Here is a 60948-nt window from a genome sequence, read left to right on the forward strand (position 1 = left end):
AATTTAGGCTCTATTGAATCACTGATATTTGGGTGACTGCATGAACAGAACAAATTAAGTAATCGTCCCCAGTTCTCCACGTTTGTTTATTCAGCGCGTATGCGGCGGATCCAACAACCTAACGCTCTCCTACACGTTAGCTGCAAAACGTGTGTACATTCTCTGCACTAATAAATCAGCAGTGCATTGGTTGTTCCGCCATGTATCCCCAACGAGCTAGAGAGGAAGAATATCTTCCATTGTTGGCTCTTCCTTGTTTCTCTAGTACTTTGCAGTTCTCAGGCAGGCAGTGGAACCGAGCAAAGCTAACCGCTCTTGTCCGCCCCGTGCTCTGGTAATTGACGAGTGCGCGCTCTAGACGGTGAGGGTGAGCACACGTACGGGTTGGCAGAAATGCATACACGCGTTGTATGGTCTGGCACAAAAGGAGTGAGATGCTGACGCACCTGAAGATCACTCATCAGGCCGTCCGTCAGCATACAAACGAAGAACAAGAACAGCAATGGAAACACAAGAAGTCTTGGGTTGTCAGTCTACCGCATCGGGCCGTGCGGGTGCGAGAGCGGAGAGAGGGAGCAGAAGTCAACAGCTCTTGAATGCAGCAAAAGGAGATGGCGACGGGGAACAGAGGGAGCAGGAGGTGGAAGAAGCTCCTCGCTCGCGGGCCCGCTCGTCGGTGGAGGAGAGAGGGGCGCTCTGGTGGGCTGTGCGTGCATGTCGGGCAGGTGTGGAGATGGGTCGGGTGAAGGAAAAGAGCTGGGCTTGCTGGGCGTGGCTTTGGGCCCAAGCAGTGCCGCGGTGGGGTAGCCCATGGCCGGTCTTCTAGTGGGCTAGAACAGAGAAGAAGGGGCCAGTCTGTGTAGTAGAAAGGGAAAAAGGGCAGCCCGAGAAGAGATAAAGGTTTTGGAATTGATTGGAGTAGATACAAATGGATTTATTTGAATATAGATTTGAATTTGGGTTTGACATTAATTAAATATGATAGGGAACCAAACGGGATTTGGATATCCATAGCTGAATCTGGTCAAGAGGATTTGCAGGCACGCAGACAGTACAGCTATGCAGAGCTCACCACTCTTGTTCTTGCTTGTTTTTTTTAACAAATATTACCTCGGTTTTTATTGGAAGCCAATAACCATATTCAAAGCAACAAAGGAAAGGGAAAAACAAATGAGAACAAGCCAACTAATGGGGTTAGAAGCAAACCAGGCTATCCTATTTCTCTTTATGATCAAAAGGCACCAAGTCAAATATAGCAAACATTAGGGACTGGCCCATATGCAGGAGTGAATCCCCGCCGTCACTCCTGGACCTGAGATGAAGTATTGTCCACCTTAAGCCGATCGTCTTCTCTAAGTAGGATGCCCTAATTCTACGTAAACGACACATCAAGAATCAAAACTTCAACAGGCTTGTTGGGGAACTTCTTCTCAATCGTTGTTGTGTTCCTTGTCCTCCACACAACCCAAGCAATACCTGCAAAAAGGAAAAGCCTTAGTTTTTGAGAGATTTTGAAATTCTTTGGAAGCCAGCTTGCTCATAAGTCACCTACCGAAGTAGCGAACCTATTCCAACCAAAGGTATCTCTCAAAGCACTCTAAGAAAATTGTGCCAGCACTCATCCAAAGAAGATATGATTGACATCCTCAGGCCTATCACACAGACAACATTCCATGCTCCCTTTCTAGCCCTTCTTTAGGGAGGTGACCACTGCTAGTTTGTTATGTAACATTTGCCACAAGAAGACCTTAATTCTCAGGGGTGTTTTGTAGGTTTAGATTTTCTTAGCTCCCTTGCTAGACATACCTTCAAAAGTAAGAAACATGTATAATAATTTTATGGTAAATCTCCTTGATTTATCCAGAGCTCAAGCCACTCCATCTTCATTATCATTTATCTGAACATTTTGTAGCTTATGCACCAGCTCTTCACATTGGAGTAGATCACTTTCAGTCAAACTTCTTTTAAACTGAACCTCCCACTCATTATTGATCCAGCATTCAGAGACTAAAGCATCTGGATCAGCACATAGGCTAAATAAGTCAGGGAATTGGATTTTTAATGGAGTCTCTCCCAACCACACATCCCTCCGGAAGAAAATTTTGTTACCTTTATTCATTTTATATATAGCTCCCTATTGAAATAAGTGTTGAACCTTATGTAAATCCTGCCAAAACTGAGATATACCTCTCTGCCTGAAGGTGAAGAAATTGGCATATGGCATGTATTTGGCTCTAAATAGTTTATACTAGATGTCTTCAAAGCCAGAGCAAATCTTCGAAATCCATTTAACAAGCAAGTACTCATTCATAACCATTGTGTTTAAATGCCAAGACTTGCTGATGGTATTTGTTCATATCATCAGCCCCCCTCTGAAAGAATCTTGATCTGATAGTTAAGCAAGAGTTTATCAATGTCAATTTATTCCATAGATCAGGTTTTTACTGTTTCATGGGTCTAAACTTTTGATCAATTTTGTTGTTCTTGCATGTTTCTGTAGTCTGGAATCTGGATCGATCGGCAGTAAAGAGTGAGCCCTAGATGGTATGGCTACTTACATACTCCCGTGGAGTATGTATATAATCTAGCACTGAAGAGTGCATCTCTGTCACAGAGAGAGGCCGTCTGGAAATTAAACCTGAGGATCACATCAAGAGCCATCAAGAATCAAGGGAATACAAGCCATCGTACTGGGTACCATTTTGTAGCTGTACCAAGGCCCACACGCACTCCTGTATATACAGGAAATACGTGATGTATAGTGGTTACATTATTTAGTATTTTTACAATCCATGGGAGGTACTGAAAGTCCTACTATCTGTAGCTCCTATTTTATGAGAAGATACCTCTGCAAGGACGATAAATTTTTTCTACATTTTGAAGACCCCGTAACAACTTATGATGCACAGTGTTTTGAACGATCGAAGCTCATACTTCAATTATGTTCCTCAACTTACATTTTTAAGCTTCTGTTGCCATTTCGACTGTTTATGACATCTTAAATATTTAGGTAGCCTACAAAATATGTGAATATTTCTCAAGTAATTGAGTAGCAACATTTGGTACTACAAAGTTTGAAGCAAATCTAGCTGCACAAATGCACGTGCAATCGTGCTAGTTTGTATTAAAGATGTCTAAATGGGCCGTGCAATATGGATCGATCCGAGGCACGACACTGTTTGTATGGTCCAAGCACGGCATGGCATGAGCCTAGATGGGTCGGGCTGGCATGACACGAGGCCTCAGGTCGTGCCTAGGCCGAGCGTGCGGCACGGCAGGCCGGTACGGCCTGGCACGGCACGGCACGGCACGACCCAGGCACGCGACGGCCTAGGAGGCACAACCGGCCCGGCACAGCACGGCACTGCCCGGGCACGTGACGACCCAGGAGGCACAGCCCAGCGGGCCAGCTCAGCACGTGAAAGTGCCTAGAGGGGGGGGGGGGTGAATAGGCTTTTCTGAAAATTAAAACTAAAAATAGCGGATTAAATCTGCCGGATATTCTGGTGAAGTCCGGATACTCCGGTATGGTCCGGAGCCTCCGGCCTAACAGGAATTTTCAGAATAAATATGAACTAAAGATAACAGCTAGAGTCTAAGAATTCCACTAGGTCTACTAGATATCACAAAGCTAGAATAACACTTAATACTAGCAAGATTGACACTAAAGCAATTTAAATGACAAGTTACCAAATTCACACGATAAAGTAAATTGCGCAAATAAGAACACGTGAATTTATCCCGGAGTTCGACCACCTCACAAAGAAGTGCCTACGTCTCCGTTGAGGAGCTCACAAAGAGCCGGGTCTTCTCCAACCCTATCCTCTTCTAGTGACCACCAAGATTAAGCTAGAAATTCTTACTCAATATGAAGATGCTTACAAACTTCCCGAGGCACACCACAAGTTTTGGGTGCTCTTCGGGCGACTCCTTTCCTTCTAGAAGCCCAAAGCTTCAAGAGAGATGATCGCAGTAGATGCTCGATGAAGAATTCAATGCTCAAGTGGCTTGAACCCTCTCCAAACACACACTCTCAAATTTGTGCAAACTTTGCTCTAGAGGTGGTCGGAGGGGCTTTGAATGCTCTTAAAGTGCTCAAGAGGTCTCAAGTCTACCAGCCACAGCAAGCACTAAATGATATGGAGAGAGGGGGCATTTATAGCACTCTCTCACAGACTAGCTGTTACTGTTTTTGTCAGAGCTTACCGGAGTATCCGGTGTAAACCGGAGTCTCCGGTCCTAATTCCAAAAACGGCGTCAGAACGGTCACCGAACGTGTCAGAACTAGCCGTTACAGTTCTGTTTAATTACCGGAGTCTCCGGTGAATACCGGAGTCTCCGGTCCTGACAGATTTTCCAAAAAAAACTAAGTCCGGAGACTAGCCGGACCCTCCGGCATCTCCAGGTACCGGAGTATCCGGTGAACACCGGAGACTCCGGTCTTTCTTTTCTTTTATCAAAAAGATTAAATGCTAACCGAAAGTCTCTGCCGGAGTCTACCTCGGAGACTCCGGCTGCACACTAAACATTTTACCGGAGTATCCAGTGAACACCAGAGACTCCGGTCCTTTTTTTCTTAAAAAGAATAAACTGTAACCGAGACTCTCTGCCGGAGGCTATCTCGGAGACTCCGGCCGAACACTGAGTACCGGAGTATCCGGTGAACACCGGAGACTTCAGACTCTGAAGATTTTCAGAAAGAGTTTTGTGTCCGTGAGTGAATGTGTCTCTCAAGTGGGTGGTTCTAAAGGATCTCTTGAGCATTGAGACACTAACCAAGCAATCAAATCCATCCTTCTAAAAATATGTCTATCCTAGACTCAATTTCAAAAATAAAATGAACGTAAACCCTATCTAGTACCCTTCGTTGATTCTTCATTTGTTTCGGCGGGCGTCAAACATCATTTAACTTCACAACTAATGCTTAAACCTGTTCAACACTCGAAAAGCTTGTTAGTTCTTTAATCATTTTGTCATCAATAAGCCAAAAACCCACTTAGAGGGCCTAGATGCACTTTCAATCTCCCCCTTTTTGGTGATTGATGACAACCCGATTAAAGCATACACAAAGATATATGAAATAAAATTTTGAATTCTAGAAGATATGGTGAGCTCCCCCTAAATATGTGCATTGGTTTAAACGGAGTTATACATCAATGCACATTTTTGAGAATTTAAATTCACAGGAGCTCCCCCTATATCCTAGAATCCGTGGGATACAATTTTATGATAAGACATGGAGCACATAAAACTTAAGAAAGTACGACAATTATCACACTAACATAAAAGGTCTTACAAATTAAACGACACAAAGTTCATCACAAACAAAAATCCAATTGTCCAACAGCGATAGGAATTAAAAAGAGTCCAAAGCTAAGGAAACTAAGGAAATGGATAACTATCTCTCCCCCTTTGACATCAAGCACCAAAAAGAGAGAGCCTACTCACTGCTGCCATCTTCCTCATCATCATCTTCTTCTTCTTCACTTCCTTCGGCGCCGTCAGAGGAGTCATCTTGTGCTTGTTGTTGAGAACTCTCGGCAGCAGCTTGGGCTTCATCATACCATGCCCAAGGGTTCTCAACCTCAACTGGTGCACTCTCCGCTTCATCTGACTCAATAGGAGAGCAAGGTGGCTGGAGGTTCATGGATGAGTACATTTGTTTCTGACGATTCTCCATTTTCCTTAAGCGAGCACCTTGATCCTTGATTTGAGTGGCATTATGGGTGCAAATCTTGAAAATTGCTTTGAGAGCGCTCTTGATGAATGATGACCCTCGAGGAGGAGCACGTCTCGAGGCAAACTGTCTCGATTTAGGAGGAGCACGAGGAGGTGATGGAGATGGGGAGGGAGCTCGAATGTTCAGAGGCCTCATTCTGTAGGGTTCATGCTTAATCTCCTTCACAAAAGTCTTCTTGATACCTTTTCAGTGATAAACATGAGATAAGGAGCATATCCACAACTTTTTATTGGCGACTTGGATGTAAAGATAATTTCTTCCCAAAGAAAGTGAGCCACGCTGAAAGGAGCATGATCATTAGACATGGCTGCAAGGAGATTTCTGGATATACTCTGAACTGTTGTTGCATCTCCGCTCTTGGGCGCCAAGGTGAGTCGGAATAGGGAGTTTAAACAACGATAGAAAGGCCTCATTCGCGTGAGCTTTCCGAACTCAACTCGTCTATGATTCAAATACATGAACCCAATTTCTTCCAATGTCAGCTGATTCTCATTGTGAATTTGATCTTTGGAAGTATCTCTGGCATCAAGATGGAAATAGTGAGCAAAGCCTCTGAAGCTAAATCTGTATTTGACTCCCTCTGTCATCCAGTGCATAATGGGATTTTCACATCCCTCAAACCACACTGTTGCATAGAATTGTGCGATAACTTCCTCACACCAATCATACTTGAAAGCCATAACATTTTTTACCTTCTTGCTCTCACAGGATGCAATCACTTCAGTGAACACAGGGTCGTTTTTCTGGCCATATAATCCCAATCAATCCATTGCATGGGAGTAATGGGCTTTTTCTTGGCCAAGATTACTGTCTCATAGAAGTCTGCCTGAAAATCATTCGAGAAGCGATAATCTGCAATATTCTTCTCATAATCATACGGGTTGTTCAACCTTTCACTAACAACCCTGGAAACATGCTTCATATAGTTCACTGTCTGCTTTGGAGTATCAATGACACAAGCAGTTCTCCGAGGTCTATGAAGTTTCAAGGGTCCAATGACTTCATCGGCTTGTTCTTCTTCATCATTCTTGGACTCAGACGAGTAATCTTGAGCAACACCTTTGCCTCTTTCTTCCCTAGAGGGCATGCTTCCTTGACCTCTTCCCGCTGTCACTTTAGCTGGTCCCTTTCCCCTTCCATAATCTCGGCCTCGCGTAGCTTGAGTTTTGGTCTGGCAGACGGTCACAATATCCCTTTCATAATTTCCAGCATCTCCTCCTTCCTCAATGTGGATACCACCACCTGCAGCTACTTTGCGGACTCTTTCACCGCTAGCATGACCGCTTCCACTATCTTCCGATTGGGCAGGAGCTCTTGTTTCTTGAGTACGAGGGTCACTTCTTTGTTTCTTTTTCCTTTCGAAAGTGTGTCCCTTCTCAAAACGATCTCCGGCCATTGCAAGAACACCTTTGAGCTCAAATCCTCCGGGGATTTTGAAGAAAAGGGATCTCCAGAGGTTCCGGCCTTCAATCCAAGTGAGAAAAATAGCAAGACTTGAAGATCCTTGGGTTCTTCTAAAAAATCGCCGGAGAGGAAGCTATTTGGAGAGAGGACAAGTGAATAGATGAGAAAAAAGAATTGTTCGGGCTGGGGAAATATATAGGATTTTGGAAACACTGGAGACTCCGGTGTAGACCGGAGACTCCGGTCCTGACACATGTACCGGAGACTCCGGTGAAGACCGGACTATCCGGTAACTGGAAACAGGACAGGAATCAGCTGGGACTGCGAACAGTGTCAGGTCCGGATACTCCGGTGAACACCGGACATTCCAGGACCTGGAACTATCACAGGAAGATTTTGAGCTGAAATTCGGGAAGGGGATTTTCTAGGGAGACAGATGTTGGACAAGAGGATTAATTTGCTAAATGTGATCAGCCAACAAGCATCATTACATAACTATGATCACAAATTGCAAATCATGATCGAGAGATCAAAAAGCCAAATAATTTTGAGAAAAACACTCAAAATGCAGTTTTCGCAAACTCTAAACTGAGAAAGCTATAAATCTATAACAAGCAAATGTATGCAACAGTTCAAGCCACGTTCCGAGAATCTAGTATATTTAATTCACTTCTCAACTCGCAAAACCTTTGCTCGTCTAGTGGTTTGGTGAGGATATCGGCTAATTGTTTTTCGGTTCTCACATGGAGAATATCAATATCCCCTTTTGTTGCATGATCTCTCAAGAAATAATGTCTAATGTCTATGTTCTTGGTTCTTGAGTGTTGTACGGGATTGTTGGCTATTTTGATGGCACTCTCATTATCACACAAAAGTGGAATTTTGGAAGTTTTATGGCCATAGTCTCTTAGAGTTTGCTTCATCCATAGGAGTTGAGCACAACAAGCTCCCGCGGCAATATATTCCGCTTCAGCGGTGGATAGAGCTACGGAGTTTTGTTTCTTGGATGACCATGACACTAAGGACCTACCTAAGAATTGGTAAGTTCCCGAAGTGCTTTTTCTATCCACTTTGCAACCGGCATAATCGGAGTCCGAATAGCCGATAAGGTCGAAGGATGACCCTTTTGGATAACATAAGCCAAGGTATGGAGTATGAACTAAATATCGAAGAATCCTCTTAACGGCCATTAAATGGCATTCTTTGGGAGCGGCTTGAAATCTTGCACACATGCACACACTAAGCATGATATCGGGTCTAGATGCACATAAATAAAGCAAAGATCCTATCATGGAACGATATACCTTTTGATCCACGCTTTTGCCTTCTCCATTGAGATCAAGATGTCCATTAGCTTGCATGGGCGTCTTGATTGGTTTGGCATTCTCCATGTCAAACTTCTTAAGCATGTCTTTGATGTACTTGGTTTGGCAAATGAAGGTTCCTTCTTTGAGTTGCTTGATTTGAAATCCAAGAAAGAACTTCAATTCTCCCATCATGGACATCTCAAACCTCCTTGTCATAATCCTACTAAAGTCTTCACAAAATTATTGATTAGTAGAACCAAATATAATGTCATCGACATATATTTGGTAAATAAATAAATTATTATCAACATTCTTAGTAAAGAGAGTAGACTCGGCTCTACCTATTTCAAAGCCCTTTTTGACAAGAAAATTCCTAAGGCATTCATACCATGCTCTAGGAGCTTGCTTTAGCCCATAGAGCGCCTTATGGAGTTTAAAAACATGCTCGGGATGTTTAGGATCTTCAAAGCCGGGTGGTTGCTCCACATACACCAATTCGGAAATTAGTCCATTTAGAAATGCGCTCTTCACATCCATTTGATATAACTTGAAATCATGGTGAGTAGCATAGGCTAATAAAATACGAATTGACTCTAGCCTAGCTACGGGAGCGTATGTCTCACCAAAATCCAAACCTTCGATTTGAGTAAACCCTTGAGCAACCAAGCGAGCTTTGTTTCTTGTTACTATCCCATTTTCATTTTGTTTGTTGCGGAAGACCCATTTTGTCCCAATCACATTTTGTTTTGGCCTTTCCACCAAAGACCAAACTTCATTTCTTTTGAAGTTGTTCAATTCTTCTTGTATAGCCATTATCCAATCCGGATCATCAAGCGCTTCTTCTACTTTGATGAACACGTGGATGTGGCACTTGTGATTGATGTTGGATGTCTTCCACTTCATCATTCAAAAAATTGTTTGGATATTCATGGTCTTGATGTTGATCTTGTGGTCTCTTGTCGTCTTGATCTTGGGTTGATGTTGATGGTTTAACTTGCATTGATGAAGATGGTTGATCTTGATCGTTTTGAGCTTCTTGAGTCTTTTGTTATTCTAAGGGCTTGATTTCGCCAATTGCCATCTTCTTGATTGCTTCGCTTGGTATTTCTTCGTCACCTAAAATATTAATATCCACTTGCTCCACTTGGGAGCCATTAGATTCATCAAATGTTACGTCTCTCGTAATTTCAACACACCCGGTGGTTTTGTTAAAAATACGGTAGGCGTAGGCATTTGATCCATAACCAAGCATAAACCCTTCATCTACCTTTGGAGCAAATTTTGAACTTCTAGCTTTCTTATTTAAAATGAAGCATTTGCTACCAAAGACCTTAAAATAGGAAACGTTGGGCTTGTTACCGGTTAGAAGCTCATATGAAGTCTTGTTTAACAACTTGTGTAAATACAACCGGTTGATGGCATGTCATGCGGTGTTGATTGCTTCCGCCCAAAATTGATCCGATACCTTGTATTCATCAAGCATTGTTCTTGCAGACTCAATTAACGTCCTATTCTTTCTCTCGACTACTCCATTTTGTTGAGGGGAGTAGGGAGCCGAGAACCCATGCTTGATTCCTTCTTCATCAAGAAACTCTTCAACTTGTATGTTCTTGAACTCGCTTCCATTGTCGCTTCTAACTCTCTTGATCTTCACCTCGAACTCATTTTGTGCTCTTCTCACAAACTTCTTGAAAATGGCTTGAGTTTCGCTTTTATCATGCAAGAAGAATACCCAAGTGAAACGTGAAAAATCATCAACAATAACTAAACCATATTTGTTACCTCCGATACTTATGTAAGTGATTGGCCCAAATAAGTCCATGTGAAGGAGTTCCAATGGTCTTGTAGTTGTCATCACATTTTTCAAGGGATGAGATGCACCAACTTGCTTTCCCGCTTGGCAAGCACTACAAATTCTATTTTTCTCAAAAGTCACATTTGTTAGTCATAGGATGTGTTCGCCTTTTTGAAGTTTAGACAAATTTCTCATGCCAACATGAGCAAGTCGGCGATACCAAAGCCAACCCATGCTAGACTTAGCCATCAAGCAAGTTTTAGGCTTCACTCCATCCGTTGAAAAATCAACAAGATAGAGTTTACCCTTCAACTTGCCGGTGAAGACTATTGAGGCGTCCTCCCTTCTAAAGACAACCACACCCTCATTTGTAAAAAGACAATTATAACCTATTTCACATAATTGAGATACGGATAATAAATTGTAATTAAGTGATTTTACTAACAAGATATTTGAAATAGAAGTATCATTTGAGATGGCGATTTTACCTAGGCCCATTACCTCTCCTTTTCCATTATCACCAAAGATGATGTTTTCATGAGGTCCTCCATTTTCTTCAAAGGAAGAAAATATACTCTTTTCTCCGGTCATGTGATTTGTACATCCACTATCAATAACCCAACTTGATCCACCGGAGGAGTATGCCTACAAAACAAAGTTATGCCTTTATTTTAGATACCCAAATTTGTTTGGGTCCTTTAGCGTTAGTCACAAGCACTTTTGGCACCCACACATTCCTTTTCACAATTCTATCTCTTGTGCGGGGACCAACATAAAGAGCAACCACTTTACCACGGTGGTCTCTCTTTAGCATATATGAGGCATAAAAAGAACATTGGGGAGCATGAGCCTTCGGTTGCCGTGTTTGAGTCGTGTGATTAACTTGTTTGCCTCCTTTGACAAACTTGAGGCATTCCACTCCATTCAATAGCACACGATCATTTGGTTTGCTCGTGTATTGGTCAAATCCAAGAGCTCCTCGAGTTCAAGGTTTCTCTCCTTTTCAAGGATGAGCAAGTCTTCTTGTCTCTCAAGGGTCTCTTCATGACTATCTATTGTATCCATTAGCTCCTTTATTTTAGCCATGACATTTTTATTCAAACCTTTGAACAAATTATCACAATCACTATCATACTCACTATCACTATCTAGGAGCTTGGATTGAGATTTTACCTTGCGGCTTTTAGCCATGAAGCATTTTGGGGAGTCGTCATCATCATCACTCATTAAGAGTGATTTTTTTGGTGTAGGCTCATGAATAGCAATGGTGGCGACTTCTTCATCATCGGAGTCCGAGTCGGAGTTGGAATCCCACTCTTCTCCAATGTGTGCTTGACCCGAATATTTCTTCTTGTACATCTTGTTCTTGTCCTTCTTGTATGGCTTGACTTTGTTGTCTTCTTTGTCCTTTCCTTTCTTCTTGTTTGGACAATCGGCTATAAAGTGACCAATTTCACCACATTCATAGCATGCCCTTCTTGATGTTCTCTTCTTAGGCATGTCTCTCTTGTACTTTGAATAGCCTCCTTTTCTCATGAATTTTTTGAATATTTTCACAAAGAAAGTCATTTCTTCATCATCGGAGCTTTCATCCTCACTTATGCTTGATTCTTGGACTTGCTTGCTTTTGCTTGCATTGAGTGCAATTTCTTTATGCCTTGAGGTTGAGCTTTGTTTAGTATGAATCTTCACTTCATTTGCTTCTTCTTCCATGAGCTCATGAGCAAGGATTCTTCCAAGCACATCGCTTGGTGTGAGCCTCTTGTAGTCCCTTCTCTCTCGGAGGAGCGTCACCAAAGTGGGATTTCTAGGAGCAAATGCTCTAAGTAATCTCTTCACGACTTTGTGATCATCAATCTCCTCGCTTCCGAGCCCTCTTAGCTTGTTCACAAGCACCATCATCCGATCATACATTGCTTGAGGAGTTTCATGATCCTCCATCACAAATCTTTCTAGCTTTCCCTCAAGCAATTCTATTTTGGATTCTCTCACACTTGTAGTCCCTTCATGAGCAACTTGAAGTGTGTCCCAAATTTGCTTAGCTTCTTCAAGTCCATCCACTTTATTGAATTCCTCCGGACTCAAGGCACTAAGCAACACACTTGTAGCTTGAGCATTGCGATGCATATTTTGTTCTTCACTTGAGGTGAGCTCTTGGTCTTCCTCCGGCAGCTCAAAACCTGTGCAAACAATCTTCCAAATACTTGGATGAAGAGAGATTAAATGCATTTTCATTTTGTGCCTCCAAGTGGCATAATGTGTACCATCGAAGAATGGTGCACGCCCGGAAGGCACAGAAATGTAATTGCTTGAAGAATTCAAACGATCATAATTGAAAGGAATCTCACTTCCCTTTCCTTTACCATTACCATCATCACTCCTTGATGGATCATCTTTGAAACCCCTCGGACTTCCGGATGTCGACATAATGATTCCCTCCAAGCGGTGAAGCTTTGTAGGAGGTTAGGCTCTGATACCAATTGAAAGTGCCTAGAGGGAGGGGGTGAATAGGTTTTTTTGAAAATTAAAACTAAAAACAGCGGATTAAATCTGCCGGATATTCCGGTGAAGTCCGGATACTCCGGTATGGTCCGGAGTATCCGGTCTAGTCCGGAGTCTCCGGCCTAACAGGAATTTTCAGAATAAATATGAACTAAAGATAACAGCTAGAGTCTAAGAATTCCACTAGGTCTACTAGATATCACAAAGCTAGAATAACACTTAATACTAGCAAGATTGACACTAAAGCAATTTAAATGACAAGTTACCAAATTCACACGATAAAGTAAATTGCGCAAATAAGAACACGTGAATTTATCCCGGAGTTCGGCACCTCACAAAGAAGTGCCTACGTCTCCGTTGAGGAGCTCACAAAGAGCCGGGTCTTCTCCAACCCTATCCTCTTCTAGCGACCACCAAGATCAAGCTAGAAATTCTTACTTAATATGAAGATGCTTACAAACTTCCCGAGGCACACCACAAGTTTTGGGTGCTCTTCGGGCGACTCCTTTCCTTCTAGAAGCCCAAAGCTTCAAGAGAGATGATCGCAGTAGATGCTCGATGAAGAATTCAATGCTCAAGTGGCTTGAACCCTCTCCAAACACACACTCTCAAATTTGTGTAAACTTTGCTCTAGAGGTGGTCGGAGGGGCTTTGAATGCTCTTAAAGTGCTCAAGAGGTCTCAAGTCTACCAGCCACAGCAAGCACTAAATAATACGGAGAGAGGGGGCATTTATAGCACTCTCTCACAGACTAGCCGTTACTGTTTTTGTCAGAGCTTACCGGAGTATCCGGTGTACACCGGAGTCTCCGGTCCTAATTCCAAAAATGGCGTCAGAACGGTCACCGAACGTGTCTGAACTAGCTGTTACAATTCTGTTTAATTACCGAAGTCTCCGGTGAACACCGGAGTCTCCGGTCCTGACAGATTTTCCAAAAAAAACTAAGTCCGGAGACTAGCCGGACCCTCCGGCATCTCCAGGTACCGGAGTATCCGGTGAACACCGGAGACTCCGGTCTTTCTTTTCTTTTATCAAAAAGATTAAATGCTAACCGAAAGTCTCTGCCGGAGTCTACCTCGGAGACTCCGGCTGCACACTAAACATTTTACCGGAGTATTCGGTGAACACCGGAGACTCCGGTCCTTTTTTCTTAAAAAGAATAAACCGTAACCGAGACTCTCTGCCGAAGGCTATCTCGGAGACTCCAGCCGAACACTGAGTACCGGAGTATTCGGTGAACACCGGAGACTCCGGACTCTGAAGATTTTTAGAAAGAGTTTCGTGTCCGTGAGTGAATGTGTTTCTCAACTGGGTGGTTCTAAAGGATCTCTTGAGCATTGAGACACTAACCAAGCAATCAAATCCATCATTCTAAAAATATGTCTATCCTAGACTCAATTTCAAAAATAAAATGAATCTAAACCCTATCTAGTACCCTTCATTGATTCTTCATTTGTTTCGGCGGGCGTCAAACATCATTTAACTTCACAACTAATGCTTAAACCTGTTCAACACTCGAAAAGCTTGTTAGTTCTTTAATCGTTTTGTCATCAATAAGCCAAAAACCCACTTAGGGGGTCTAGATGCACTTTCAGCACGCGGCGGCCCAAGCGGCACGGTCGGGTCGACACGGCATGGCCCAACGGGCGTGCGGCGGCACGACCGGCTCGGCACGTCACGATGGAAGATGGGTCGTGCCAAACAGGCTCGTTGTGCCGACCGTGCTGTGGGCCAGCCCGGCACGGCACGGTGGAAGATGGGTCGTGCTGTGGGCCGAGGACGTGGCACGCAGGCCGGTACGGCACGACCCGTTACAGTAAGTGGGCCTATCAGGCTGTGCCTAGCTGGGCCCGTGTCGGGCCGGCCTGAGTGGCCCATTTGATCATCTCTAGTTTGTATGATTGTATCAGATCAGCTTGCACCAATGCAGCTCCTGTAATGGCTAATCTAAGCGGAGATCGCATACTACTTATCCAATTTGTGGCGGTGGAGGCCGATTTCAGGCGACGATGGGTGGATTCGAGATGTCGACTATGGGGTCCGAGGCGGCTACGGCTGATTTGTGGCGGCAGCCGAGGGATTCGAGCAGGGGACGATACATTCGAGGTAGCTGTAGCAAATATGATTCTTTTAGTATATATTTGTGATTTTAGTGATTAATAATAACATAGTTAATGGAACTAACATGTTTATTAAGTATATATTTCAGTAGGTCTCATGGATATAACACGTGAAAAATCAACTGAAGTGGGACAAAGATTAGATTGAAGTGGACAAGTCTCAGAGAAAATATACACGCTAGATGGTCCGACGCTAAAGGGCTTGTACACGTTGGAGTATTTTGTCAAAAGTAGAAATTTAAAGCTGTACATGTCAGATGGTCCGACGATGAAGTGTTGAATACGCTAGAGTGTTCCTTAGAGAAAGATTTCGAGTTGTACACGTCGGATGGTCCGACGTATACACTGGAGGTTTCACTGGAGCAATGTTCCGAGGGATTTCCTTCGGTTCAGTGGAAGAATAGGGTATAAATGCTGGATGGTCTGACGCTTGCATCGGAGGAATCACTGGAGGATTCATAGAGTTGCAAAGGCTAGTTAACGGGTAGTGACTATTGGCTATAGGTGGAGGATACACATCAGATGGTCCGGTATCTAGAAATAGTGCACCCTGAAATATCTAATGTTCACGAAAAATATGACCATTGGGTAATGGTTAGTTCTCGGGATTGAGGCTATAAATACCCTCACTCGGTCATTTGAGGGTGCTAAAATCCAAAGAAGCTCACATACATTTGAGGATACATCCAAGCCACCAAAATTCTAAAAGTGACCATCCAAGGTAATTGGTACAATATTTGGGAGTGATTAGTGCTATTAGGCCTAAAGAGAGTTATTGCTAGGTATTGTTGCCTAGAGAGGGGATCAAGGAATGATCTTACCATGTACCGAGTGGTACACCGGTACTTTAGAGTCTTGGTAACTCGTTGGCACCGTGAGCCTCGATGGCTCAAGCTTGTCAACCCTCTGACTTTGTGTGGAGTGACGGTAAGAAGTTTGTACGAGGACACAGAGACCCTTGTCTTAATGCCTCAAGTTCCGAAGTGAAGACGATGGCAAGTGACCAGAAGAGAGACTTGTGGTGAGCCTTACCTTTATAGATTGGTGACTCAACCTACTTAGGGCTAGGTGGCTTAAGGGTTGTGATCGGGTGCCATCCGGAAGCAATAGCCTAGGTGGCTGATCCAACGTGGACTAGTAAAAAGATCGAATAGCACTAGAGGGGAGGGTAAATTGGGCTATTAAAAATTTACTCCTATCAAATTCCAGAACAAGTAGCAACCTTAGTCTAGATGAATTGAAACATGACTACACGATCAAACTAGACGGAAGCATGAAAAACAAGCAAGCTAGAATACAAAGTAAATGCGGAAAGCAAACCTTACGTGAAGTAAAATGCTCAAATATAAATACGAAAAAGTAAGGAGATGAATAAGAGAACACCAATTTTTTCTGAGGTATCGAGGAATTAGCACTCCCCCTAATCCTCGTTGGAGCATCCACAAAGGATATGGTTTCCCCTTGAGTCATGAAGTCTCAAGTGCTCACTCATGATTGTCACTTCTCCATCTCCGGATTGACGGGCATCAAACCAAACATATAGCTCTTTCCGGGGCTCCTACAAGAACTCCAAGAGGTCACCGAGACATCTCCGATCACCAAAGATCGGCTAGGTGTTACCAACCATCAAGAGTAACAAGTCAATAGCTTCACTTGACCAAGATCAAGTCTAGACTACAGCTAGATGCACACTTGCTACCCTCCAAGCACTAAAGATATTCTTAACCATCAATTAAGAACCTTTGAATTTACTCAAGTACACTCTCTTGCTTTTTGATGATATACACAATGTATGAGCTCTTCTGGAGTCACAAGAGAGTCCATTGAAACCAAGTGAGTGAGTATTTATAGGCTATAGATCCAAATTTAGCCATTGACTAACAACCCACATTTTTTTTAACACCAGAAGATCCGGTGACTATCTACTCACAATCACCGGACAATACGGTGAGTACAACTTTCAAAAACACACTATGCTAGCTGTCATTAGCCATTACTGCTGATAATAGTCCAGTGCAACCATCCGGTGAGCACACCTTTAGCACCGGACCATCCTGTCGATTAACCTTTATTTTTCAAACGGTTGCAACCTTCTATGCAAAAATTGTTCCGGTGCTTGTTTTGTCCATCATCGGACCATCCGGTGAACTTAGCAATTTTAAACTTTCCAAAGTAATCTCTCTGCAAAAATAGTTCGATGGTCTCATTTTTCATCACTAGATAATCCGATGAGTTTAACTTCAATTTCTCTGGAAAATTTTGCTTCGGTTGAAATTAGTCTGGTGCTACCACCATACTATCACCAGATTATCCGATGTAACACTTCACAGAACTTTAGCCATATGTCACTGAAAAAAGGTTCCGGTGAAAACCTCACTTATACACCAGATCATCCTGTGCACTCAAGGTCTTCTGTTTTAGATCAAAAGACAATAATCCGGTGAGAACAAAAAGCACACCATCGGATTATCCGGTGGCGCTAAATTCACTGAGCTCGTCTAATTAAATCCTTTCTTGAGCTCTAACTTCTCGACATCTCGACCATGGACTTCATGAGCTACCTAGGGCTAGAAATTCACAAGTGTGCATCAAACCAAGTCTAGACTCAACTAGGTCAAGCTACTACTATTAGCCTCTCTTTATAGTACGGTCAAAAAGACTAAGAAAAAAGACCTATACTAATCTACTTTGTGACATTTAGAACTAGATGATCTTTAATGTTGATGCACATGACATTTGATCATCCATACGATCAACTTAGGGACCAAGAATACACAATCATCATTGTGAACTAATTTTTTTGAAACCCATCAAAACACACTTGTTAGTCATAATGATACGATTGTCATTAATCACCGAAACACTTACTACTAACCTAGGGGCCTAGATGCTACAATCTCTCCCTTTTTGGTGATTGATGACAACACAAAAAAGAATATAGAGATATAAATTGAAGAACACCTTATCATACTATGCAGTTGATAGCATATATCAATTAAGCAAGAGAAAGTCTAGCACTATAATAACCTATCATGCTAGAAAAATAAGAATTAAACAAGCATGAAACTAAACACAATGTGATGACAAGGGAAACATATCAATAGCGAGAACCAAATAGCCTATTATTACATCAAAGTCCATGAAAATCTAACAAGTTGAACCTAAGTACCCAAACCCCTAAACTCCCCCTAAAACAAAAACTCTCTAGACTCTCATACTAAGACTCCCTATCCCAACTCCCCTTATCACTAGACTCTCTCCCCTTTTGTCATCTAAGCACCAAAAAGAGAACCCTACTAGGCATCCGGGGTCGGAGGAGACGGAAGAGCCGATGCTTTCAAAGAAGGTTGCATCACGAATTGAGAAGCATCAGACTCGAAGTCGGAAGAGTCGTGCTCGGCTGCAACGGCATCAATAACAGGTGAGAGAGATCCTGGTGAAGGCTAAACAGATGCAGAAGGAGCAGAAACCTCTATCGACACTACGTCGGGATGGGGGTTGGAGCTGGAAGTATCGACACACTAAGCTGTTGTCTGCTGAAGAGTAGCCTCAAGCTCGTCAAAAGCTGAATGTACAACAGAAGATGGCTAGACTGAGTGGTGCTGATCTGGGATGGTTGGCTGCGGAGAATCCTCGAAGCTGAGAGGTCCAGTGGTAAGAGGTGACACCAACAAAGAAAACACTAACCTCTGAGAAGTCCTGGCATGTAGAGAGAAGACTTCGATGATGAAAAGTGTTGGAAGAGGGAAGCTTGACGCTGGAGTACTCAAGAGACCACCAACACTGCCTGGGAAAGGACTCAAGGATGGAGCTAGAGCTAGTGTTGGAGGTGCAGCTGGTAACTGAAGACCTGTATGCTAGAGTAGGAATGAGAACATCTGAGCGTTTTCCCCTATCTATCTGAAGCGCTGCAAACATAGCCTGTTGCTGCTACTGGAGTGACTGCATGAGAACCATCTGCTGCTCCTGCTGGTGAAGCATATCAGCGTGAAGCTTCGCTTGCATCTCTACCTAGGTTTCCATCTGCTGGTGCAGCATCTACTGAAGAAAGAGGGTAAATTTTGAAGGTGGTGCAACAAGAGGTACAGAAGGTGACATCTTAGGTGCTGAAGAGAGTGGAACTTAGGTCTGCGGTGCAGCCTGAGAAAAACATCCTGCCTCGGCATCGTGAGACCTAGCGACTGGAGGGAAGAACTCGACATCCTCTGAGTCTGAGTCACTGTCGTTGTCTATGTCAAAGAGGGCATAAGGGAGCTCTACCTCGGCCCCTACTAGGGCCTAGTCCTCAGCTGCTACTCTCTCTCTCTCCCTAACTGGGATCTGCTCCTAAGCGTGAACCATTGCACGCTGACTATGACGTCTATCTGTGGGAGCACTAGGGATATACTCCTGGAACTGAGTAGGGGAGTCCTCGTAGGTCTCAAGGAACTCAGGATACCTGATCTCGTGTGCAAGAAAATGTGAAATAAAGTGAGCCTATGGCTGTTGTATGGCCAGAGACATCCCCTCTGCTATGGCATCCTCAATTTCACAAAGGATAAGGTACATGATATCAAATTGCTGGTGAGTGAGGATAGAGAGGATCAACCACTGCTGCAAATTGGTGATATCCTCTCCGTAACCAATCATCAGCAGCAAACTGTATCTCAAGGCTAAGTGGACGGACTTCGCCTCAGGTGTCAACATGTCTGGTAGTCTGATCTCCTCATCAGTGGGAAAGACACCACCAACGAGAGGATGATGAGGGGCTCGGTGTTCGGATGAACGACCTAGTGAAGAAACCTGGAACTCGCCTAGACCCCTAGAGCCTCAAGTATCATGTTCCTGTATAATCTTATCTGCTCTCCCTGGAACATGAACTCGATGAAGTTTATCTCTGGTGCAATCCACACTGTGGCGTAGAAGACTCTGATCCATTCCTCAACATATCTGTCTACACCTATGAGGAGAGCTGTAAGACCCAGGATGGTGTCAAAGTGTTGCATCACGTCTACTCCCCCTGCAGCCAACTGCATGTAGTGCCAGTTGAGCGTCATGTGCTGGCTCAACTTGACCTTCTTTCTAAGATAAGAGTGGAAGAAGCTCTCCTGCAGAATGGTGTAGAACCTATGATCTACCTGTACGACACTATTTTGGCAAATATTTGAACCCATATACGTACGTATAATATATATATATATATATATATATATATATATATATATATATATATATAAAGAAAAAAAAGAAGAGCTGACGGGCCTTTTTTCTTTGGGCCGGCCCAGCCGTTTTTCCCTGTCCTGTCCAGGCCAGCTTGGCCCACGTCCCCGCCTCCTTATACCAGCCCGGCCACACCTACCCTAGGCGGCGCTGAGCCCCCTTCTCCTTCTCCCCCTCGCTCTCTCCACGCGCCGCCTCACTCTCTCCGCACCGCCGCTTCCCTCGGGCTCCCTCTCCTCGCACTCGCCGGCTTGGCTGCGCCTGCGCCCGAGCTGCGCCCCTCTCCTCCCCACTTCTCCTCTCTCCTCTCCCCGCTTCTCTCTCTCTGTCACTGAGCTCTCGCGCGCGCACCTCGGCTGCGTCGCACCTGAGCCGCGCCGCCGCCGCACTGCCGCTCTTTCCGTGTGCCACCTTATCTCTTTCCCCCAACTGCCCGATCCGGATTCTCCTCGTGGGGAGCCCCTAGGCGCCGCTATATATCCCGGCCGAGGTGCCCGTGGAGAGAGGGAGGCCGGATCTGTGAGCGAGATAGAAAGAGAGAGAGGGAGAAGCTAGAGAGAAGAGAGAGAAGGAGAAATCCACTGTTTGCCATCACTCTTTTGCCTCGTCGAAGAGCCCATGGCCGTCGCCAAAGGTGCCTGCTATGGTGGGTTGTCGATCTGAGTTTTCCCCTCCTTCCTCCTCTCTAGTGATGTGATGGCCTACCGGGTTTTGTGCCCATGCCATGCGTTGAGCCGTGTGGTGGCCGGTGCTTTGTCACTGTGGCGATGGTGGTGGTTCATTGGTGGTGCTCGACCGGTCTCGTGCCACGTCCGTAGGGGATGGTGGTGCTGTTTGATCTGATGGAGTCCGGCTGTTTTGCTTGTGTTGTTCCGGCTAGCCTCCGTGCCATTGCCGTGAGATGGTTTTGGTGGTGCCCGGCCAGCCTCGTGCCGTGTTCGAGGGGGATGGTGGTGCTGTTTGATCTGATGGAATATGGTTGTTTGCTTGTGTTGTTCCGGCTGGCCACCATGCCATAGCCGCGAGATGGTTTTGGTGGCTGCGTGGGTTCTAATCCCCGGTCAGGTCTTGATACTAGTGATCTGGGTGCTGCTGGTTGGGTGTCAGTGCCGCCATGTTGCTGGCAAGGTGTCTGAGCGCCGCCACCCTTGTGTGCCCCCGAGTTGGGTTGATTCACTGTTTACTTGGCCGAACTACTTGTCTATTCATGCTGTGGCCGTGAGGTGGGCAAAATGTCGCTTTGGTCGGCCTTCGTGCCATGGTCATCGAGTTGGATCCCGACCGGCACTCACGCTGTGGCCGTGGAGCGCATGCCGCTGCTGTGCGGGCCACCGCTGGTTCTTTCTGGTTGGGTTCTTCTCCGACCGTGCACCCCTGTCGCTGTGCGATGCCGTTGAATTGTGCCTATGCATCCTTTGTTTTGACTAGCTTACATGTTGTGCGTTAAAAGCTGGATGGGCTGTGCCGCTGGTTGGTGAATCACATTGCCGATTGGGAGAGCCGTGCCGCAATTGCACGTAGTTAGTGCTTAGCTGAGATGCGTATCTGTTACCTGAATCGTTTGTTCTGATATTTGGGAGGGCACTTGACGTATTGCCCCCTTGATTACTTGACGAGAGATGGTACTGATATGATGAGATGGCAGCTTATACTTGATAATCTTGGTTCCCTTTTATGAGTTGATAATATAGCTGCAGGGTTTAGGCTCTTATGCGTATCAATGGCTTGGCTAGTAGATTGTTGGATGACTGTTTATGAGTTTGAGTATCCTGTTGATAGATGGTTGGCTTCTGCATTGTTGCCTTGTGGTTATTAATGGTTACATTTCAGTCACTTGATATTGTATCCATGTGATACCCTGTTATACTCATAAGCATGGCCGGTCATTGGTATTTCTGTCCTCCTGATGAGATGGTGGTGGTGTCACTAGGTTAGTTGTGGCCCTGCTGTTATGGCCATATTGTATGGGATCTGTAATGTGAGCTTTTGTTAAACCGAGGCCCCTTTATCATTTTTTTAGCAGTCTGATGATTATGATATTAGAGGGTCAATGATGATTAATGAACTTCTTGTTTAAGAGTTTGGCATTGTGTCATGGCCGATGACTTGGTGGAGGCCTGACAGTTAGTTGCCATTGTTATTACCCTTTCGCCTTGGTGGCGTTTGCCCTCGTGGTTAAGTTGCTTGAGGGCTGGAGTTAGAGGTCGTAGATAGGAGTTTGGAGGCATTGGTCAATTTGCCAGGCTCCCGTTAGGTTGAAGCTGGCAGACTACCATGTAGCTAGATTCTCTCTCCTTCTATCCTCGTGTAGCACCTGAGGTTACAGCTGATGATGAGGGGTTGTCATGTCTGAGGCTTGTGTGGCCGATGATGACCCGGGATGTATAAACAGTCCATAAAGGTCATGCTAGACTGTTTGTCCCCTCTTTTGCTTTTATTTATTGTTTAACGCTCACTTTGCTTTGTCTGTGATGCGTGTGACTACAGCTTTGTAGACTTAGAGACGACTTGACGACGACCAGTGTAGTGCATCTTAATTGGAGGTTGTCCGGGAAGCCGGCCATAATTAATCGGGGGCCCTGCGAGGCCACGGGAACCAGGACAAGCAATCGCGAGATGTAAAAGTTAGTCACGCAATGGAATCTCTCACTGAGGTTGAGGCTGAGGGTGAGGATGCTCTGTCTGCTCTGGCTCAAACTGTTCTTGCTCCTCCTCCTCCTCTACCATTGACTCCTGATGAGCCCTCTTTCGACTGCCTGATTGATCGGAAGGTGTCGAACCCAACCCCGTGGCAAGGCGAGTGTGGGTGGACCGACTTGGAGGAGAAGTGAGGTCTCTGATCTCAAAATCTCACTGAGCGTCTGCTGCATCTGCCACTGCAATGGCATGATCAATCTCTTTCTGAGCCTTTGACTTCTTCTTCTTTAGCTGCTCAACAGCCTTGCCCTTGCCCTTATCACTACGCTCATGACCCATCTGACAGGTAGAAAAATGAAAACAGATGAGAGAGCTTTTTAGATTTTAAGGATTTTAAATGAATTTACCCAAAATTGAACCCTAAGTATGAAAATAATATGAGAATTTGACAAACATGCTATGGATTCATGTTTGTGATAGCAGACATTGATCAATTTTAGAGAATTTTACTCGAATTTGAACAAATTGATCAAATGTGGCATGAATTTGAGGCAAAATTTGCATGAAATTGAACAAATCTATCAATTCAAGTACAAACATTGATCAACATGTCCCTAAATCAGAACAATTGAATGGAATTTCAACATATCGCGAGAAATTTGCACTGATTTGATCGAAATGTGAGGCAAAATTTGCTAGAACTTGGTTCTAGGGTTTGCAAAAGTGAACAATCGGCCGAATTTGTGCTCACCACAACAAATTTGAGAGAGATGAATGACGGTGAGGGAGAAGAACGGCGGTCGACGACACTGGATGACGGTGGTGACGGCTCTGGGCATAGCGACAGTGGCGCAGGGCGTGGCTTCGGTGGCACAGGGCAGCGCAGCTGCTGCAGTGAAGCGACGGAGTAGGGGCGGCGACAGGTGGAACTGGGCGGCGGACCTCGTCGACGGCGGGAGGCACAGCGGTGGCGAGGCAGGCGGAGGCGAGAGGGGTACGGGCAGTGGCACAAATCGAAGCACAGAGAGGAGCACCGGCCGAGAAGAGCGCTTATATGATAGGTGGGTCCCACGCAAATTTCAAACACTGGAAGGTCCGGTGAAGCTAAGACATAGCCCTTACAAGGCACCAAACAAAAATTTGCAGAGAGCATGTCAACTTTCAGCCTTAACCAATATCAGACACCGGATGCTCTGGTGATAATATATTGAGCACTAGACAAAATCACTGAACCTTCACTCAGAAGAATTTCTTTCTATACATCGGATACTTCGGTGAAGCCGCACTAAGCACGGTGGAGCCACACTAAGCTTGTGAACCCTCTGACTTCGGTGGAGCGGTGGCAAGAAACTTGTACGGTGTCAACCCTTTGCATATTTACCTTCCTATAGTAGTTTGCTATATTTGGATATAGGTTGTAAACTCTTTTGAGCGATAGACACACTAGATACACTTAGAGGATATTTAAATAGAAATTGATACATGTTTATCTTGTGAAACATTTGTAGCTAATTAGTTTTAAGTATCCTAATTTAACCCTTTTTATGGCATCACCGATCCCTTTTAGTAGCATCGTCAGAAAAACTCACCACCTCGACCCCTGACCCTTTCGTCATGGGAGCTAGCTTGCCAGAATTGGAGAAGAGGGTGAAGTGGATGGAAGAGAAATTCTGGTTTGAAAGGGGAGAAACACCCAGCTAGATTTTAGCATTTCTCTAATCAATTTCTTGTATAATTCTTTCGATTCGAGTAATCATGTGTGAGTAAGTAATGATTACTTTTTTATAAATAAAATTTTATTAACTCTCATCGATACATAAAAAGATATAATCACATAAGAGTATACTCTCAGTCTCCACGTCAAGAAGATATAGGCATATAAGAGTATATACTCCCGGTCTTTGTATGATACTGATTACTTAACTGTGTCCCAGGGTTCGTTTGGATTACGCCCAGAGCTGCCCCACCAAAGCCTGCCAACATTTGGCTCGCCAATCTCTTGGTGAGCGCGCCGCCGTTTGACCAACGACTTGGCGAGAAAATGACTTGCAGAGCCGACTGACGCCAATGGCCGGATGAGGCGCGCCAGATGTTGGCGCCCATCCAAGCAAGGTCCAATTTTGTCTGGGAGAGCTAATATTTGGCAGGGTGAGCATCGGCGTTGATCCAAACGTACCTTAAGTCCCCTTCTATTGCTTTCTAGCTGTTGCTTTTGGTGCGGGCGACAAGTTTGCATGCATGAGTATAGTTGTCAGTACGTACTCACGTGTGTACGTGCAGCATGTCCTAAGATGCCAAGCCAACGGTAGCACCGATGAACAGTTACGTGCGCGCACGTTTGAGAGGACCTTGTCTTGCCCACGAGATCGACGCTTTTCTGTGCCGAGGAAATGCTAGCTCACTGCAAAGATTCCCAGGGTGCAAGCCAGATATGAAGAAGACGAGCGTGGCCGCCGCCGGCTACCACCGCTCTCCGTCGTTATCAAGTGTCGCCAAACGAAGCACCTCGCTTCTCACTAGCGGCGACGGCGACCCCCGTGGCGCGCGACGTACAAGCTCGGCAGGACCACGACGCGAGGGAGGTCGCCGTCGAAGCCGACGTGCGAGTTCGAGGTATTGTTTTTCTCTCCCTTGTGGTCGCCTTCGCTTCCCTGTTGTGGAATATTCAAGTGCTCCGGTTGCTTTCGAGTTACTAGTAGGCGCAAATGCGTCAAGAATGGCGGAGAATTCAAATTGGAGGCGTGGGCGCTTTTGCGCGTGATGTTATGCGATATTACTGCAGCTGAAGCACTTACGGTTTATTACTTCCCTACTTGAAATACCATGGTTTCAACCTTCAAATTTGCATTATTCAAAGTCGCTTGTTTCCATTTGACAGCACCGAGTAAATTGCACCAACGAAATGGAATCGCCGAGCAAAGTCTGCCTCGGATTCACTCTAAGGACCTGCTGTTTGGCGGCTCTAAATTTTTTTTACAACCAGATATTCTTAACTTCAGAAATTCGCTTGTGGGGCTTGACGATCTAGAACCTCTGTGGTTGGATGACAAGAAAAACCATATCGACGTAGACTGTTTCAATATAAAATGTTAAATACAGTCAATAGAGGATGCAAATGTATCTATGTACACTAAATAAGATAGACATAGAAAAAACTCATGTATTTAATTAGTGTATATATAAATAAATAAAAGTATAGATGCTGAGTGGCTGGGTCGTTTTTGCCGATCAACCTCCTCTACGCCCGAGGGTGGCCTCGCGAACTACGATTTGTGATCCAATTCAAAGGCGAAGCTTCAAAGGAATGACAGGAATAAGCTAATTTGATGAGATGAGATTAGATAGTCTAAACAGCGCTTTATTAGGAGAAGTTCGGACGTGGCACATGAAAGTACTAGTATCACACTCCGGCAAAAAAAAAATATAGTATCACAGGGCGGCGGTGCTCTCCTTCGTTGGAAAAACACTGTTGACGACCATGGAGGCTCGGCCGCTCAGCTCAGAGGCCACCGAACAAGTTGTTGCGGAGCGCCATCGCGAGAGCAGCGCCGGCGACCGCGAGCCCGGGGAACTGCCGTGCGACGAGCGACAGCATCACGAGCGCGGCGCCGAGCATCCAGAGGATGAAGGCGGCGAGCACGTGCTCGGCGTTGCAGGTGGCGAGCTGATGCCACGTGAGGACGAGCGCGCCGAACAGCATGAGGGCCCGACCGGAGTCGAGGAGCAGCTGCGGGACGCGGCGGTCCATCCACGGCAGCGGGAGGCCGTTGTCGTCGGCACGTCGGGGATAGTGCTGCATCTCCTGGCTGGCAATTGTGTTGTGTGTGTTGCTTGGTGTCAGGTTGGGCATCTTATAGGGGGGGGGGGGGGAAATATTAGCACCGCTACGTAGAATCTTTTTCAAAGCGTCCGAAACTGTGTTGGCCCACCATATCAACTTGAGATATATATCCGCACTTGGGCTGGGGGGGCTACTTTCCAAGTTTTTCGTGTTTGCTTTTTTCTCCTGTGTTTGCTTTTTTCCGCCTATCCGTCTTTTCTTGTTAGCCGCTAAAATGTTGGTGCTGTTTGTCCACCTATTTCTCGAAAAGGACCCCTGCTTGCCCATCTTCAATGTGAACACACAATGTTTTTTATGGTGGGCGGGTGGTTATGGTGGCAAAATTAAATTTTATAGAATCCTATTTTATGAAAGACGCTATCTCTTATGATAATATATGTTTATTCTCTTCTATTTAGTCTAATCAATAGATTATAGAATAAGTGGTATGGATAAAATTTCACGAGAATTTTTATAGACAAAATATTATAAAATTTACTTCTATGGTGCACCATGAAAAACAGTGAAGAGATGAGGGAGAAATTGTGGAGAAGGGGGCAACCATTTCTGGCTCCGCCACGGCGCCACGGATCCCGCTTGTCCACGGAAGTTTTGATGTTTAGTCTTTTTCATTAGTTTGACGGGGGCCACTCAAGCTACCGTTGATTTATTTTTGAGGAAACAAGGATAGTCTCCTACTAATTATGTATTAAAAATAAGGAAAGGAAAGCGTACCGGAAGAGCTACTGTTGATTAGTATCACCGACTCTTTATTGGTAATGGTTCATTTGCAAATTGCAATTGCTTGCGGACAACATAAAAAACTTTGTGTGTTCACATCGAAGTTACAGCCGAAGACGTGGCGGAATCAGCACAATGTGACTGTGAGCTCTCGATTTCATTGGTGAGTATTTTTTCCCGTTGTTACTAGTTAAGTGTACATGTATTGTAACTATGGGATGATAATCATGCTTATCTATATAAGTACTTGTTGATTTTTTACCCACCCACAGCACCTACTAATGTCCATAGGTGAAGAGTTTGAGAAAAAGTAACAATAACGTGGTGGGTATACCGTTTACCCATAGGACGACGCAGCGGCGGCAAGACAGTGCAATGGAGTGGGTTGAGGCGGGGCAGGGCGGGGCGATACAGTGGGGTGGTGTCGGAGGCATAGGATGGCAACGGTGAGATGGGGTGGTCAAGACAGAATATTTATATGATGTAGAATGTTAGAGTTTGGAGGCAAGATATTTATACGACAAGTATGCGAGTTTTGTAGGTATAGTTATGTTTTACCCATACATATATATATATATATATATATATATATATCTGTTTACCCGCCGTGTAGTATTTTTTTACCCATGAATATACTCATGAGTACCATTTGCTACACATATCATATCCTATTCGAGTATTTACCCATAGATAAATGAGTAATTGAGATAAATTGCTAACTCTAATTATAACATGAATATTTTTTTTACTAAATAATATAATTGATCAAAGTAACGGTTACCTGAGGGTATACCCGTTTATCAATGAGGTGGCGCGGCAGCGGTGGTGAGACAGAACGGGGTGGGGTAGAGCAACGTGGTAGGGTGGCGCGGGGAGGCATGGGGCGACAACGGCAAGATGGGGCGGATCGGGGCGATGTGACAAGGGGTGACAGCAGGGTGGACTCAGGCGGGGTATTTATATAATGTAGAATGTTAGGGTTTGAAGGTGAGATATTTATATGATGGATATACAAGTTTCGTAAGTATGAATATGTCTTATCCATACTTATAACCGTTTACCCATCAGATAGTATTTTTTACACATGAATATGGTGTATGTACTATTTGATACCCATATCAAACCCTATTCATGTATTTACCCACGTGTAAATGGGTAATCAAAATAAATTATTATTCCTAATTACAAAATGAATAATTTTTTTACTAAATAATATAATTGATCATAACATATTTAAAATGACATACCGCACAAAACTCGTATTAATCCGGCTCATACTTAGATTAAAAAGAACATATACAGATTCATAAAGCTAATCTGATCATTAAGGAAAAATAATACTACAAAAGGTATCACTTGTAGCAAGAAATGAACCATGCATTATATAAAAGATACTGAACTGAAACAAAACAAAACAGCATACATGTAATAATTCAATTTCTTGGGGGTGATTAATTAATGATATAGAAAATTTACTACTATGAAGCAAAACAAAACAGCATACATGTATCAATTCAATGGCTGGGGGAAACCTGATTAATTAATTGATTTTCATTATAATGAAATCCATGGATGGGATACGTCTTGATGGTCAAGGCATCGATATGAATCGTAACCAATCTGTTAACAATCTTCGGGTAAAAATCACATTGGCAATCGGTATGGGCCAAGTTGTCTCAATCAGGCACAAGCAGCTGAATGGATTTGTTATTTTGGCAATCGGCATGTCTAAATCACCAACAGATTTTTTTTTTAAGTATCTCTTGTTATTTTGGTTCCTCGTCACTGATATGAGCCCCTCTGATGTCAATGGAAGTCGTCAGCGCCTTCGGAGCTGTGATCGGATTTGTCACGGACATGAGCCCTCTGGGCTGGGCTGCGATGCGGGAGAGATGGGCTGGCCCTTTGACCCAGCGTGCTGGAGGAGAAGCTCTACACCAAAAGGAGAATTTCTTTATTTTTTAATATTTGCAAAAATATATGTTTATTTTTTAAAAAAATTGTAACAATAAGCTACCGTTAGCTGTTCATCGGACGAGATAAATGTCTCGCGCTCTCACCTTATGAACGAATGACCCCGCATGTAAGTAATAAATCCAGTGGCAGCAACATGTCGTATGTTCAACAGGCGAGATCGTGCTCTCGCCTACTAAACGTGTAAGATCTTACTCAGATGGGTCCACCCAAAAGGTGCCTCACCCACTGTTCGGGCAACATCCTTTAGGCCAACACCATCAGACGGAGCACATCAAATGCATTTTGGAGTCCATTTGATGCATGATGGTTTAATCGTAGCAGTGGTGAGTGTGTGGTTATACTCCTAACAAACATGCATGAATAACCCTAAAGAAAAGGACCAAACAATAAAGAAACCATCTCTCTGAGCTTGGCCCAAGTCTTGCATCCATTGAATCAAATCAACCCAATAAAAAGCTCCATTATCACATGAAGCTATGCTATAGGTAAGAGTTGAGCATAAGGTTGGATTAAAAAAAGTGAACTTTTTGAGACCAAATCTAGGATAAGATTAACAAATGACCGGAAGCAGTTAACAAATGGAGGGAGCTTGCTGGCGGGGTTGATTAAATACCTAAAAGGTGTCGCTCGAATAGTGAGCAACATCTTTTGGGTGGACCCGCTTAAGTAAGATCTCGCTCGTTTAGTGGACGAGAGCATAGTCTCGCTTCGCTGAACAGGTTACATGTGATAGTCATCTGATTTTTTACTACTTATAGGAGGAGCCCACAAGGTATCGTTCGAGACTTTAATCTTACCTGATGAATAGACGACGATAGTCTATTATTATAATTTTTTGAAATGACTGTATAAATTTGATAATATTGAAAAATAAAAAAATACATAAACAAATAAAATTCCAAAAAGGAAGCATCACGAGTACCGCCCTGAGTAGCCAGAGGAGGAAGGTGGCGAGCACGTTCTCGGAGTCGCAGCTGGCGAGCTGATGCCACGTGAGGACAAGCGCGCCAAGCAGCATGAAGGCGCAACTGGAGTCGAGGAGCAAGTGTGGGACGCGGCGGTCCATCCACGGCAGCGAGAGATGTCGTCAGCATGTCGGGGATGGAGCATCTATGGTGTGCTTGGTTTGTTGTGCATGGGTGCATGGGATCATCCTATTTAGATAAATAGTACTGGTCTGGGTGTTTAGTTGAGGGGCTCTGGCTGGATGGAATCATCCAACTACACCGAATATTCCATTAGATCCTAGATCTTCCAATCCCCAAAAATAGCCAAATTAGGTCGCTCCTCTGCTTGTCCTCCTAACCTCTCGTTCCTATCAGAAGCGTAATCCATTTTAAAAAAATTCACCTCAATATTCATTGTAGATTTCAAAATAAAGATCTTCAAAGAGGGCTAGTCGTAAAGAATCTAGCAATTTTTAAAGCCTCAAGAAAATTCCTAAAATCTAAAACAATCACTAGTATTCCTCTCATGTGGTGTAAGAAAATCTAAAATTATTTCCAACCATAGGTTATTTGGTAAAAAAAAATGAGTTTCTTTCTAATACTTGAAGCATTTAGGTCCATAATTCTTGTTTGGTAATTAATAACAATATATCTTTTATGTACTAACATTTTGAATGAGTTGTGAAAAGTTTAGCCACAAAGATGTTACGAAAGTAGAAGATGTATGAGTGAAAAATATGAAAATGGCTAGCTCAAGGTAAAGATATAATTGTAGGGTATTTTATTTTGTCGGTCAAAGGAAATTAGAGGAGATAAATTGATCGGATTGATAAGATAAACATCATACTATTAAGAGGGGTTGATGTACGTTTACTTGAGATATCTATAGTGTCACAATTGCTCAAACTTGCATTTTCATATAGAGTGAAAAATTTAGTTTGAGAGAAATCAAGGAAAGACAATACTGTTTGAGTTTCATGTGTGGCGGTTAGGCCAGTGGCATGATCGGTCTGACCGTCAAACAAATAGAGTGGTTTGGACCCCCTAGTCTATGTGACAGTTAGACCACCTAGCATGTCCGATCTGATCGTTGTATAAATTTGATCGGTGCTTAAGTCCCGGTTTGACCGAGGAGTGTACTGGTCTGATCGCCAGATGAACAGAGGGGTTTGGACCCTCTGGTCTGGCTGGCAGTCTGACCGCCGACATAGTCGATATGATCGCCCTGGGAATACAGAGTTTTTGGCACTTTGTTCTCTACTCGCGGTCTAACCGTGAGGGGTCACAGTCTGACCGCTAGACGTGTGTCAGTATTATCATCGTATCTTTTATATCCGTTGTAATTGCAGATATACACACACACATACCCCATGTATATATATATATATATATATTAGTGTATATACGTGAGATCCATATAAACAGTAGCTACGTTAACTTAAATTGTAGAATTGCTTTCATTTTTTATCCTTTAATATATGTGATAGATTAATGAAATTTGTGCATGGTGATGTTATGCAACCTACTTATACAAGAAACTATAATTTTTTTATCGCACTTGGCAAAACAGTGAAACATCCCGTTGCCTATTTGAATGTCCAAGGCTCGAAACGTTAAATTAAATCTGCACGGCGACACAATTTGTTGGAAGTTGCTTGTTCCCATTTGAACTGTTGCACCCAGGAAATGGAACCACAAGGCGAGCGGCGCATGCGACCCACTCGACCTGGCAAAAGGCAGAGTCCTCTGTAGTTGAAGTCCTGTTACGGATTCATGATCCGTTTTTTAAGGCGAAGGTTCAATTAAATGGAAACAAGAAGCCATTGGATTAGGCAGTTTGAGCTGCACTGATCGGAGAAGTTCTCACGGGAGGTATTACAGGGCGGTGGCAGCATGCGGTATCTGTACTCTGCCTTCTTGGACACTATTTTTTGCCCTTACCCCCGCCTTCTAGTTTCATTTGTATGTAGGTCCCATATCGAACGGCCAGCGATCGTTCCAGGGTTCTTGGTGTTTCCTATGGCGTACTTGGTTCGGAGTAGTGCGTTGCCGAAGGACAGAACACAGCATTTAGGGACACCTAGGTCGAGTTTCACCTGGCTAGATAGATAGGTTGGATATATGATTTGGGATATTTGTGTCATTCAATCCAGTGTGTAATATGTATGGGGGAGAACGAGAGAAAGTGGTAGCTTGAGAGCGCAACACAGCATTTTCCCCCCTTGAGTCACACTTCAGGGATTATTTAGATCTCGAGTTTTACTAAAAAAAGTTGTTAAACACGATTTAGGGTATAACAACCTAAAGTGTTGTTTGGTCAGGGAATGCTTGCACTGAGCATTGTGGGCACTGGGCAATAATCCTCTATACTTTGTTTTGATAGCCAAGAACCGGATTTGAAACCTTGATGGCTGATTGGGCTTTCCCTGTTTTTTCTTTGCCAGTACCAATGATAATCTCATAGCTTAGCCACTATGTGCTGTGTGTACATCTAATTTAGGCAACTATTGCCCATTGCCTGTATTATTGTATCTTGTAGTCTTGCTATGGATGCCAATGCTTGTTATCTCGGTCATCTTTATGCTGTCAAAAGTTCAAACCAGTGATTTCACCTTTGCTAGTACCAACGATGGTCTCATAGCTTGGTTTGCACTTGCTTCTCTTAGCTTAATCCAATGATGCATCCACATTTGTCTGCAAGCGTATCCCAGCTAAGTTGGTTAGAAATTTTAGCTTATAAAATTACAAGTGATGTCAACCTTCAGGTGAAAAACATCAATACCTAATGGGCTAGGTTAGGCTTAAGTTATTAATCATAATTCCAGGTCTGACTGTTCTTCCAATGTTCAATTGAACTGCTATAGCCACAAAAGAAAATTAAGAACCAATAAGGGACAGGTAATGAGGTACTGTACTTGATGCACAATGATTGGCGTGTTTATACATCTTTGCCATGATATTCGATTTGTTCAGGATGATTAGTCTGACATTTCAATTCTATTAAGGTGTATTTTCCATATACCCATATGATCGAGTCCTTAGGTTTCCAAGATACTGTAACAGTAGCCACTGGATGCATCATCCATGCCATGTTGTTCTGATCATATTTATGTACCAATTGATGTTGCGTCATGTAGTAAAATTCCTTGCCTTCCTTACCATTTTGTGTTGGAAAGCTACCATCTAATTGACTCATGTAATTTGCTAATAATGAGAAGTAAATAATTCGAAAGAATGAAATAACAGTCTGTTTATGTATATTTGCAAGCCATAATAAAGCATGACCTTATGGTACACTTACTGATAGATTCTTGATTTGTGCAGACTGTGCCAGTTAACCCAAAGCCTTTCTTGAACAATCTGACAGGGAAGCCTGTAATTGTCAAACTTAAGTGGGGTATGGAGTACAAAGGTAATTTCTGTTTTTATTAAGTTTATCTTGTTTCATTTTTTAACTGTAATATTTTATTTCCAGAAATTGCCCTGCCCTTAAATATACTGATGAACATTTGTTTTACATTCCCCAGGGTATCTTGTTTCTGTGGACTCCTATATGAATCTTCAGGTTTTACTTTGCGTCTTTGCAAGTTTGGCTGTCGTTCTATTGAATATAGAATAACATGCAAAAGTTTTATTACTGCCTTCTCTACTGCTTGCAGCTTGCTAACACGGAAGAATACATTGATGGACATTCTCTGGAAACCTGGGTGAGATTCTTATCAGGTAGTAATTCATGATCCTTTTCTTCTAGCTTGTGTCAAGTAGTATAGTCTTGTTAATCTAGATATAGCCCATTGAAAGCTTGCTTGCTGTCCAAAGTCTGACTACTGATGTTATGAAAATATAATGTTAGTGTGGATGTTGCAAAAGTTGAATGTCAGATCTCATGAAAAGCTAAGGATTCATAGAAACTGGCATCAGTCTGTAAACTTTGTAGCTTTGGATGTTTGATCTACAGGCGGGATGCATCCCGCATCCAGCTTTTCTTAAGTGATTGTTTTCATAAAACAGGTATCACAGTTTTAGGTTGTTATTCTGTTAGTTTGGATTTTCAGAATATTTTGATTGGATCATGTGGACTGAAAATTTGTTTTACAAATGCAATGTTGTTGTTTATTTGAGTTAGCGAGGAATCTATAACATATATTACGCGGCCAAGAATTCCTGGCTCCTCAGCGCGTGAGATACTGTAGCACGTTCCTCGCCGTCGGATGCCTGCGAACGTGCCTGCAAGGTTTGGTAGCCGTCAGATGCCTGGGAACGTGCTGTGTCGTTTCTAACCGTCGGATGAGAATGCTAGCGCAGATCAATGACACGTATTCGCATCGAGGCTTCTAGGATAAGAAGAAGCTCGGCGATTCCAAGGGAGCGCCCCCCCCCCCTCTCTCTCTCTCTCTCTCTCTCTCTCTCCCGGCTTCCACAATCTTCTTCTCAGTGTCCCGCTCCTGTCCAGTGGCGACACAGTTCCGTCGACCTGGGTCTCCGCCGCCTCCCGTCTCCGTCCCCCTCCCTCTTCCCCCTGCGCCCCCCCCCCCCAACCGCCTCCAGTGTCCGGGACTTCTTCCGGTGTAAACGCGGTCAGAGTCCTCAAGATTCCGAAGGAGTTCCTAGGTTTGAGATTTCGACGGAAATCCTCGGTTAGATTGGTCCCCGTGCTGCCGCCATCCTCCGCTTTCAAGATCTTCTCTCTTGCTGGAAGCCTTCTGCAAGTCGATTCGTAGTATCGTGGATTTTTTGGTGCTTTCGGAAAATCTGCATTCCGAAGGAAACGCGCGGGTTTTCTGGTGCCTTCGGAAGATCTACAATCCGAAGGAAGGGCGAGATTGAAGAAGGAATCTCTACAAAAGGCAGATCTGACAAGGAGGTCATCGACGACCTAGAAGGGGATTTCTGAAATAAAGACGCCGATATCAAGCTCGAAGAAAAGAGGTCAGTATTCTAATTGATGGCATTAGAATTCATAGTAATGAAATGGTTAAAGTTGATTCTCCTGATGAATCTATGATATAATACTAATGAATCCATGATATAATAGTCAAAATGAGTTCTCTGGGCCAGTATTCTAATTGATGGCATTAGATTTCATAATAGTGAGATAGTTGAAGTTGATTCTCCTGGTGAATCCATGATATAATACTGATGAATCCATGATATAATAGTCAAAATGAATTCTCTGGGTCATTAAGCCTGTACAATGGTCTCTAGCTTTTGAGTCATGAAAGCGCTGCTTACACATTTGCTACCATATAATACAATCTCTGGTTACACATTTGCTACCATATAATATAATCTCTGGTTAGATTTAGGTTCCTTTTTTTAATTGTTGTACAGAATTATTTACATACAATAGATGTGAACCCTAATATATCTACCCAAAAATGAGTTTCACCACTGGAAAAATGGGGTATGGAATCTATGGTAATGCTTGATTAATGTCATCTTGAGAATCCTGTTCACATATCTGATGAAGAGACAATTACCGTTTCTATTATTATCTGAAATATTTGAGAGACTAGAAATGGGATTAGAAAGAAAAAAAAAAGAGAACAGTCGCACCACTAGAAAATTGCGTTATAGCAAATGATGATGTGCCAGGTTTTGTGAGTTCTGAAAGAATGAGAGCTGAATTTTACCTGGCATATCTGGGCTTCTGAATTTTAAAGGACATGCTTATGGTAATGCTGTCTGACACTCTGTTAGCTGATATATTTGGGCTTTTGAATTTTAAAGGACATGGTTATGATGGTATCTGGTATATTTGAGGTTTTGAGTTTAAAAGGACATGGTCATAATATTATCTGATATATTTGGACTTTTGAGTTTTAAAGGAGACGACTATGGTAATGCTTGATTAATGTCATCTTGAGAATCCTGTTCACATATCTGATGAAGAGGTAATAAGCATTCCTATTGTTATCTGGAATATTTGAGAAACTAGAAATGGGATTAGAAAAAAGGAACAGTCAGACCACTAGAAAATTGCGTTATAGCAAATAATGATGTGCCAGGTTTTATAAGATCTGAAAAAAATGAGAGCTGAAATTTACCTGGCATATCTGGGCTTTTGAATTTTAGAAGACATGCTTATGGTAATGCTCTTTGACAATATATCTACTGAAAAATAGGTTCCAGCACTAGAAAATTGGATTATAGCAAATGATGATGCGGCAGTTTTTGTCCATTCATAAAAAAGAAGGAGCTGGATGCTATCTGATATATTTGAGGTCTTAAGTTTTAGAGGACGTGGCTATAGTAATGCTTGGTTAATATTATCTTCATATCTGGGCTTTTGAATTTTAGAAGACATGCTTATGGTAATGCTCTTTGACAATATATCTACTGAAAAATAGGTTCCAGCACTAGAAAATTGGATTATAGCAAATGATGATGCGGCAGTTTTTGTCCATTCATAAAAAAGAAGGAGCTGGATGCTATCTGATATATTTGAGGTCTTAAGTTTTAGGTTTTAGAGGACGTGGCTATAGTAATGCTTGGTTAATATTATCTTCATATCCGGGCTTTTGAATTTTAGAAGACATGCTTATGGTAATGCTCTTTGACAATATATCTACTAAAAAATAGGTTCCAGCACTAGAAAATTGGATTATAGCAAATGATGATGCGGCAGTTTTTGTCCATTCATAAAAAAGAAGGAGCTGGATGCTATCTGATATATTTGAGGTCTTAAGTTTTAGAGGACGTGGCTATAGTAATGCTTGGTTAATATTATCTTGGAAATGCTGGTCACATATCTAATGAAGAGTTAATTACTCTTAGCATTATTATCTGGTATATTTGAGACACAAGAAATGAGACTAGAAAAAAAAGAAGGGTTATTAGTTAGTTAGAAATTACTTTATTTTCCCATTTGTGATTTTCTATGTTTTATTTACTGCTATATAAGAATACGAAACTATATTTGTTGCATCAAATAGTTAGATACAAACATAACTTAGCGAATACATATTTTTTAATTATTATATTATACCTCCTCTTGCTCCTTTCATATGTTTTCCTTGCTGTTATATAAAATAGAAATCTCTGTTTATTATTATATCTATTAGTTCCAAAAAAAAAAATGGCATCTGTTGATCGATCTCGAAGACGACGACGTCGCCAAAATTGTTCTTTGTCACCAAATTCAGACACAGGTATGATAATGCCAACCTTTTTCATTTATTTTGATTTAAAAAAAAAAGAGAGAGAGCTTCATCATGGACATATAGTCTTCCGTAATAATAATTAATATATCTTTCTATTTATTGGAATAATACATATACAGGCTCAACGAGTAACCAAGATAATATCGCTATAGAAAAAACAACGACATCTACACCGAAACAAGGTAAATCATGTTACGTTGGACCCTCCTTTCATTAGTAGTGATTAATATAGTATAGAAATATATCTAGGAAAAAGTTCCTTACTGTAAACAAAGAAAAAAGAATTGACTATATGATTCTTTTTTTTTTAGGCAAAAAAACATGGATGCATATAGAACATCAAAAAAGGCATCAAGATGCAGGAAGTTAGATCTATATATCTCATGAAATTTCTATTTAAATATTTATACAAAAGTAATGATTAAAGAATATCTTCTGTTTGGTGTAGGAGATCATTTCTGTCCTATAGTACCTCCATACATTGCTACTGAAAATCGTGCTAAAAGAAGACGTGTCAACCAATACAAAGCTTTGGCGCAACAAGGTCATTTCTATCTATCTTAGATATATATATATATATATATATATATATATATATATATATATATATATATATATATATATATATATATATATATAAAATACTACTGTAGGCTGCACATATTGTATTCATGAAAATACTATACATATTTATTTATTTTCTTATTAATTGTGACTATTCTTACTTTTTTCACTTACTGATTTACAGCGTTAACAATGGGTGATTCATCAATATCATTGTTAGAATCAAGCTTCGCCACACGTAAAGAGTATATATCTTTCTTAAAAGGTAATCTAACTTTTGCCCTTTACATTGCCATAAATTATTCACTTCCAATATTATACACCATAGGATATAGATTCTAAGATAACTTCATATAAGAATTAATATTCTATCTTATTTATTAAATTTTCCTTTTGTTATAGAAACATACAAAGACAAATCATATTATGATGCACCTGACTATGAATGTAGTAATTGTGGAGCTATTTTCTGGTATCAAGAACGTGTTGTCTATCTCAGTTCATATATGGAAAAACGAATTGTTTATAATCTATGTTGCCGTAATGGCAAAATATCCCTACCGTCTTTTCAGCCTCGGCCTTTATTACTCCAACAACTTATGAGATTTAATGGTGGACAAAAAGCAAACAAGTTTATGCAACACATAAGACAATACAATTCTCTGTTTGCTTTCACCTCATTGGGAGTTCATATTGATAGAAGCATCAATACTGGAGATGGACCTTATGTTTTCCGTATTAATGGAGTTGTACATCATCGTATAGGATCTCTACTACCCGAACCTGGAAACCAACCTCAATATGCTCAGCTTTATATTTATGACACAGAACATGAAGTATCTAACAGACTTGCCATATTCAAGAATGATGATTCCTCTAAGGATCTCGATCCAAATATTGTTGCAGAAATCATTAAAATGCTAGATGCATGTAATCCATTAGTTCAAAAATTCAGGATGGCTCGAGACCGTTTATTATCTCCAAATGCTCCTAACATCTCGATTAAGTTAATAGGATCACCAGGAGCACATGGAGACAGATATAGCCTACCTACAACATCTGAACTAGCAGCTTTAATAGTAGGAGATTCATATTCTGGTATTGGTCAATTTGATATAATAGTTCAATCTCATGGTGGTGAATTTAAAAGAATACAACCCATTCATCCTGCACTAATGGCTCTGCAATATCCTCTCCTATTTCCATATGGTGAGATAGGCTTTCATCTGGGCATCAATTATAAAGAAATTGACAATGAACCATCAAAAGCCCGTCAAGATGTGACAATGCTGGAATTCTATTGCTACTACGAGCACTATAGAAAGTATGAACCAAACCCATATATTTGTGGTGGTCGTCTATCTGACCAGTGTTCTGTAAATGCATATTCCTGTGTTGAAAGCCAACGGCTGACGTATTATTATTTTCACCAATCTGAAATGCGTTCTGAAACTTATCAAGGAATAAGTGAAGCAATCAGAAAAGGTGCATCAATGGGTAAGGATGTAGGAGTCAAAATAACATTACCTTCAAGTTTCATTGGATCCAAGCGATATTTGATACAAAACTATCATGACTCGATGGCTATTTGCCGTGTATACGGTGCTCCAAAGTATTTCATCACATTTACATGTAACAGTAATTGGCTTGAAATAATTGAAGCACTACGATATGAACCAGGCCAGAAGCCTCGGGACAGGAATGACATCATTGTACGTGTATTTCATATGAAATTACATGAGCTGCTGAAAGATCTCAAGGAAGGCATTATATTCGGACCGATCATAGCTGGTAATTATCTCATGAACACCCTGATTTGTTTCATTAATCTCTTCTACAATTGATAAAAAAGGGGACAAATTCCTGTTTTAGAAATTTTTCTTTCACGTTTTTTTTTGTTTCAAAATTATTAACATACATAAATTCCTGGCCTTTACACTTTCCTTTAACATCTTTCATTTTTCTAAAACTTTGTCCATACAGTTGTACATACTAATGAATTCCAGAAGCGAGGCCTTCCCCATTCACATATATTGATATGGTTAGCTAATGACAACCATGAATCATCGCCTTCTCTTATTGATTCAATAATATCTGCTGAAATACCAGACAAAAATGTTGATCCTTTAGCTTATGCACTGGTTGAAGAATTCATGATTCATGGTCCATGCGGCAAATACAATACTAATTCACCTTGCATGAAAAATGGTATATGTACAAAAAGATATCCAAAATCTTTCCGTGAAGAAACTTTTATTGATGAAGATGGCTTTACTATATATAGGCGGAGTTGTGATAAAAGAATTGTAACAAAAGGCGGAATTGAACTAGATAATCGTTGGGTTGTCCCGCATAATTTACTCCTTCTAAAGAAATATAATGCACACATCAACGTCGAAGCTTGCAACAAGACCAATTTAGTGAAATACCTATTTAAGTATGTGATGAAAGGTCCAGATTGTGCAAAATTCTCTTTAGTCAGCAGATCGACAGGAGATAATTCTATAGGTGATACAGATCAACCAGAAAATAATGACAATATCGATGAAATTGCAGAATACATAAAATCTAGATATTTGTCTACCTGTGAAGCAGTATGGAGGCTATTAGGATTTGAAATACATGAGAAAATACCAGCTGTTGAACGTCTTTATGTACATCTACCTGGAATGAATATAGTAAATTGCCATGAAGACGAAGATTTACAAGTTATTCTTGATAATCCAAACTCCAAGGTTAGTATGTTAACAGAATGGTTTGCTACCAATCAAGCTAATGCAGATGCAAGAACATTAACATATTGTGAATTTCCATCAAAATGGACATGGAATCCAGATTTGAAATTATGGTCCCGAAGACGATCTAAAACTCCAAAAATTGGAAGACTTAGATTCATACACCCAAGAACAGGAGAGGCTTTCTATCTCCGTATGCTTCTCATGGTAGTAAAAGGAGCTACAAGTTATCAAGATGTTCGAACCTATGAAAACATAGTATATCCCACTTTCCGAGAAGCATGTAAAGCACGTGGCTTAATTGGAGATGATACCGAATGGTTTGCTTTATTTGATGAAGCTATCATATGGGCTACATCATTTCAATTGAGACATTTATTTATGGCTGTTGTTGTCTTTTGTGGTATTACTGATATTTCTCTTCTTTTTGAAAAGTATTGGAGGTATATGGCAGACGACATTCTACGTTGCATTCGTCAAGGATTACAAATTTACTCATATAAACCTCCTGATAATCATCTTAAAACGTTATTATTCCAGGAATTAGAATCAACTTTCTCCAATAATGGTCTTTCTTTATCAGCATACAATTTGGTGATACCTACTAATACAAGAACTACATCATCAACAAATAGATTAATCATGGAAGAACTTTCTTATGATAGAGCAGCTTTAGAAGCAGAAGCTGATCATATGTATTCTATATTGAATGATGAACATAAACAAATCTTTCATACAATAATCACAGATATTGATAAAAGCAGAAAAACAATGTACTTTTTATCAGGTACATAATTTACTTACATATTTCAATATATAATATTCTTAGAGCTTTGATTTATTATATATTATACAAATGAACTTAACATTTTTTCAGGATTTGGCGGGACTGGAAAAACTTTTCTTTGGAATTGCATTATATACAAATTAAGATCCCAAGGTAAAATAATTCTTGCTGTTGCTTCATGTGGTGTTGCTTCTTTAATACTTTCTGGTGGAAGAACAGCACATTCTAGATTTCATATTCCTATAGATATAAATGATACGAGTACATGTAGTATTCATCGAGGCACAAATCTAGCTGAACTTCTAACTAAAACAAGTCTTATATTATGGGATGAAGCACCAATGGCACATAGATTTTGTTTTGAAGCACTAGATCGTAGTTTAAGAGATATTTTATCAATCGATGAACCAGCAAATGCCAAAGAACCATTTGGTGGCATGAAGATGTTACTAGGTGGTGACTTTAGACAAGTTCTTCCAGTAATAAACCATGGCAGTGCAGCAGATGCGATTAATGCATCCTTGATCAGTTCTCCTCTTTGGCAATATTTCACAGTATTCAAGTTGACTACTAATATGCGACTTCAGAATCCTACCTTAAACAATGATCAAAAAGAAAAAATGTCTCAATTTGCAAAATGGATCCTAGATATCGGTGAAGGTAAAATTCCAGCTTGTGACGGCAACAATGATGCTGATGAAAAATGGATAGAATTGCCTCATGAACTATTGTTACAACCAAGTTATGACAATATCGAAGCAATAACAAGTGTCGTATATGATGAATTTCCTCAAAAATATGCCTCTGTACAGTACCTTGCTGAAAGGGTTGTAATCTGTCCATTAAATCGTACTGTGGATGAAATAAATGATATAATGCTGGGAAAAGTTCCTGGAAGTAGCAAGATATACTTCAGTTATGATAATATTGTCAATTCAACAGAACAACCAGATGATTTTCCAGTTCTATATCCATCGGAATTTCTGAATTCTATAACACTAAATAATTTCCCACAGCACATGCTCACTCTAAAGATAGATGTCCCTGTTGTATTATTACGTAATCTTGATCAATCAATAGGCCTTTGCAATGGGACTCGATTACTTATCGTAAGATTGGGTGATCATATCATTGAAGCAAAAATTATCACAGGATCCCATATTGGACACCGAGTTTGCATTCCAAGAATCGTTCTACATGGAAACAGTCCAAAATGGCCTTTTACTTTGGCAAGACGCCAATTTCCAATCAAAGTTTGTTATGCATTAACAATCAATAAATGTCAGGGACAAACACTACAAAAAGCTGGTGTATATTTAAAAAGTCCTGTATTTTCTCACGGACAGTTATATGTTGCAATTTCAAGAGTCAGATCACAAGAAAGTTTAACAATACTGATTGAGAATGATGATGGAACGCCTGGAACTATTACAAAAAACATTGTCTATAGAAAGATCTTAGACCATATATGATATGGTGGTATTATTTATTAATGATATTACTGCAATAATATATGTTTTTGACGTAACATAGATTTCCTCTCAATGTTATATATGCTTCCAAAGAAACAATGATCTAATTCATGTGGACAAAATGTTTCAGAGCTGATATAGCAATGTCTAGCTTGAATAACTGCTTACCTGCACATAATGGTAAGTATCATTTTATTGTACTAACATCTCACTTTTTTTTGTCTCATTTTTTTTTCCCAGATGACTACCACAAAGAATATTATTTCCAACAGAAAATAAAGAGACGAACAATATATGATATGGGAAATATTACCTATCAATTACATTACCTGACTAGCATATCATCTAGAAAGAAAAATCATACAGGCTATTGTTTTCATAAAAAAGACAGATTGTGTATGATATGAAGATGTTATTTATGAAGAACAGCACTTCAACATTGTATCCTTTTAATATAATATATATTTTAGCTTAAAGTCATATATCTTTTTTAGAAACAGCTTTGCTCAGTCATACTTTTTTTCTTGTGTCCATTTGTTTTATATCATATAATATAACATGATATTAACCATGTTTTATTTATGTATATTTCTTTTTAGATACAGATATCATTTTCTGTTTTAAGCAGTCATTTGTCTATACACAATAATGTGTAGCGTTTCATTAAACTATTATTTACCTTTTTCTGTTATTTTTAACAGATGTCGTGCATTTTGTTAAAAGATATTAATCAAGGATCAGTCAAAGCAAGAATCTGTGTAAGAGTGACAAGACTATCAGAATACATTTTGGATGACAAACCAGAAAAAATCCAAAGACTTGACTTTGTATTACTGGATCAAGAGGTATGTACACTCATTAAATGTCTCACCAAAAAAAAAAATACAGTGTTTACACTAATTTACTATACAAATGTACAGGGAAAAGCTATAGAAGCTCAAGTACCACAATGGCATGTAGATCACTTCAAACTCCGCCTTAAAGAAGGAACTATATATTTTATTAGGTTTTTTCAAGTGTTCCCAGCCAAAAACAACTATCGAGCAGTTGACCATATATATATGATAAGATTCACGGGTCATACTGAACTAACCGAATTTTCTGATGCTCCTCTAACATTCCCCAAGTATGCATACACTCTAGCATCCTTTGAAACATTAAGGGCTAGAATTGATTACACCCGGGACATGTCAGGTAACAATATTTAGCTTTGTATTATACATTCCGTTCCTAATATATGTTTATTTATTATGATACCATTATCTACCTATCATAAAATAACATATGGCTTAATATTCGACAGACACAATAGGACAAGTGATGTCTATTGAACCTGCTACAACAGTTTATGTGAAGGGTATTAAAAAAAGTGTTCGACACATTTACATTTCAGATGGCCGGTATTGTTTCATTATAACACTTACTGTAATTTATGTATCATCCTTTACTCATTTCGATTTGCTCTTTCTTTTTTAATCATATTAACATAAATACAATACAGGGAATCAATTGAAGTTGTGCTTTGGAATCGTCAAGCAGCTGAATTTCCAGACGAACAAATCATTGAGCTAAGTAAAGAAAAACCAGTTATTTTGTTACTTCTTGGCATCACTACAAGATCACGTGAAGGTTAAGTAATAATCCTCAATCTTCCTTTATTACATATTAGATCTAAATACATACATCTCTAATTTTATACTTAAATAGTAAAAATATGCCCATATACCAACTTAATAAGTATTTTAATGCAGTATTCTTCTAAATAAATAGATTGTCCATTTATGATTGCTTCACAATATCTGCTTCTGTTAATACAGTCCTATTTTTCTTTCATCAGCTAACCCTGCTAATACTGCTTCATATACAAACCTAGAGTTGGTTTGGCAGCAACAGTTTGAACTATATATGTAATTTTTTCGTAACTAAAATACATAAATTTCACAAAAGTACATATCTGCAAATTACCACAGGTACTTACAAATTCAAAACAGCTACAGACACTGCACATTAGGACAACACTCATCAAGAAATTATCAACCAGTGAAAAGGACCTCAATTATATAAACCTCAAATTATTTTATTTTCTGTGCCCTCATACTCTAAATTTTATTTGTTGCTACATGAAATGTTAATCTATATTTGTTACATCTATTAATTACTTACAAACATGCTATATGCATATATATCTATATTAAACATAGATATCAAGAAAGATCATTAATTTTCAATATATGCATGTATTTTTGAGTTTTAATTATTCATAAGTATAATTCTATTACCCATATAATAAATATATATGCAGCATTGTCCTACTTTTTCTCTATTTTCTCATATGTTTTCTTTCTTTCCTCATAGGCCAATTAAAGATACAAGGTAGTAGCACATGTCAATATCATATCAATCCTACAATACCAGAAGCAATAGCTTTACAGAATAAGTAAATTTCTCTTAACCCTAGATGTTTTTAATACCTACAGCTTATATTTCCTTACCAATATAAATTTTTATCTAATCTTAGAAAATCCTCTACAGATTTGCAGGATTACCTCATAAAGTGGTATGGTCTGGTTCGAATCTACCTGTTTCAGATGTTATAATGTCATCAGTTAACGAATTAGCAAAAAATTCAAATCCACATCAAATTTATGTATGTAGCTACTTTTCCTGGACATTTATTATGCTAACTCAAATCATTAATCACTGATAAAATCTAATAAACAGGGTAATATATATCAACTCGACGTTGTGTTGAAAACACTTTCACCAAATCAATCATGGTGGTATTTAGGTTGTGTATCATGCAGGAAAAAAATATTTCCAGAAGGAGATACATACAAATGTCCCAAATGTTTCGGAAACAGCGCTGAACCTATGTATGTTTTATTTATCAAATCTCTACAAAATAATAGCCACAATTATATCCTTCTTTCTGACAAAAATATTACCCTCTTTCTTAATAAACAGGTACCGGATCACTATAATTGCAGCAGACCCATATACTGTTATGCAACATAATGCATCTACCATAGAAATTATTTTTTTCGGAAATATTGGTGAACAACTGACAGGAATCACTGCACTTCAACTAGCAGCAACAGCGACAACAAACAATGGCTCAATCCCCTCAGAAATAACACGTTTATATAATCACAAATATACATTAAGACTCACTGTCCCATTCTCATCCATGCAGAGAAATACTATATCATTCCAAGTAAAAAATATTGTTGCTATTGGTGGCCCTATCATTATTCCACCATCTATATCAGGTACACCTTCACCTACACATGACAACTTAATATTTAGTTCTCTATATTTATTTAGGTTTTGGACATAACAACATTTAACAAGAATATATTAAATTCTACAGAACTACAGTGTGATAAAGATAGTGGTATCCAAGCTACATCACTAACATCAGCATCCTCATCTTCTGATGCGGCACTTACAGCCAAGAAAGTAAATAACCTTCTTACTCTTTTATTGTTTATTATTCTGTACATAGAAAATAAGCACAGAAAATTTATTTTTGTCTTTTTATAACAAACCAGCTGCTTCATAGGAATATTCCCATTTTTTTCCCCAGCCCATACAGTTACACTAACAAATACAAATGCCCTTTAACTTTGAACCACATAAATGCTCTGTTTCCTCCTTTAAATCATTTTTCCACAAGGAGCCTGAGAGAATATCTATAGCATAACAACACTGAGAACACTGCATTTATTTAATATTTGTCCAATTCATCCTATTTTTCAAGAAATCTATTATGACAGCAAATATATATTATAATAACCAATAGCTTAATTATTGATCATGCAAGTACCTTCACTTTTAACATTGATAGATCATACATTACCACAAGATTTCTTCAAAATACTTTAAAGAACTTCATGAGCTAGGTGTCCTAAGCACAAAAAAAAAAAAGCTCCCAAACCTAAGTATTATCATTTTACTTCAGGATACCACAGACCAAGAACATAATCCTACAACACCATTGCCTTCGCCTCAACGATTAACAAGAACAGGACCAGTAAGCCATCCTCTTAATGATACAAGAATTTACATTATTTCTTAATAATATAATGAACATCATACTCTTTTCTATGTTTTCACCAATTATAAGTCTCCAACAACGACAAATGTACCTAGCAAGCGGCCACTTCATCTTGAAGATTCACCTTCATCAGACTCTGAAATTACAGCAAGGTGAGTATAAATTGTAAAGAATTTCTCCATATATTTCTCTCATATACACTTGATAATATCCTAATTATTTTTTTTCCTCCCTCCCCCGACCCCTTTACAATGTACCTGGTACTCCCAGAGGTGGAACTTCTACTAAAAGAAGACTCCTAAAAGAGTAACTTCTATCAGTCGTCTCAGAATAATATCAAATATGTATCATATATATATTGTCCTCTTTTTCTTTTTAATCACAATACTGCCCAATGTTACATCAAACTTATATTTTGTCCAGCTACAATATCACTGTATTATATTTAAAACTTAACTTTATGTTACATGCATTCCTCAAAAAAAAAAACTACGAACACCATGAGAACAATGTTTTCGGGCTCCATTACACTATCCTCTTTATTTTAAGTGCTTACCAAAAAAATATTAAAACAATCAATGCTTTCCCTTCAGATCAGATTGCAGCAAAAGCAATTTTCTCCAAATAAAATCTTGCATTTTTTGTATAAATCCTTATTGTTCAGGATCTTGCTCTGCTGTGAAACAATTTTCTTGGTAATTTACCTGTATATATTGCTTACTGTTTGTTGATCTAGCTGAAATATGCTCATGTGCTCACATATATTTAATATCTCGATTTGGTACAGCCAGCACTAGAGTGTTATATACAGTTTTACTTTAATTTATACACTCTTCCTAAAAACTTCAAACACCATCATATTAATCTTTTTGAGTCCCTTTATCTAAAGTATTTACAAAAACATCATTAAACTGTTTATTAGCTTTTATTCACAGCAGCAGGAACAATTTTCTTGAAATCACAATATCTTGCAATTGTGTAAAAACCGCAAATTCTCTATGATGTTGCCCTCCTGTGAAACTACTTTCTTGCTGATTCTATTGCATATATTGTTGCCTACTATTTGCTCATATAGTTGAAATATGTTCAAAGTGGTCATATATACCCAACATCTCAAATTGATACAGCTAGCACAAAATTAACGATTTATTGTCCATCTATTTCTTATTCCTGTTACTCGGTGTCGCATATGATTTTGTTTCACCTAACATTCAACTTTGGTATTATTGTTTCCTTGAATTAGGTCTAAATCTTTTTTTTCCCCAAATTTCCTCACCATGATAGTCAGACAATATGCAATCTCATTTTTTTTATGCCATCATACTGCCTACTGATATCAATTTGTAGTATGTTAACCTATCAAAGAGTCCTCCCGTTTTTGTTTTTTTTTCCCCTTCCATGTATACTTCTCAACCGTGCACTATCTAGAACCAAAATTTTCCCACAATGCCAATCATTTCATTTCATTTCTTTTATCAATCATTTCATATATGTGCGTAATGTATATCGTTTTCAATGTTTTACTACATAATATATCTTAACTGTTTTCTCGATACACGTGCTACTGTTTGAGCTGAGTTTTTTAGGTACTGCTTTTTCTTGATAACACAATGTAGCAGATATTTCGCAGGTGTAAATTTAAGGTTTCGTATGAACCATCATTTTTTTTTTATTTTGATTCAACAGCACCTTACGGTTTTCAATGGTGATAACTTTTAGCTGTGTAGTTTTTGATTTTATATACAGAACGGTGATCCTAACCATCTATTGTTATTATTATTATTATTATTTTTGGGTGTGTGCATATTTCTATATAGAATTTTCAAGTTGTAAACTTCGCTTCTTGCAAATATATCTTGATACCTGTTGTAACTTAGATCTTAAACCCAACCCCCTCACTCTCCATCTATTTCTTATTCCTATTACTCAGTTTAATAAGGTCATGAGAACATAAGTTTGTGTACAATATACTACCATCACTCACCAATCCATACTCAAATTGGATCACAATCCAGATTTTTACAATTTTGCAATCGTTCTTAATCTTACATAAATCTCGAGCTGCGAAATCTTACATAAATCTCGAGCTGGCGCAGCGTAGCGCGCCAATCCGCCTAGTGCACTTTATCCCCTCCACATACACCCGGCATGCTCTGTACTCAATGATTCTGCCCCCTCTCATTTCCCTCGTATCTCAATGCAAAGCGCATGGATCATCATTCACCAGTCATCTTCCTGCTACTCCACTCCACCTGAAACTGCTATCCACCCCTCACATCAGGAGTGCAAGACTAAGAGCAAGCACACAACTGATCAGAGGACACGACAGCCATGGCGTTCTGGCCATTTGGCTGATAAATGACGTCATCTGTTGAACCTGGCCATGTCTGGCCTCATCGATGCTTATTGGTGCACCACCTATCGCCTCGTGAAGTTTGCTGCTGCCCACTTGCCTTCATTGTTCGCACTCCTCTTGACTTCCTGCGTCCTGATGCATCCTCGGAGTTGTTTCTCCACCAGGGCAGACTCTTGCTCGCGGAGATATTTGGACCAAACCATTATGCTCTCCATCCCGATTCATCTTGGCTGACTCCGTCCTTGACCGTGGAGCAGCCTTGCAAAAGATTGTTGGGTTGCTGAGAACAGGGTTCCAGAAACTTGTTTTGTGAAATTTTTTTAAAAAAATACTCTCAGTCGTTTTTGACAAAACCAGAAATTCTGAGTTTACAGAAAACTAGTTTTACCTATCCTCCAGTTAGTTAGAAGAACCAAACAAAGATATCTAAAAACCAGGCTAAAACTTCCTTTAGCTACTCCGTTTTTCACAAAGCTGGAGATCCAAACAACCCCTAAGATTTTTTGTGGAGTTGACTTACAATTATCTGAACGTTGTTGCGTGCCATATGTAGTTGTCCCTTGTATGATTCACTTCTGTTTGCTCAATCTGCAGGTGCAACAACGTTCTGTATCTCCGAGGCGTTCAAGAGGATACGGAGATAGAGGATGCATAGATAGTGAGAAGACATGGACCATGCCTAGATTGATCGTTGTAATCAAGTGCTGCAGTATTTATACTGCAATGTTATATACAAGACGTTTGCTATCTTACAAGACACTATTTCTCTCTAACTTCACACGTGCGAAGTCAGAGGATTTAGATCCGTTCTCAATTGGGCCGAGACACGATGGGATGATATGTTACGCTGCCAGCGGTGATCGCGGCCCACCAAACCGACCGTGCTCCCCTCCGCCTCCGCCTCCGCCTCCGCTTCTCCCTCCCTCGTTCGCGTGCTCCTCCCCAACCCACCCAACCACCGAGGGCGAGGGCGAGCGCGAGCGCGAGATCCAGATCCAGCGCCGCCGGCCATGAACCCGACGCGGCCCGCCCAGGCGTCTTTCCGCGACCGCACCAACGAGTTCCGCGCCGCCGTCGAGAGCGCGCGCCGCCACGCCACCCCGTCCCCTTCCGCCACGCCAGCCAGCAGCAGCGGCAGCCCCCTCGATGCGTCGCTCGAGGCCTCGTCAACGCGCTCGGAGTTCAACCGCCGCGCCTCCAAGATCGGGCTCGGGATCCACCAGACCTCCCAGAAGCTCGCCCGCCTCGCCAAATGTATTGTCCTACCTTCCCTTCCCTTCCCTTCCCTTCCGTCGCTCTTCGATTCGTCCTTGCCTGCGTTGTTGCCGATTAGTTGAGCTGGTAGTCTGCGTGAGCGCTATTAGCGGTGAGATCTCGAGACGCGCGTGGTTTTCGGGATGATTGGTTAGTGATTTACTCGGTAGTTGCGGATGTTTGCTAGGATTTTTTGCTTGTGGTTGCCGTGGGAATATTGCTATGCTTTTACCCGCAGTGCTTGCATGCTGTTTGGCTTAGATGTCTGCTATATGTTGGTTGATCCTTTAGTGCTCATGTGATTAGTGCTATTCGTTTGCATTGTTTTGGCGGGTGTGCTGCACTTGTGTTTTGACATTGTCAAGGACGCCATTAGCATCATGTGATGCAGACCTACGCCATTAGCATTACTCAATCAGTTAATTGCTTATGGCGTAGTAGTATGCTTCTTTAGTATTTACCGTGTACTGAAGGAATCTAAGATGAACATCCTTTCAACTCTTAGTAACATTAGATACTTCAGTAGTATACGCATGTAATGTTGGTGCAAGCGTATTGAATATGAACTGGTACCGTACTGGGGGTGAAGTATTAACAAAATTCACCATGTACTTTGTTTAATGTGGAATTTTGTTCCTAGTTCTGTTGTCCTGTTCGAATTTGATACATCATATATTTCCTTAAATTCAACCTTATTGTTCTACAGATTTTTATTCTACCATAGTCCTACCATGAGATCTAGTTATGTACATTAGTTCTAACGGCATTACATGTGATTTATCACCACAAAACCTCAGTAAGACCTAGCGCTGTGAAGCCTCTGTTCATGATACACACATATTGTGTAATTATAACTATCATGCTATTTTAATGTATGTATTGATACTGAGACATGAATGTTTTCAGTGGCAAAGAGGACTTCTGTTTTTGATGACCCGACCGTGGAGATACAAGAGCTGACTTCAGTTATCAAGAAGGATATCACTGCTTTGAACACTGCTGTCGTAGACCTACAAGTTCTCTGCAATTCACAAAATGAGACTGGGAATCTTTCGAAGGACACAACAAATCATTCCACTACAGTAGTTGACAACCTAAAAAACCGTCTGATGAGTGCAACAAAAGAATTCAAAGAAGTCCTTACTATGCGGACAGAGGTCAGATATAATTTCATAATACTTGTTTTTTCCCTGCGATGTTGTATGGCGCAGAATGTTGGCCAACTAAAAGGCAACATGTCCAACGGTTGAGTGTAGCGGAGATGCGCATGCTGAGATGGATGTGTGGCCACACAAGAAAGGATCGGGTTCGGAATGAGGACATACGTGATAGAGTTGGTGTAGCACCAATTGAAGAGAAGCTTGTCCAACATCGTTTGAGATGGTTTGGGCATATACAACGCAGGCCCTCAGAAGCGCCTGTACATAGCGGAAGAATAAAGCGTGCGGATAATGTCAAGAGAGGTCGAGGTAGACCAAACTTAACATGGGAGGAGTCGGTAAAGAGGGATCTGAAAGACTGGAATATCACCAAAGAACTAGCCATGGACAGGGGTGCGTGGAAGTTAGCTATCCACGTGCCAGAGCCATGACTACACTTGCAAGATCTTATGGGTTTCATCTCTAGCCTACCCCAACTTGTTTGGGACTGAAAGGCTTTGTTGTTGTTGTTGTTTTTTCCCCCAATTGTACCGCTCTTCTTTTTCCCCTTCTATAGTAAGTATTTAGTACAAATGGATTGCTTAAAACCTTTCTTCCTTTGACATGCAGCATTTGAAGGTTCACGAAAATAGAAGGCAAATGTTCTCCTCGTCCGCTGCAAAGGATGCACCAAATCCATTCATTCGTCAGCGTCCCCTTGTTGCTAGGGACACATCTGAGTCCTCTGTGCCCCCAGCACCATGGGCCAGTGACTCTGCATCTACCCCGTTGTTTCAGAGGTACAGTTGCACATACAAAACTTATGATTTTGTACTTTCAGCTTTCGGCAGTCATTCACAATCACCTTAGTTTAGTCCTTTTTTCACATGTTATGCAAGCTGTAGGTAGGGTGTCGGGCTGCTATCGTGTCACTTGGTTTAGTCTTTTCACAATCACCTTAGTTTCCCACTGTGTCGATTGTTACTTCAATGTTGTCTGATTTGTTGTCGGGCTGCTATCATTTCACTTGGTTTAGTCTTTTCACAATCACCTTAGTTTCTCACTGTGTCGATTGGTACTTCAATTGTCCAGTGCCTGCTATCATGTAGCTAATGTTGTACAAAAGAGATACTTTTCCATAATAATTCTCAGTCTGACCGAAGCTACTGGTTAGGAAGCTTTAAAAAATCAATTTGGGCTTGCAAAACTAGTTAATGCCTTCACAATAGTAAACAACCAGCCCTCACCCCCATGTGCACCCCTACACCACCCACACCAGAGACACAAGAAAACAAGAGGTAGAAAGTAGCTGGCAGCCTGGCATATGAGCAAACTTGATGTTAACCTTGTTCATTGTATCTGCTGGAGATGAGTATTTTCTAGTTGCTCACGTGATGGAACAACCTCAATGCTTACTCATGGATTGTTGTTTTGGCGCATAAATGCTGGCACACATGTTTATATTAAAACCAGCTATTCTTATTAGTTCATTGCCTCTATGATCGTGGTAAAATTAAAGTAGAAATTGGCTAGAATAGCTTTTTTTTTTGACAGAACGCAGCTGTTGCTTAACCATGTAAAACTTTGTCAGTGTGCATTAGGAGTTCTACTTTAAATATTATGCTCCTGTTCACCAGGAAGAAGACTAATGGAGACCATGGAGCATCATCATCTCAGCCTTTCATGCAGCAGCAGCAGCAATTGGCAGTACAGCAGGACAGTTACATGCAGAGCAGAGCTGAAGCTCTTCAAAATGTGGAATCAACCATCCATGAGCTGAGCAACATCTTTACACAGCTGGCAACCATGGTTTCTCAACAGGGAGAGCTAGCAATCAGGTAAGCCTTCCTCACACAAAGTTTATTCTGCTGATCTTACTCTATCCAATTTCTGGAGTAGAATAGCCTATGCTTGTAGTCAAATACCTTCAAGATACGGGGACATGACCCCAACCTAGAGAATCCTATGGCTGTATCAGAGTCGAATGTTGTCTGAATTTTTAGTGATAAATCCGAGTTGTATGGCGGTCACCTGGTTTATACTCATCCACTATAACAGTCACTGAGGTCCAAAAGTATTGATGTTGTACTCATGCTTTTCTATTGCCTATAATCTTGGCTTAAATGTTGCATTTTCAATGACAGAATTGATGAGAACATGGATGACACACTGGCCAACGTTGAGGGAGCTCAGGGCCAACTACTGAAGTATCTCAACAGCATTTCATCGAATAGGTGGCTGATGATGAAGATCTTTTTTGTGCTGATGGTGTTCCTCATGATTTTCATATTCTTTGTCGCTTGATCCCGTTTGTATTAGCCCCACATTCTCTGCATAGTTGACAGCTATGCCTAATATTCTTTAATTTTTACTCGATACTACACCATGTACACAATTTTCACCCGGATGATAAGCAACGGTTCGTCAGCCTTTGTGGCCATGTAAATTAGGAGCCTCTGTACTAGTATATTCCCTTGACTGGTGATATTTCTGGAATATGTTTGTCGTACCATTTCATGACAAGCCAAGCAGTTATTGGTGCTAGCAACGTTGGAAATCACTGCCTGTCATTGTCTGATCGTGCACCTGGACCCTAATATGGTCATGCTGCCCTTATACAGAACAGAACCATCTGCTTTCCGGCTATGCTATTCTGAGTGTTCCTGTGGTCTCTGCTTCTGTTTCAGTAATTTTGGTACTATTTGCTTTTAATCCGTTGATTACAGCTTGCATCTCATAGGTTTATTCGGCTCGGATATCTGTCTTTACAATAAACAGGAATGGATCGTCGCATCATGCATTCCTTGTGAGATTCCTAACAATGCTTGGTTTTTTTTTTTTTGTCATTTAAGCATGGCTGAAAAAAGTCGAGTGACGTGACACCGTTATCAAAGGACATCCAGGCATCAGCTCAGCCATTTCCATTTTCTGCCATGTTCGTGCAATGCCACACATCAGGCGGCAGAAGTTGCAGAACGCAAGACGCATGATTGAGGGGGGGAGGGGGGGGGCGTGGCACTACCATATGGGCAGTGGTACCAGGATACAGATATGGACATATAGATGTCGAGTTACAGATGCCAGAATTTGACTTCAATTTGAATGTTTAATTTGATAAAAAAAATTGAACATATAGAATACGATTCGAAATCTAACATGATATGACGTGTGCAATCTGCCATGCTTAAATTCGGATAGAGTTGTAGCTAGCGAGCGATAAGTAAACCTGCGCAACCAAGCGAGCGAGCGAGCAACGTCCCCCTCTTCTCGTTTTCCATTGCGCTTAAACAAACGCGAGGCGAAGCTGTGGCACGCGTTTCCTCCACCCCACCCCACCCATCTCAAAACCCTAGCACCCACGCCTCCGCCCCTACCCCAATCCTAATCCGGTCCCCGACGGCGAGGAATCCCCGCTTCGATTCGCCGCGGCAGATCGGCGGCCAGGCCGGGACCGGCTAGGCTAGATTCAGATTCAGATTCGGTCGGGGTTCCTCGTCGGGTTCGCGTCGCGGCGCCTGAGAGGGAGTATGGTGGGCGGGGGGAGGCGGGGCGGAGCGGCGGAGGAGGTGAAGCTCAACACCGGTAACGTGTTCGCGGCGCTCGAGTCACTCAAGAAGAAGAAGAAGGGCGACAAGGGCAAGGCGGGCGCCTCGTCATCCTCCAGGAAAAAGCACGACGAGGCGGCGCAGCAGCAGGCGCCGCCACAGAAGGAGGTCTTCTGGGCGCCAGCGCCGCTCACCACCAAGTCCTGGGCCGACGTCGAGGACGACGACGACGACGATTACTTCGCCACCACCGCGCCGCCGCGCCCCGTCTGGAGTGCCGCTGGCCACGTCGACGAAGCGGGGAAGGACGAAGAGGACGTGGAGGATGCTGTGCGCGCCGCCCTGCAGGAGGTCTATTTTCCCACTCTCTAATTTATGCCTCGTGATTTCGCTTGTGAGAAAAAAAATGTGCTATGTTGTGTATGTTTCACCTATGAATACCGATCAGTTTGCTTGTCTAGTGTCTGCGTGGAATAGTTGGATTGAGCAGCGAACTTCTTGTAGGGTTAGGTGTAGGATGCCGCTTGATTAATGTTGGTAACGGATGCACATGTTCCCCTTGGTTGTGCAATGTATGCTCAATATAGCGATATGTTTCTAGTGCAGGTCTGGGAACGGTAAATTCCGTGGGAAAATGCCTTGGTATATATGGCTGCGTGATTAATTTTAGTTTTTTCCTTTGATCAATGATTACGTTTTGCTGTATAGTGTATTGTTGTTCACTAAGTGTTGTTTTGTCCATGTATGAATGTGTTCCCCTTGTTGCACAGCATATGCTTAGCGGACAAATTGACATGACACAGCTGTATACACGGAATTGGCTACTTGGTGCATTGATGCCCTGATTGTTATTTTTGGCAACTAATGGAGTTACTCAGTAATGAGCACGAGAATGTTGCGTACCCTAGTAAGGGTATCGTATAGCAGGTTAGTAGTAAATAACTAGAGACACTCGGCACATAGTGTGTGCATATTTTTCTCTCTTACAACTTTAGTTCTAATTAACTGGAGTCTTAGAGAAGCATGCAATGCATCTGTGAGCAATTGTGATGCTCTTTAGGTTACATGTTTGTATCTGCGGGACCGTGGGAGAGAAGCTGAGAAAGCACCCATCAAAAGCAAAAAAAGAAAAGAAGCATCCCAGACAGGGAGTTATTCCAAGTTTCTCTTTAGCTTGGCTAGGCAAGTAATATGGAACTGGATATAAGTGACAAGTGACGCCTGTTTGTCTTAGTAGACCCTTGTTTCTACTTCAAACTTTGATGCATGGAAGCATAACTTACTGATGTTTGAGTGCTAAAATTGTTCAAGGGAAATTGAGAATTTAACTTGTTTGACGGATTGTCTTTATAACCAACCTCAGATGGAATTCTTAGATGTATTTTCTTGAACATGCTGCAGGAAATTGAGAGTGATGATGAGGACCTTGATGATGAGGTTGATGATGGTGCTGAGGATGAACCTGAGCATGAAGTGGAAGATGTCCCAGCCGAACCTGCTATGAAGACAGCTGCAGCTCCGACTGCACTGCCTAAAGATGCAGAAAGACAGCTATCCAAAAAGGAGTTGAAAAAGAAGGAACTAGCAGAACTTGATGCAGTGTTGGCTGAGCTGGGACTTTCTGGGAATTCAAGCAATGCTGCACAGGATGGTGACAATGGTAAATACTACAGCTTATGCTGTTTCCCCCTTTTGTTTTCTTTTATGGTGCTGAAATCATGCTTGAAGGTTCACTCCTCTGGATAAAAAAAAAAGCTGAATACCTGATCTCAACATCTCTCTATTAGACTAGGTTGTTTGTATGTTTTTTGTTTTTTCATGCTCTAAGTTTATGCAGCCGAGAAGAAAGGTGCAAATCAATCTGGTGATGGAGAGAGAAAGGAAGATGCTCCTGCCCCTTCAGAGAGCAAGAGCTCCAAGAAGAAGAAAAATAAGAAAGAAAAGGCTTCAAAGGAAGCAAAAGAAGCACAAGAAGCGGCTGATGGGACAGAGGACACTGGCAGCGCAGAACCTGATGAAGATACTGTTTCTATGGATGTGAAGGAGCGCCTAAAGAAGATGGCTTCAATGAAAAAGAAGAAATCGAGCAAAGAGTCGGACACGGCTGCAAAAATCGCTGCTGCTGAGGCCGCAGCAAGGAGCGCGAGGCTTGCGGCAGCCAAGAAGAAAGAGAAGAGTCATTACAACCAGCAGCCCGTGCGGTAAATGGGCAAAATTTTAGAATGCTCTGAGTTTGTTATCCCCTTGTTCGTTTTGGACTCTCAATAAAACTTTTTTTGAGTTGTCGTGTTTATGACCTTGGAGCGCCTTTCTAAGATTCATTTCAGAATTCATGAAAGCCTTTCTGGTCGCAAAACGGTCGTGTATTTGTGTTTTGAATTGTTCATCCAATGGAACCTCATGGGACAACATGGCCAACGAGGGCTACTCGGGTACTTCATGTGTCCCTCTTCCTGTGGTGGCTGCATTTTTTGCGTCGAAATTATCCTCACAGCTTGTCTTTTGGTCACAAACTGCCTCCGCTCTTTTTTTTTTTTTTTTGCGTGGATGTTTTACTGCTCATTGAATGTGTAGCATTATTAGGGAGTGGCTGATGGCATTATTAGGGAGTGGGCTGATGGCGTGCTGATGTGTAGAGGATGCACATAAGCTGTCATAGTCGCTCACTTCAGAGTCTTGCCATTTCATAGTCGCTCATACGTTTCATTGTTTCTGCCAGGGGCCTAACGATGGCTCCGTTTGGATCCCTTGCGCTGGAGAGCGGTTTTTGCTCTCTAGAGCTGGTGAGGCGAGCGCGATACCGAGGAAGCTCGCTCGGCATCCAAACGCGCGTGAGCTTGCCATTTCTGTATGATGCTGTACTTTACTACGGAGTACTTTTTATATATAAAAGGTGCTGCCATTTCTGTTCTGATCTTGTGAGCCGACCAATTGACAGTCTTCCGCGAACAATCTTGCATTGCCTGGATGAAAACAATTCCTATTGCAATGAAATCGTAAACTGACAATAATATACACACGAAATTCAAAATGCGAGAGGTAAGAAAGGAAAACCAAAACAAGAACATCAAATCCTCCAAGATCAGAGCCTACGAGAAAGAAGAGAAACGGGAAGCCGGAAGCGAAAGCTATGGCCCTGTTTGACAGGCTCCGTAGGGCTATGTTAGATTTTGAGTTTGTATATCAAGATAAAATATTTAAATCTCTATTTTTAGATAAAAATAAAAACAAAATAATTTATCTAAATACTTTTGGTGTATCTATAGCTTCAACTTCACAAATTTCTAGAACAAGAATAGCCCACTCTAATAGTTCTTACATCTCAGCTTTCTTGAACGAGAGCTATCGTCAGTGTACCTAAGCAACCAAACGGATTTTTTTTACGAGATTCTACGTATCCGCTGTGGTAGGTTAGGGGAGATACGAGAACCGTAACACACCCTATGTTGGCTTTCACGAGAGAGAATAAATTTGTCGAGGGTAAATCCCTAACAATAATTCCGGGATATGCTGGACAGTGGGTGCGTGATCGGTGTTCCGGGTGTGCCTGTGGAATATGTGTGTTTGTTGCTCAAGAACATTAGAGTTATCCAGGTTTATGTCCCCCCGTGGGGTAATAGCCATACATCCTGTGTATTCTTCTCCATCCTCCCTTTTTACAGAAGATATCCTCTCTTTATATTCCAGTGGGGAGCAGTCTTACAAGTGAGCCCAACAAAAAGACTCATACCTACCTAGAGAAACGATATAAGCAATCATTACAAGCATACATGCGTTGTGCCTGCCCTAGGTCCTTGCAGCGCCCGTCCCGTCCATCAGTCACACCCCCATTTGTCGCGCCCGAAGCGCCCGACCTGCCCTATCCTGTCACAGGCTTCCCACGCGCACCTGCTGCGCCCCCTGTCACGTCTGCGAGCCTGTCCCGCAATAATTAATGTTTGCAGGACGGGATAAGGTAACTCTGCGCTGACCATGCCGCCTCAGTCGGAGTGGACTGCCTGAGGAAGGAAAATAGCGTGAGTAGCGGCATTAAATGAGGTTTGACTAGCCTATACGCTACCTGCCTCACGACCAGTAAGGACTGGTCACGGGGAATCCTGCGAAGGCCCTGGCCGTGGTCGCGCTGGCGTCGATTGGTCGCGTTGGAGTCATGTGCCAAAGAACGAAAGTGGATACCGCCCAAAGCTGACCGTTGTGGGCCATCGCGGTGGTGGACTCCTATATTCTTTACATCGACAATAGCCCATAAGCTCCCTCGTGGATGTGATGATCTGAGCTATTTTTCGTAATGTTGTGGTCGGACCCAGTCGTATAACTTGGACCCTGGGTGAACAAAAGCTTTGCCCAGGGAGTAGTTGGCGACATGGTCCACCACCGTGTCTGGCTTAGGAAACCGCATCCCGAGGGGAGGTTAACTGTCCAGAGAGAGATCGTGGGGGAGAGAAACATTTACGACCGTCAGATTTCGAGGCGATGGGACTGAGTCAATCTTATAAATCAAAAGGCAGAAACCCCTTCGCACTCCAAGCTTTTGCGCGAAAGCCCATCGCCCCCAACCACATCCCGTCTTTCCACGAAAACCACCATTGAGCTCCTATGGCGCTGCGCACCGGAAAGGAGCCTGACTTTCCCAAGTCAAAGTGCACCACCGCGAAGCTGAAGCAGATGTACAAGAATCACCTGTTTTCGCGTCGCCTGTCTTCGGGATATCACCCTGGGGGGGATGTCCCTGCTCCCCGCTAGGGGGAGATCATGATCTTCACCTCGTTCTTCCTGGTGGGTCTCGTCCCCTCCTTTTCTGAGTTTTTCACCACCGTCATCTCATTCTACGACATCTGTCACCTTCACCTCAACCCCAACTCCATCATCATGTTGAGCATCTTTGCTCACATGTGTGAAACTTCATAGGGATCGAGCCGTGCCTTGATCTATTCCGGTTTTTCTACACGGCTAGGGTGCAGCCCGGGCCGTCCACTGGGAGCTGCGGCTTTTGTCTCCATGATGGCGTCGCGAGCTCCTATCTAGAGATGAACCTCAAATCATCGTGGTCGGGCTGGAGGGACGAATGGTTCTACCTCACGACCGACGACTCCTTGGACAATCTTCATGTGCCAGAGGTGTCAGCACGTCCTGCAGAGAGTTGGGGGAGCTCCCCCAAGCCGACCGTCGAACTGTTGTTCCTTGCTGGCCGAGTCAAGACGCTTACGAAAGCCAGCCTATCGGGGTCAGACGTCGTTTGCGACTTCATCAAGTGTCGGCTGTGTCCCCTGCGGCGGAGAGCACACCCAGCATACCTGTATACCGGAAGTGATGATGATACCCGGGAGAGCTCCACAGGTAACATCACAGCCGTCCCTCTGTCATTATGTGTTGGCCGAGCGGTGTCTTATTCCTTTTGATCAGATCTTCCCGACGAGGTCATCGACTTACGGGTCAGGTCGTTGATGGCCCCTGTGTGAGCTCCACCCCCCTCCCCCGGTCGGAGAGGGCTCGGGTGAGACTGGTATGTTTAACATTTTTTCAAATTTTTTGCTCGATCCTTTTTCTTGGTCATGGTCTCATGGTAGATGTCTTGCTCGAGCCTGAGGTAGATGTCTTGCGGCCGATAGTCGACGAGGTCGAGGAGGCATTCCAGGAGATTGAACGTGAGGGCCGCCAGCCCTCGTCATTGCCTATCGCTGCCCCAG

At 41.8% G+C, this 60948-nt stretch overlaps 2 protein-coding genes and 1 pseudogene across 2 annotated transcripts; all 3 read left to right on the forward strand.

The window, feature by feature from the left end:
- The first annotated feature begins 30227 nt into the window (after positions 1 to 30227).
- Positions 30228 to 49978, forward strand: LOC133930138 (probable small nuclear ribonucleoprotein F; annotated as a pseudogene).
- Positions 49979 to 50177: 199 nt separating this feature from the next.
- On the forward strand, positions 50178 to 54362 carry LOC133892549 (syntaxin-32-like). Its single transcript, XM_062333789.1, has 5 exons — positions 50178 to 50577; positions 51484 to 51734; positions 52347 to 52516; positions 53354 to 53554; positions 53861 to 54362. Exons 1-5 carry the CDS (start codon positions 50334 to 50336, stop codon positions 54018 to 54020), a joined length of 1026 nt encoding a protein of 341 aa, XP_062189773.1. The 5' UTR covers positions 50178 to 50333; the 3' UTR covers positions 54021 to 54362.
- Positions 54363 to 54926: 564 nt separating this feature from the next.
- Positions 54927 to 57696, forward strand: LOC133893446 (uncharacterized). The gene is made up of 3 exons (XM_062334808.1): positions 54927 to 55612; positions 56663 to 56921; positions 57099 to 57696. The coding sequence occupies exons 1-3, from the start codon at positions 55244 to 55246 to the stop codon at positions 57464 to 57466; spliced, it is 996 nt and encodes a 331-aa protein (XP_062190792.1). The 5' UTR covers positions 54927 to 55243; the 3' UTR covers positions 57467 to 57696.
- The last annotated feature ends 3252 nt before the right edge of the window (positions 57697 to 60948 follow it).

Source organism: Phragmites australis, chromosome 1 (assembly GCF_958298935.1).
Source record: "Phragmites australis chromosome 1, lpPhrAust1.1, whole genome shotgun sequence".
NCBI classification, from domain to species: Eukaryota; Viridiplantae; Streptophyta; class Magnoliopsida; order Poales; family Poaceae; genus Phragmites; species Phragmites australis.

What these genes read in the sequence shown, in the direction of transcription:
- LOC133892549 (XM_062333789.1), top strand. Translation starts at nt 50,334, where the DNA reads ATGAACCCGACGCGGCCCGCCCAGGCGTCTTTCCGCGACCGCACCAAC. An exon ending in TCCTTACTATGCGGACAGAG is followed by an intron (nt 51,735 to 52,346) that starts GTCAGATATAAT and finishes TTTGACATGCAG; the next exon opens with CATTTGAAGGTTCACGAAAA. An exon ending in CAGGGAGAGCTAGCAATCAG is followed by an intron (nt 53,555 to 53,860) that starts GTAAGCCTTCCT and finishes TTTCAATGACAG; the next exon opens with AATTGATGAGAACATGGATG.
- LOC133893446 (XM_062334808.1), top strand. Translation starts at nt 55,244, where the DNA reads ATGGTGGGCGGGGGGAGGCGGGGCGGAGCGGCGGAGGAGGTGAAGCTC. An exon ending in TGCGCGCCGCCCTGCAGGAG is followed by an intron (nt 55,613 to 56,662) that starts GTCTATTTTCCC and finishes AACATGCTGCAG; the next exon opens with GAAATTGAGAGTGATGATGA. An exon ending in TGCACAGGATGGTGACAATG is followed by an intron (nt 56,922 to 57,098) that starts GTAAATACTACA and finishes AAGTTTATGCAG; the next exon opens with CCGAGAAGAAAGGTGCAAAT.